General features: G+C 38.8%; 1 long non-coding RNA gene across 1 annotated transcript; it reads left to right on the plus strand.

Annotated features, from left to right (window-relative positions):
• Window positions 1–9556: 9556 nt before the first annotated feature.
• LOC136313205 (uncharacterized) lies at window positions 9557–31243 on the plus strand. The gene is made up of 3 exons (XR_010727109.1): window positions 9557–9628; window positions 11021–11093; window positions 31111–31243. It is a non-coding gene; the product is annotated as an uncharacterized lncRNA (long non-coding RNA).
• Window positions 31244–72089: the final 40846 nt, after the last annotated feature.

The following is a 72089-nucleotide window of genomic DNA, read 5'->3' on the forward strand; positions in this document are numbered from 1 at the left end:
CTATGTCATTTATTTCTGCTCTGATCTTTATTATTTCCTTCCTTCTACTACATTTAGGCTTTACTTGCTGTTCTTTTTCTAGTTCTTTTAGATGCAGGGTTAAGTTGTTTATTTGAGCTTTTTCTAGCTCCTTAAAGTGTGTCTGTAGTACTATGAACTTTCCTCTCAGTACTGCTTTTGCCGTGTCCCATAAATTTTGAGTTGTTGTATGCTCGTTATCATTTGTTTCTAGAAATTTTTTATTTTTTTTTATCTCATTCTTGATTTATTCATTATTTAACAACCTGCTATTTAGTTTCCATGTGTTTGAGAATTTTTGAGCTTTTCTGTTGTGGCTCATTTCTAGTTTCATGCCATTGTGATCAGAGAAAGTGTTTGATATGATTTCAATCTTCTTAAATTTGTTGAGACCACTTTTGTGCCCTAACATGTGGTCTATCCTAGAGAATGTACCATGAGCACCTGAAAAGAATGTATATTCTGCTGCTTTTGGGTGAAAGGTTCTGATGATATCTATTAAATCGAGTTGATCTAGTATGTCCAATAAGTCTGCTGTTTCTTTGTTAATTTTCTTTCTTGAGGATCTATCTAGTGATGTTAGTGGGGTATTGAAATCCCCTACTATTATAGTGTTGCTGTTGAACTCGCCCTTTATATCCATCAAAGTCTGCTTTATATATTTAGGTGCTCCTATATTAGGTGCATAGATATTTATAATAGTTATATCTTCCTGTTGGATTGCTCCCTTTATCATTATGTAGTGGCCTTCTTTATCTCTTACTATATTCTTTGTTTTAATGTCCCTTTTGTCTGATATAAGTATTGCTACCCCAGCTTTTTTTTCATTTCCATTTGCATGAAATGTTTTTTTTCCATCCTTTTACCTTCAACCTATGTGCATCTTTTGTTTTAAGGTGTATCTCTTGTAGACAGCATATATACGAGTCCTGTTTTCTTATCCACGCAGCTAACCTATGTCTTTTGATTGGATCATTCAATCCATTTACATTTATGGTTATTATTGACATGTAGTTGTTTATTGCCATTTTATTCTTTAAAGCTGTATTTCTCTTTTGCTATATTCTTTTCCCACTTTGATCTGTTTACAATAGGTCCCTTAACATTTCCTGCAGCATTGGTTTGGTTGTAATGAATTTCTTGAGTTGTTTTTTGTCTGGGAAGCTTTTTATTTCTCTTTCGATTTTAAACGATAGCCTTGCTGGATAAAGTAGTCTTGGTTGTAGGTTCTTGTTCTGCATTACTTTGAATATTTCTTCCCATTCTCTTCTGGCCTCAAGTGTTTATGTAGAGAAGTCAGATGTCATCCTTATGGGGGCTACTTTGTAGGTGATAGCCTTTTTTTCTCTTACAACTTTTAATATATTCTCTTTATCACTTAGCTTTGGTATTTTAATTATTATATGTCTTGGTGTAGGTTTCTTTGGGTTTCTTTTTAGTGGAGTTTTCTGTGCTTCTTGAATTTGTGAAAATTTCTCCTGCATTAATTTAGGGAAGTTTTCAGCTATGATATGATTGAATAAAGCCTCTATCCCTTTTCTTTTTCTTCTTCTTCAGGAACCCGTATCATGCAGATGTTATTTCTCTTTATGTTGTCACAGAGGTCTCTAAGAGTTTCCTCAGACTTTTTGAGTCTCTTTTCTCTTTTCTTCTCTGCTTTCATGCCTTTATTCCAGTTGTCCTCCAACTCATTGATTCGATCCTCAGCTCCCTCCATCCTGTTTTTAATTCCTTCCATTGTGGTCTTCATTTCTGATATTGTATTTGTCATCTCTGACTGATTTTTTAAAAATATTTCAATATCCTTTTTTATACTTGCTATTTCTTTATTTAGGTGTTCCTGATGACCATCCATTGTTGTTCAAGATCCCAAAGCATCCTTACAATCATTATTTTAAAGTCCGCATCCAAAAATTTGATTATTTCCATATCACTCAGTTCATCTCCTGAAGGTCTCTATTGTGGTTTCATTTGGATTGCACTTCTTTGTCTTCTCATTGTGCCTGGGTGTCTGGGTGTTTTCTTTGTAGAGCTGGTTGAGTCTAGCAATATTAGATTTTCTTTTATCATTTATGTATCAAGCAGGAGAGGTCAGAGCTGGAATTCTAAACATCAGTTTGCTTTGTAGGTCCAATCATGACATATCATGTTGATCAAAGCTCCGCTGCTTTGTTATCTAATGCTCAGTGTTATCTAATGCTCACTGCCTTAAAGAAAGAGTGAGACTCTGAGCAACTTGTTTACTTGTTCTGAGGTTATTCTTCAACTTGGCAATATGGTATGGGCACTTGGGGCTGTGTCTGGTGAGCTCCGAGATTGCTTCTAGCTCTGGGATACTGTTCATGTGTTCATACATTTCCTCCTTCTTTCTTTTCCAAGGGCACACAATGTAAAATGAGTGGTCTCCATATCATACAGGATGCAGAGATGGTCTCTCCCAAATGGCAGGTTTCAAAACATGTATGCATAGTACACAAAGTGCTGTTAGCAGAAGAAAGAGAGATGCATATGTCTGGGACTTCAGAAAGAAGTAAGCCACTTTCCACATGTGGGAAAGTAGGAAAGGTTAACTGGAAGATAAAGGTTTCAGGATGGGCCTTGAACATCAAGTGGATAGACAGAATAATGGATAATGAGCTTGGAGAGGGAGAGAGACAGATCTACATTGTGAGACACATAATATAGAAATGTGCACAATAACTCATAGAAGCGATGGATAGTCCAAAGAGGCAAAGCCTGGGCTTGGGTAGATTTGTGAAAAGGAAGGATGGGGAAGAAGGAGAGCAAGAAGAGAGGGAGAAAATTTACCAAGTGAAATGGTGAAGTCTGGAGGCTGACAATGGGCATAATATTGTTCAAAAGTCCTGAGGAAGAATGGACAGGGGACAAGGGGCTAACCAAGTTATTCTGAGGAAGAATTAGACCTGGTGCATCCAATGAACAACAGGTGGCGGTATCCAAGAGAAGGCAGACTCAAGGAGTTGAATCACTGCAGGGGAGTCCAGGCTAACTGCATGTGAGGTACTTACCTGCTCATTAATTCCTTCCTTTAGACTCAGCAAGTGCCTCCCCCTTCACCAGAAGTTGTTAGGGAACTCTGTAAGATCTCAGGCGTGACAATCACTGCTTCAGAATGGAAGAGATGGGACTGCCAGGGGGCACCCTGTGCTCAGGTCCACATGGAAGGAGGTTCTGATCTCTGCCTATGGCAGACTAGCCCGTCACTGCTCAGAGCATGTGGGCTGCATTCCCAGACCACCATGGAGCTTCTGGTAGCCTAGAGGACTCCAGTCAGGGTAGTGGCCTTTATTAATATTGTTTTCCAAAGGCAGCTGTCAGTGATGTGGTAAGAATAGCATTAACCAAAGAAGGGAGGAAGGAGGACTTGATGGAGGTGAGATGGGAAGAAGAAGACAGAGTGGGGTTGGGGGAATGCACTCCCCACTGGTCCCTTCCTTGTGGTCTCTGCTGCATCATACCCCCTCCTTGTGTTGCAGGTCTCTGAGGTCAAGCCAAACACTTCTTACTTGATTTGGTGATTAGCATGGCTAAGTTTTTGTAGGATGATTTGTGTAGGGAACCAGAGATGTGACTTAGCATGAACAGCTACCTAATAGTAAGATCAAAGGGCCAGTGGGGGTAAGGTGCTGAACTGAAGCTGGAGCTTAAAATATTGAAAATAAACTATAATTTAAAAATAAATAAAATAAGAAAGAAGTGCATGCCCATTGAGCTTGCTTTGTTTGAGCCCCACATCCAAAGGAACCAGAGGGCATGCAGAACTTGGCTTGCTACCTGCCAAGGAACAGAAAGAAGGAAAAGATGAGTCCAGGATAGTGCTTTATTCTCAATTATCAGGAGCTAGGAAGACCTGGAGTGAACCAGTTAACAATGAGCAATATCCACACATGTAATGGGAAGGAAAATGCAGCAGTTTAAAGTGATAGAGTCACACTAACCTGATGTGGAACACAGGTTTGTCATGCACTACCTGTGAGAACTTGCCAAATTACATAATTCTTCTGTGAGAGTTGTACTCATATTTATGCAGCAGAAACACAATTGAATGGTTTAATCAATTAGGGCTTTGTTTTCTTATACAAATCAATCAAAGTCCTGAAATAGCTGTTCATGATGGCAAAGTGGCTCTCAGTGTCATCTGTGTCCCCTCACCCACTGCCTCATGTCGTGGTAGGTGGCTCTCCTCTAGCTTGTGTCTGCATTCCAGGCAAATGAAATGGAAGAAGCAAAGAAGGTGCCATGATACCTGGGAGCCAAAGCCTACCCTGAAATCCCCAGCATAAGTTGGGTCATCACCGTTAGCTTCAAGGGAGCTGGAGAAGCAACTGGGTTCATTATTGTTCTGAACAAAATATCTTGTTAGTGAATAAGCAGGGGAATAAATGCTGAATAGGTGCCCAGGGATGTCTTCCTTTCTTCTTCCTCATCTATACAACAATCAGCTGATAGCCCATGCAAGGAGTTTAGTGTAGAATATGGCATATTGTGAACGCTGGACTGATAGCTGTGAATGATACAAACTATCCTCCTTCGCTGTCTCTGAGAGAGTCCAAATTTGTTCTGGGTGACCATCTGTCCAAAACTGAAGAGAAATTTTCTTTTGAGAAGAGTGTTGTTGGAAGAGTTTTTGTATATTAAGTACATCCATATAGCTGGGGGAAAAAAGAGTGTTGATTGAAAATATTTTCTCATTCTGGCTGGATAGCTCAGATGGTTAGAACATCATCCCAAAGTATAGAGGTTGCCAGTTCAATCCCCATTAGGAGCACATACAGAAACAGATCGATGTTCCTGTCTCTGTCTCTCTCTCTTCTTCTCTCTCTAAAATCAATAAAATAAACATTAAAAAAAGAAAATATTTCCTCACTTGAATAGTCATATTCATCCAGAAGTTTGTGGCCATTTGTTTTTAAATAAATTTATATTTTTAGAATAGTTTTAGATTTGCAAAATATAGTGAAGATAGTACAGAGAGTTCACATATACTCCAGACCCAGTTTCTTCCATTATTAACATTTTAAATTAATATGGTACATTTCAAAAATTAACAAACATCCCTTGGACATGCTCCTGTCAGGAGTTTTATTGTTGTTTAGGCATTTTCTTGCTCCTGGCACTACAATAGGCTTGCACCTCATTTTATGTAATTTCTGCCACAGTCCTAGAATCAGCCATTTCTCCAAAGAGCCCTATTTCTTTTTAATGAAGAATGGTATTAGAAACCAAGATATGGGTACCAGATGTGTTCCTTGGTACTGGGCTGTCTTTTCTGCTAAACCTCTTAGGGCACAGAGAAAGGAAGTTTGAAATATCCCCTAATTCTGCTCACAAAAATTAGGGGATATTTTATAGCTTCATATTCATTTTGAAATATCACCTAAATTTTTCTGAAGCTGGAAATGGGGAGAGACAACCAGACAGACTCCCGCATGCGCCCGACCGGGATCCACCCGGCACGCCCACCAGGGGCGACACTCTGCCCACCTAAATTTTGTGAGCAGTATATATATATATATGTGTGTGTGTGTGTGTGTGTGTGTGTGTGTGTGTATGTATATATATTTATATATATTTATATTAATCTAAACATGAATTTATACTATTTCTCAAACTGTAATCTATCACTATATAGAACATTTTAGCTTTTTTCCCTTGCTTATTTGTGAACTCCTGCTTTCACAGTGAAAAATATGGCTCTATATATCATCTATGTACTGCAAAGCTGCCCTCCAAATTTAAGGAGAAATAAAACCTTTTTTAGGTTTTATTTATATATTTATATATATATAGTGTTTTAAAAGTCCTTCAGGTAAAAGGGAAAAGGATATCAATGAAAAACAAGTGTACATAAAGAAAGAAAGAGTGTTGGTGAAGAAATAATAAAGTTAAGTAGAATATTTTATTTTTCTTATTCTTAGCTGATATAAAAGTTAACTGTTTAAAGTAATAATAGCAACAATTATTGGGTAATTGCAGCAGATGAGTAAATGAAATAAGTGAATGGCAGTGGTAATCTCATGCCAGAAACCAGGAACTCCTTTAATATGGCATTTAACAACCCTATTCTTCACAGATAGCTGCTTCTACTCTAGTCCTTACAATATTTGATAACATCTGGGGGCAAGCAAAGCTCCCAATCAGTTTTTCATCCTGTCCCTCATAGTGCAATAAAAATAGAACAGGATAGTAGTCCTCGCAGGGGCTGGAGAACCAGGAAGATAACAGAAAAAGAAATCAAAGGTCTGAAGACAGATGCCCAATTATATGATCTGGAGCCACAGGGATGGGGATGGGAGTAGGTGGCCCGATTCTTACCTGAGAACATAACAGAGGAACCACCTTGACAGAATAGAGTAATGTGAGGTCTAGCCTTGTGACCTGGGCAACAAGGCACAGGGATTTCCCCTGCTCTAGTTCTTTCCTGTCCCCACTATGGCTTTTCCTGGGGCCAGTTGCTGAATTCACCTGTCACCTTTAACTGACTGGCTTGAGTGATTTGGAGTATGTAATGCTGGTGGCCAAGGCCAGGCAGGTCCACATAGGATTCGAGAAGAGAGTAGAAAAAACTTTGAAGCTGGAAAGGGCTGGGCCATTCCATTTAATAAAGTCTTACAACAGTGGACAAGCACACAGGCAGGAAAACTGCCTCTCAGGCAAACAAACAGCAAAATGGCCCCTCACAGTGGCAGGCGGGCAACTTGCACATCTGCAATCCCCCTGAGTGCAAGCACCCATAGCCTTATATAGGCCATACACATGTGGTGCTGCCATGTGCTCACACACTACTCAGGCTAAGGGCTTGCAGCCAGTAAACCAGAGAGCAGGCCTAACACAGCTGCCCCACATTCTACCCTTTTATGATTGCTCACTTCATAATCTATATGACAGGAAACAGAGACTACAGCAACAGTAAAAGTTACACAATAATTACAAAGGTGCCCTTCACAATGTCTCTCTGAGCACTTTGCCCAGGGTGTCACCTGGAGCACTTTGCCCAGGTGTCTAACTCCCTACCTCATGGCAGGTAGGAGGGCCTGTATAGTCCAGGGCTGTGTCCATGAAAACCATCAAGTGTCCTTGGTGCACCTCTGCAGCTGGATGAGAACCAGTGCAGGAGGGCCTCCACAGGTGCCATGCCCCCCCAATCGGGGTCTTTCATAGTACTGTCCACAAGTGATGTGTCCATCCATCAAGGGAGCTAGTGCACCCCTCTGGTCACAGTCCAAGAGTCAGACTGCACAGTTTATGATAGACAGCCCAGCTGTCTGTGCAAATCACCAAGGTAAAGGTCCACTACAGGCATCTAGCCATACAGCTCTTTATTAACAACCTCAGCACCTTTCCATAGTGTGCTGTCTGTTGCCACAAGCCCCATCCAAACCCCTCAACAAGCTCACAGGGCCTGGTGGAGTCAAACACATTTAAGGTCTGTGTCATCTTAACAGTTCTCTTAGTTGCTGCTGCTGCTGCTGTAAAAAAAAAAAGCACCTATTACCTTCTAATGCCAACACCTGTTGCACATTATAAGGGGACCAATGGATTGCCAATTTCACATGGGGCCTCTGGCCCCTGCCTGTCCCTGTTGGATGGGTCCCTCGCCCTTCCCCCTATTCAAACTGGAGCAATGGCTCTTGGGGATCCTGTAACCTAAACACCAGCCATTTTCCTGGCAGATGCTGGGGCTACCCTCTTCCCCCACTTTTTCAGCAGCTGGAACCTCTGTTCTGACTCAAGCTGCTGCCAAAGCTCCAAAAAGACTTTATTAGGCTTGCCATCTAATTTCTCTCTATCTGCCCCATCAAATATATCTACATCTGTGTTCAGATAACTTTCACAGGCACATTTCTCTTGTATTCAGGGGAGTGGAGGTGGCAAGCACGAACAGCAGCCCTCACAGCCTTACGGTCCATCCTGTTCCAGAGCACATGATGCCACCCACCCCTATGTCCCACAGCTGCACCAAGCAGGCTGCCAGGGGCTCACTGGGTTTCTGCCTGAATTTCACCCCCAACTCCATCAGCTCTGCCTAGGTGTAGGGCTGGACCACAGAGTGCTCCACTACCTGAGGAGGAGGCTGTGGCTGCTCCTAAGGGACTTTGGCTGCTGGGTCTTTACCTTCTTGGAGACAACCAGTCAGGCTCCAAGTCTGCAGATGGCAGTGCAGCATTAGCCTCTCTCTCAGAAGAGTCATAAATGTCTGCTCCTGCTGACTCAGAGCCACTCCATTGGCAGGAATGAAGCTCCAACTTCTGCACCCACTTCGGTTCCTGTGGCTGCCAGCTCTCAGCCTGAAGCTGACTCTCAAGCTCCTGAACCTGCAGTTATTTCTCTAACAGCCATAGCTGCCAACATTCAGCTTCCAGGGCAAATTGCAAAGCCATAACTCTGTGTCCAGAGACTGCTCCAGTTCCAGGCACCATTGGCTCTCAGCCTGCACCTCACACTGCAACTCTCAGACCTGGTTGGCCTCCTTCTTCAGTACTTGCTCCAGTTCACACCATTGTTGGTGCTCAGTATACAGCTCATCCTGGAGCTTTTGACCTCCTCACTCAGCTTCTTGCACAGAGCTCTTGGTTTCTTCTCACAGGATTGTAAAAAACACTCAGCCCATGGTCACCCACCAGGAGAGCCACCAGGAATAGCCACTCTTCTTTTCTACTCCTCAAGGGTATCTCGGTGGCTCCATACCAATCTGCTCTGAATCCTTCCCACTATACTAGATGTAATGCCAGTGGCCAAGGCCAGGCAGGTCCACACTGAATTTGAGCAGACAGAAGAAAAACTGTGGAGCGGGAAAGAGTTGGGCCATTCGATTTAATAAAGTCCCACAATGGCAGACAAGCACACAGGCAGGGGAAACCACCTCTCAGGCAAACAAAGAGCAAAATGGACCCTCACAGTGGTGGCAGGCTATCTGTGCACTGCAGTCCCCTTGAGCACAAGCACCCCTAGCCTTATATAAGCCATACACACATGGCACTGCCATGTGCTCATGCACTAATCAGGCAAAAAGCTTGCAGTCTGTAAACATCAAGCAAGCCGAACACAGCTTCCCCACAGGGTACAGCTTTCCAAACTATTGAGTATGGCAGTTGGCTAAAGTAGTGTGAGCCTGCAGTTTAGCCCAGTGAAAGGGGAAGGATTGCTTGGCCCCACAAATGTTCTATTGGAAGAGTTGAGAGATGGGACATTGGCCGAGGACTCTGCACAATGCACACAGGGCAACATGTTCTTGTTAGTGAGTACAGGGAGGAATGACCATAGGCAACTCCACAAGTCTATTAGAAGAAACAATGCCTGTAACAAACTCCACACTCATTGTGTATATTCTGGACTCTTGTGTCAGCCAAAACATGGAAGGTTAGAATAAAATGTCCTTAGAAGCCAAAAACAAATAGCTCTTTCAAAACTCACATGTCACAGGGTTAAAAAGTGTTTTATTAGTGGTTATTAGAATTATTTACTCAAGAGGGACTTGGCTATTTTGAGATTGGTTTTATAAGCTCACTGAGGGAATAGAAATAAGCTTCCTGGACCTGGCTTTGGAGCTGGTGCCTAATTTTCATGAGGAAGAGACAGATTGCCTAAAGTATGGGATAGGGAGAAATTTGATGTTCCTACAGAGGGAACAGGCAGGAGCAAGAAAGATTGACTGTCATGGGATGGGGCAATTAAGGGCTCTGGAGCTGAGAGCAGATTCTGCATCGGATAGTTTATGTTTGAGTTTGTTTTTATATAACATTTTGGGTTGGATGATGTAAACTATCTTAGCCATCTTCTCTATACAATTGCTCCTGTTTGGGATGTGTGAATTGGGGAATGATAAGGGGAAGTGGGAGAGCCTGACAATGAGCTGTACCTATGCAATTGATAAGAGGTGCTTTTTGCCAGAAATCTCTAGGAATGACAAGTTGTTTGAGTGTGTGTGTGTCTGTGTTTGACCAACACAGGAGCAGTGGCGCCTAAAAACCCTTTAGGGAAGTGGTTTTTGAAGTATGAATCTTCAACTAGCAGTATCAGCATCACCTGGATCTTGTTGGAAATGCGAATTATTGGGCTTCATCCTAGACCTACTGTATCAGAATCTCTGGGTATGGGATCCAGAAACCTGTGTTGTAACAAGCCCATCTCATGTAATGGTTTTGAATTGTTTTAAATGTTTCTGGATTAAAATGTCTAACATTTTATTAATGGCTTTTGCTTTCATAGTTTAAGAAATATTGGTCTGAGGTTTTTTTAATTTTAGTATTGTTTGTTTGTATGATGTTTTCTTTTGGTACCAAGGTAATGTTGGCTTCACATAATCAATTAAAAAGTGTTCTCTCCTAATTTTGGATGAGTTTATGGAGAATTATTAGTGATTATCCTGTAAATGTTTAATAGGATTTGCTGATGAAGACTTCTGGGGTTGAGCATTTCTTTGTGGGAAGTTTTTTTCATTATTATTTTAATCTATTTGTTATATGATTTTAGATTTTCATTGCTACATGGGTCAGTTTTAGCATTTTGTGTCTTTGTTGAAACTTGTCCATGTTTTTCTAATTTATTTTTATACAGTTATTCAGAATACTTTGTAGTCATTTTTATTTCTGCAAGGATTATAGTAATAGCTCCTCTTTCATTCATTTTTAAATTAAATTTTATCGAGTTGATATGATTAATAAGATCATATAGGTTTCAAGTGTACAATTCTATTATATATCATCTATATGTTTTATTGTATTTTAATACACTGCTAACAAAAATTAGGGGATATTTTATAGCTTCATATTTATTTTTGAAATATTCCCTAATTTTTGTGAGCAGTATAATTTGCATTTTTATTCTAATTTTCTTTCTTTTACAAGTTAGCTAAAAATTTATTAATTTTGTTTACTCTTTGGAAGAACCAAATTTTGGTTTTATTTTCTTTGTTTTCAAATCCTCTACTTTATTAGTTCTCACTCTAATTTTTTTTTCTTTTTTTTGTATTTTTCTGAAGCTGGAGATGGGGAGAGACAGTCAGACAGACTCCGGCATGCGCCCGACGGGGATCCACCCGGCACACCCACCAGGTGGGGTGCTCTGCCCACCAGGGGACAATGCTCTGCCCCTCCGGGGCATTGCTCTGCCGCGACCAGAGCCACTGTAGCGCCTGGGGCAGAGGCCAAGGAGCCATCCCCAGCGCCCGAGCCAATGGAGCCTTGGCTGCGGGAGGGGAAGAGAGAGACAGAGAGGAAGGAGGGGGGGTGGAGAAGCAAATGGGCGCTTCTCCTATGTGCCCTGGCCAGGAATCGAACACTGGTCCCCCGCACGCCAGGCCGATGCTCTACCACTGAGCCAACCGGCCAGGGCCCCCACTCTAATTTTTATTATCCCTCTTATCTGTTTGTTTTAGATTTAATTATTTGTACTTTTTTTCCTAATGTCTTAAGGTGGAACATTACATTATTTATTTGATCTATTTATTTATTTATTTATTGTAAGAGAGGCACTGAGAGAGAAGCAGAGAGGCAAGGGATGGGAACATCGAGCTGTTCTTGTATCTGCTCTGACCAGGGATTGAGCTGGCAACCTCTGCACTTCAGTACAAAGCTCCAACTAACCAAGCTATCCAACCAGGACTTTTTAAAAATTTTATAACTTATTGATTAATTTTAAGAGAGACAGAGAGAAGAAGGAAGAGAGAGGAGATGGGGAAGGGATGCATTTGTTGTTCCATTCAGTTGTGCATTCATTGGTTGCTTCCCACGTGGCTTTGACTAGGGATCAAGCCCGCAACTTGGTTGTTTTGGGATGACTTTCTTTCTTTTTTTTAATTTATTTATTAAATTAAATGCAGTGACATTGATAAATCAGGGTACATATGTTGAGAGAAAACATCTCTAGATTATTTTGACATTTAATTGTGCTGTATACCCCTCCCCCAAAGTTAAATTGTCTTCTGTAACCTTCTATCTGGTTTTCTTTGTGCCCCTCCCCTCCCCCAACCCCTCTCTCCTTCTTCAACCTACCCCCCCTCCCCCAACCCCCACTCCCCACCCCTGTTGCCATCACATTCTTGTTCATGTCTCTGAGTCTCATTTTTATGTCCCTTCTATGTATGAATTCATATAGTTCTTAGTTTTTTTCAGATTTACTTATTTCACTCCGTATAATGTTATCAAGGTCCATCCATGTTATTGTAAAGGATCCGATGTCATCATTTCTTATGGCTGAGTAGTACTCCATAGTATATATGTACCAAAGCTTTTTAATCCACTCGTCCTCTGACGGACACTTGGGTTGTTTCCCGATATTTGCTATTGTGAACAATGCTGCCACAAACATGGGGGTGCATTTCTTCTTCTGGAACCATTCTATGGTGTCCTTGGGGTATATTCCTAAAAGTGGGATAGCTGGGTCAAAAGGCAGTTCGATTTTCAGATTTTTGAGGAATCTCCATACTGTTTTCCACAGAGGCTGCACCAGTCTGCATTCCCACCAGCAGTGCAGGAGGGTCCCCTTTTCTCCACATCCTCGCCAGCACTTATTCTGTGTTGTTTTGTTGATGAGCGCCATTCTGACTAGTGTGAGGTGATATCTCATTGGGGTTTTAATTTGCATTTCTCTAATGATTAGTGATGTTGGGCATTTTTTCACATGCCTGTTGGCCATCTGTATGTCCTCTTTGGAGAAGTGTCTATTCATCTCTTTTGCCCATTTTTGGATTGGATTGTTTGTCTTCCTGGTGTTGAGATTTACGAGTTCTTTATAAATTTTGGTTATTAACCCCTTATCAGACGTATTGTCAAATATGTTCTCCCATTGTGTAGTTTGTATTTTTATTCTGTTCTTGTTGTCTTTAGCTGTGCAAATATTTTTAGTTTGATATAGTCCCATTTGTTTATCCTGTCTTTTATTTCACTTCCCCATGGAGATAAATCATCAAATATATTGCTCCGAGAGATGTCGGAGAGCTTACTGCCTATGTTTTCTTCAAAGATGCTTATGGTTTCATGGCCTACATTTAAGTCTTTTATCCATTTTGAGTTTATTTTTGTGAGTGGTGTAAGCTGGTGATCTAGTTTCATTTTTTTGCAGGTAGCTGTCCAATTTTCCCAACACCATTTGTTAAAGAGGCTGTCTTTACTCCATTGTATTTCCTTGCCTCCTTTGTCAAATATCAGTTGTCCATAGAACTGTGGGTTTATTTCTGGGTTCTCTGTTCTGTTCCATTGATCTATATGCCTGTTCTTATGCCAGTACCAGGCTGTTTTGAGTACAATGGCCTTGTAGTATAACTTGATATCAGGGAGTGTGATACCTCCCCCTTTATTCTTCTTTTTTAAGATTGCTGAGGCTATTCGTGTTCTCTTTTGGTTCCATATAAATTTTTGGAATATGTGTTCTATATCTTTGAAGTATGTCATTGGTATTTTAATTGGTATTGCATTGAACTTATAGATTGCTTTGGGTAATATAGACATTTTAATGATGTTTATTCTTCCTAACCATGAGCACGGTATATGCTTCCACTTGTTTGTATCTTCCTTGATTTCTTTTATCAATGCTTTGTAATTTTCCGAGTACAAGTCTTTAGTCTCCTTGGTTAAGTTTATTCTTAGGTACTTTATTTTTTTGGTTGTAATTGTGAAGGGGATTGTTTCCTTAATTTCTCTTACTGACTGTTCATTGTTGGTGTATAAAAATGCCTCTGATTTCTGAGTATTGATTTTATATCCTGCCACTTTGCTGAATTCATTTATCAGGTCCAGTAGATTTTTGACTGAGACTTTAGGGTTTTCTATATACAATATCATATCATCTGCAAATAATGATAGTTTTACTTCTTCTTTTCCAACTTGAATGCCTTTTATTTCTTCTTCTTGTCTGATAGCTGTGGCTAGGACTTCCAGGACCATGTTAAATAAGAGTGGTGAAAGGGGGCTCCCCTGCCTTGTTCCTGATCTTAAGGGTATTGCTTTTAATTTTTTCCCATTGAGTATGATGTTGGCTGTGGGTTTGTCATAGATGGCTTTTATCATGTTGAGGTATGTTCCCTGTATTCCCACTTTGCTGAGAGTTATGATCATGAATGGGTGCTGGATTTTATCAAATGCTTTTTCTGCATCTATTGAAATTATCATATGGTTTTTCTCCTTCTTTTTGTTTATGTGATGAATCACATTGATTGATTTGCAAATATTGTACCATCCTTGCCTCCCCAGAATAAATCCCACTTGATCATGGTGTACGATTTTTTCCATATATTGTTGGATCTGGTTTGCTAATATTTTGTTGAGGATTTTAGCATCTATATTCATCATTGATATTGGCCTATAATTTTCTTTCTTTGTGTTGTCTTTGCCTGGTTTTGTAATCAGAATTATGCTCGCCTCATAAAAGGAGCTTGGAAGTCTTCCTTCCTCTTGAATTTTTTGAAATAGTTTGAGAAGGATAGGAGTTAGTTCTTTGAATAGCAGGTAGAATTCTGTTGTGAAGCCATCAGGCCCAGGACTTTTCTTTGTTGGGAGTTTTTTGATAACTGTTTCAATCTCTTTTGTTGTAATCGGTCTGTTTAGGTTTTCTTGATTCTTCCAGATTGATTTTTGGAAGATTGTATGTTTCAAGGAATTTGTCCATTTCATCTAGGTTGTCTAGTTTTTTGGCATACAGTTCTTCATAGCATTTTCTTATAATATTTTGTATTTCTGTTATGTCAGTTATTTCTCCTCTCTCATTTCTAATTTTATTTATTTGAGTCCTCTCTCTGTTTTTCTTGGTGAGTCTAGTTAAAGGTTCATCAATCTTGTTTACCTTTTCAAAGAACCAGCTCCTAGTTTCATTGATCTTTTGTATTGTTTCTTTAGCCTCTATGTCATTTATTTCTGCTCTGATCTTTATTATTTCCTTCCTTCTACTACATTTGGGCTTTACTTGTTGTTCTTTTTCTAATTCTTTTAGATGCAGGGTTAAGTTGTTTATTTGAGCTTTTTCTAGCTTCTGAAAGTGTGCCTGTAGTGCTATGAACTTCCCTCTCAGCATTGCTTTTGCTGTGTCCCATAAATTTTGAGTTGTTGTATGCTCATTGTCATTCATTTCTAGAAATTTTTTTATTTCTTCTTTGATCTCATTCTTAATCCATTCATTATTTAACAACCTGCTATTTAGTTTCCATGTGTTTGAGAATTTTTGAGCTTTTCTGTTGTGGTTCATTTCTAGTTTCATGCCGTTGTGATCAGAGAAAGTGCTTGATACGATTTAAGTCTTCTTAAATTTGTTGAGAGCACTTTTGCGCCCTAACATGTGGTCTATCCTGGAGAATGTACCATGAGCACTTGAAAAGAATGTATATTCTGCTGCTTTAGGGTGAAAGGTTCTGAAGATATCTATTAAATCGAGTTGATCTAGTGTTTCCAATAAGTCTGCTGTTTCTTTGTTAATTTTCTTTCTTGAGGATCTATCTAGTGATGTTAGTGGGGTATTGAAATCCCCTACTATTATAGTATTGCTGTTGATCTCGCCCTTTAAATCCATCAAAGTCTGCTTTATATATTTAGGTGCTCCTATATTAGGTGCATAGATATTTATAATAGTTATATCTTCCTGTTGGATTACTACCTTTATCATTATATAGTGGCCTTCTTTATCTCTTACTATATCCTTGGTTTTAAAGTCCAATCTGTCTGATATAAGTATTGCTACCCCAGCTTTTTTTTTTTTCTGTTTGCATGAAACGTTTTTTTCTATCCTTTTACCTTCAATCTATGTGTGTCTTTTGTTCTAAGGTGTGTCTCTTGTAGACAACATACGTATGGGTCCTGTTTCCTTATCCACGCAGCTACCCTATGTCTTTTGATTGGATCATTTAATCCATTTACATTTAAGGTTATTATTGATATGTAGTTGTTTATTGCCATTTTCTTCTTTAAGGGTGTATTCCTTTTTTGCTATATTCTTTTCCCACTTTGATCTGTTTACAACAGGCCCCTTAACATTTTCTGCAGCATTGGTTTGGTTGTAATGAATTCCTTGAGTTGTTTTTTCTCTGGGAAGCTTTTTATTTCTCCTTCAATTTTAAATGATAGCCTTGCTGGATAAAGTAGTCTTGGTTGTAGGTTCTTGTTCTGCATTACTTTGAATATTTCTTCCTATTCCCTTCTGGCCTGAAGTGTTTCTGTTGAGAAGTTGGATGTCATCCTTATGGGGGCTCCTTTGTAGGTGATAACTCTTTTTTCTCTTGCAGCTTTTAATATTTTCTGTTTATTGCTTAGCTTTGGTATTTTAATTATGATGTGTCTTGGTGTAGGTTTCTTTGGGTATCTCTTTAATGGAGTCCTCTGTACTTCTTGGACTTGTGAGAGTTTCTCTTGCATTAATTTAGGGAAGTTTTCAACTATGATATGATTGAACAAAGTCTCTATCCCTTGCTCTTTTTCTTCTTCTTCAGGAACCCCTATGATGCGGATGTTATTTCTCTTCATGTTGTCACAGAGCTCTCTAAGAGTTTCCTCTGACTTTTTGAGTCTCTTTTCTCTTTTCTTCTCTGCTTTCATGCCTTCGTTCCAGTTGTCTTCCAACTTGCTGATTCGATCCTCCGCTCTATCCTGTCTTTAGTTCCTTCCATTGTGGTCTTCATTTCTGATATTGTATTTGTCATCTCCGACTGATTCTTTTTTATACTTGCTATTTCTTTATTTAGGTATTCATAATGACCATCCATTGTTGTTCTAAGATCCCTAAGCATCCTTACAATCATTATTTTGAACTCCGCATCTGGAAGTTTGATTATTTTCATATCACTCAGTTCATCTCCTGAAGGTATCTCTTGTGGTTTCATTTGGATTGCACTTCTTTGTCTTCTCATTGTCTGTTTTTGGGTGTTTTAGTTCTAGGGTTGGTTGAGTCTAGGCTTGGTGTTGTCTCCCTCCAGTTTTCAGTTGTGTTATTTCTAGGTCTTCTTGGGTTGGTATCAGCTCTTATCTGTAATCCACTTTTGGATTTGGGCAGCTTTGAAGTCTTGATTTGTTTATTTTCTTAACAGGTGATAGTCTTGTTTACTGATCTCAGCAAGGGGCTTCCTTAAACTGTATCTAGGAATGCAGTGGGTGTAACCTGAGACTCTGAAGGCCTCTTTAGCCAGCTAGACTCACTGGGGGCAGGGTGTTTTCTCAGCTTCAGTAGGGGGAGGTGTATCTCAGATCTCCATGGAGACCTGAGTTACTGCCACTCCTCCCCACTTCTTGTTTTCAGCTGTGTCTTGTTGAGCTGATTGGAGCTAGAGAGATATCCGGAGGTCTCTGATCCAGAAGCACTTCAGCTCTGTTTTGTGAAAGGTTCAGTCCCTCCCCCAGCTATGGCCACCTCCAGCGCGGATGAGTCAGCCCTTTTAACTCCTCTCCTGCATTCATCATCCCCTCACAGCCTGTCCCTTTCCCTGTCCTCTCTACCTGGGAGATAAGCTGGTCCTTTCAACGCACCTCACTCCCTGGTCGCCAGGCAAGTGGCTGTGAGCAGTAGTTTCTGCTCCCCTCCCTCCGAGATCCTCTCTGGGCTCTCAGCCCCACCCCCCCTCCATTCCGGCAAGCAGAGGAGGTTCTGGGGCTCCCTACCAGGACTCCTGTGATTTCCTCTTTGCTCCTTGGTTTTTGAGAGCCGTTCTTGCAGTTCCAAGTTGGTTTTTCATGCTGATTTTTCCTAAATTGATTTGTATTCCAGTTTGGTGGTGAGAGCTGGGCATCTGTGCATCAGCCTACTCCGCTGCCATCTTTTTCTCTCTCGGGATGACTTTCTAACTGACTGAATTAACTGGCCCCATGGTTAGGGTTGCTATATTTAGTAGATAATAACACAGAATACTCAGTTAAATTTGAATTTCAGATAAGCAACAATTTTTAAAATTATAAGTACATCTCATACAAATATTGTTTCATGGTGTGAGATGGCACACAGGAGCATTTGCACCTTTACTGAATAAAATTCAGATTTCTGAAGTAAATTAGTTAATATAATTTAAATTAATTAATATAATTCAGAAGCAGTTTAGAAAATACCCTGAGGTCAGTTCAAGAAATGACCCAGTGAAGAACTGTCAACCAAGCAGTCCCAGGAATTCTACTCAGATTATAGTTGGCAACAAGGGAGATCCCCCATCAAATTAGCATAAGAAGTGCTGAAACATGCTTTCATAACATGAAACAGGGTAAGTAGATGGAAGAATATAAAAAGGAGGGCTATGATGGCCTTTAAATCCAGAGACATTCTGTGAGTGAAAGACTGTGATGATAACATCCTTATAGTATTAAAATAAGAAATATAGTAAATATACATCATGTAGCTCAGCATTAAAATGCATATTACATTAATAATATGAAGACTAATATTTGCTTTTGAACTTTGCATCACCAAAATGTGAGAGAAAATTACACTTGAACAAAATGTCTAAATAGCTCAGTTAGTTGGAGAGTTGTCTTGAAGCACAGAGATTGCTGGTTTGATCCCCTATCAGGGCACACACAAAAAAATAAAAACAAAAACAAAAGAACAAAATGTAAATGTCATTGATCTTTGTGAAAGTAAAACTAAAGCTAAAGATCCTAATTTACAAATTCTTCAATTTAATGAATATCAAAGTTTGTGGAAAGAAACATGAACTATAAATTATGTAAGTATACAACAGTGGAAATTAAAGGATTAGGAAGATAAAAACAACAATTACTAAATAAGAGGAAGAAGAAGAATGTATGAGTTGCAAATGAACCAACCTTCTACTCATTGTAGGGAAGTAAGTGGGAAAAATCTAAATTTGCAAGGAAAAAGAAGTGGTTCAGATTTTGTATTTAAATGTTTTGTTGCTTAAATGTTGTATTTAGTCTATGGTGATAAGTGTCCAGTTTCAGTAAGAGGATTTTTTTTGTCCCAGGAAATGCAGATATAAAACCTAAAAGTGTAATTAGCAGCAGAAAGGTTGGAGAAGACTGGGATTCGAAACACCATTGAACTAGCTATGAGTTTAGAACAATTTTCTTTCCAGTGTCCACCAATCTGGACCCAGCACAGCCTAAAACCCAGAAGTGGAGCTCAGTACAAAGAAAACCCCTCCAGTTCTGTCATGACAGATAGAAGAGGAGGTCCCAATGCCCAGAGAGAATGAAGGGAAGCTTTTTCTTCTGTATTTCCTTTATCCTCTAGTCTCTCATATCCCAGACCACAAGCACCTAAATATAGGTATATATGGATATTAAACATCTCAATTGGAGAAGTGGAGTTATGATCACAAAAAGGTGGAATAAGCCTATGTTGATTTTGTTTTTCTTCCAACTTGTCCTGTAGTAACTTGACCCTGAATGCCAGGGCAGTTGCAAGAATTATGCAGCAGAGCAGAATTTAGCCAGTGTTCTGGGAAAATAACTGATTGGGGGAGCTCGAAGAAATTAAAGATACCAGGAGGATTGTGAAAAGGAAGAAGGCAACACCATCAATTCCTGTCCTCATTCCTGAGCAGAATGTTCATGGATCTGACCCTAAACAGCATACCATAGACTTTGAGATCTCAACTACAGATACAGGATAAACTGCATTATACATCCCAGACTAACCACTGAATGTTGCACTGTGGGACAGATCCAGTAGTAAAGACTTTGGAAATTGAATCGACATGGAAATTATAGCCTACAGAAAGCTGGGTAGAATTTGTATTCTTAACCTAACTCAATCTATTGCTTGGTGAAACAAATTTTAAAAACTTTCATAGGATTTAAATAACAACCAGAATCTCATAGCATAATATTCACAATGTACAGGATAAAACCTCAACTTACTTGGTATTTGAAAAATCAAAAAATTTCAGTTCATGAGGGAAAAAACATTTAACAAGCAGTAATACCAACATAGGCTTTAAAATGTTTCAAAAAGCGGATGCTTCCTGCTCCTCCCCCTTCTCTTTCTCTCTGTCTCTCTCTCTCACTCCTCTCTTTCTAAAAAATCAATAAATAAAATATTTAAGCCTGACCTGTGGTGGCGCAGTGGATAAAGCATTGACCTGGAATGCTGAAGTTGCCGGTTCAAAACCCTGGGCTTGCCTGGTCAAGGCACATATGGGAGTTGAAGCTTCCTGCTCCTCCCCACCTTCTCTCTCTCTCAATCTCTCTCTCTCCTCTGAAATGAATAAATAAATAAAAATAATTAAAAAATGTTTCAAAAAGCAATAGCAAAGACTGATAAAAAAATAGAAAGAAAAATGTATCAACAGAGAAATAGGTTATATAAAGAAATACATATTTCTATATATTGATACAAAGATGAAAAATATATGTATTTTATTAAACGGCAATGCTGGAATTGAGAAGTTTAACAAATAATATTGTTGAATGGGTTCAAAACAGAATGAGAATGACAGAAGAAAGTCAGTAAACCAGAAGAGAGATCAATAGAAATTATTCAATTCAAACAGCAGAAGAAAAAAAATTGGAAAAAAAATGAACAGAGCTTTAGGAACCTGTGAAACAATAACAAATGTTCTAAATTTTGTGTCTTCAGAGTCCCAGAAGGAGAGAAAAAGAATGTACTTCAAAAAAAATGTTTTAAAAAATAATGGTTAAATATTCTCTTAATTTGGTAAACAAAACAAAACAAAAGCTATAGGAAGCTCAGTAAACTATAATCAAGGTAAACCCCCCCAACCCTATGCTAACCACAGCATAACAAAACTATTGAAAATTAAACACAGAAAAAAATCTTGAAAGAAACAAGAAAAAGATTATAAGAAACAATAATTTGAATAAGGTGGATTTCTAATCACAAATCAGAGAAATGTTGAGGAAGTGACACAACATATTTAAAGTGCTGAAAGAAAAATTGTAAAGAAAGTGGCACAATATGTTTAAAGTGATGAAAGCAAAACACTGTTTATCCAAATTCTATATCCTGCAAAAACATCTTTCAGGAATAAAGGTGAAATAAAGACTTGGAAAGATGAAGGAAAATTAGGAGCATTTGTTGCCAGCCAATTTCCTCTATAGTAAGTTTTTTCCTCTCAGAAGGGAAATGATATTGGGGGAATCAACAAAAACTTAAATATCAGGAAAATATAGTAAAACACTTTTCTCCTCTATACTTCTTTAAAATATGCTAGATTGCTGAAAGCAAATAATAACATTGATGAAGTTTCCAATGTACATAGATGTAATACTTCAGATAACTGCCCAATAAAAGGTAGAGGAATAAGAAACTTGTATATTTGTAAGGTCTGTTCATAAAACCTGAAGATATAAAACATTGATCTTTGAAGTTTAATATGTTATTGTAACCCCCAGAACAAGCACTAAGACAGACAAATAAGACAAAATTATACAGTCAAAACACAGCAAATAAATGAAAATAGAATACTAAAAAATGTTTAAAAATCCTAAATAAATCAAGAATGTAAAAACAAAGAAATGACAAACAGAAGTCATGAACAGAAATTAAATGCAAAATGACAAACCTAAATCTAAACATATCAATAATTATATTAAATGTAAATGGTCTAAATACGTCAATTAAGAGGCAGATTGTCAGAATGGGCAAACACTTAACTCATTATATATTGCCTTTAATGATAATGATTTAGATAGAGTAAAACTAAAAGGATAAAGAATATATACCACACAGACACTAAACTAACACTGGAATGGCTATATTAATATCAAAGCAGACTTTAGAGGAAAGAAATTGCCAGGAATAAAGAGAGACATTGCATAGTGATAAAAGAATCAATTCTCCAAGAAGACATAAAATCATAAGTGTGTAAAACCTAAAATAGAGCTTCAAATTACATAAAGTAAAAGCTGGTAGAACCACAAGAAATAATAAACAAATCCACAATCTTCAACACTATTGGTACTTGGTGAAACTAATAGAAAATCAACAAGAATATAGAAGTGAATAACACCAACAATAGACACATTTTAGGGGAAAGTAGAAAATACTGTGAACTGAGCAAAATTAAAAATATCACATATAAAATTTGTGGAATCTAGATACAGGAGTGCTGCCAGCGAAATTTATAAAATTAAATGCTTATGTTGAAAAAGAAGAACAATTTCAAATAATTCATCTAAGCTTCCATTGTAATTCTCAAAAAAAGAAAAAAAATAAGTCCAAAGCATGTAGAAAACAAATAAAGGAAAGAACAGAAATCAATAAAATTTAAAACAGAAAAATAGTAGAGAAACATAAATAAAATTAAAAGCTGATTCTTTCAAAAAGATAACCCTCTAGGAAGATTGACCAAGACAAACAGAGAAAAGAGACAATTACAACCATTAAGAATAAAAAAGGACATCACTATAGACCCTGAAGACATTAAAAGAATAACACAAAAATATTATGAACTACTTTAAGCTCATAAATATGACAACTTAAAAAATGAACCAATTCCTTAAAAACTATAAATGACTAAAATTCACTCAAAATTAAATAGATAACCTCCATAAAACAAATCAACTTCATGATTAAAATTTTTTAAAAAAGAAACGTCCAGATCCAGATGTTTTCACTGGAAAATTCTTAAAAAGTTGACAGAAGTAACACCAATTTTACACAATCTCTTCCAGAAAATAGAAGAAAGGGGAACTCATTTTATGATGATGGGCAGAACTGACGTTTGTTTTTGGGGAGTGGGACAAACTAGAAATATATATGTATATAATATATTTTAAGCCATTTTATGTTTATGGTGGGGGAACAATTTAATTTCAATTATATGTGTACATTACTTTAACTACAATTATAATTAAATACAAGCTCCTTGGTTTTAGGCATCAGGTGACTCAGCTGTCATTTCCCTCTCTGAAATATGCTCTTTTTCTGCAACTGCAGAGTTTCCCCAGTGGACTTTCAATTGCAGGACAACTGACCTGGCTTATCTGAACTCTAATTATCGAACTTCCCCTAAGTGAAGTTTTTGGTCTACCCAAATGGGGTGAGTAGGGTATTTTTCCACAATCAGCCTCAGGAGAAAAATTAATGAGGTTCTCAGAAAAGAATGCACATTGAGGAAATACCCTTTGAGCTGACCGTGCCCATGAACTCCAATTCTGTTTGTGGTTACATATTTGCTGAGCACCCCGAGTGTGCCAGGGGACTTTTAGGGACAGAGAATGGGGAGTACTCTGTGTGTGCATGGGGGGGGTGAGTGTTATGACATTGTGGATTGTGAAACTGCGCTTGTTGGGAGTATAACTGACTTGCGCAAACATCCATTTGGGGTGGATGAGAAGGGCTGGGCCATGCTATGCAACCCATTTGGAAGAATTGTGAATGACATGGGGGCAAGATGGAGTCAAACTTCATGGACATAAGGAATCTCATGGTCCTTGCATAACCTTGGATGTAGCCCAGGAAAAAGGAATCAGAACCACATGAACTCTATGTGGTTCTGATTCCTTTTTCAAGGGGGAGAATTAGTTGGCAAAATCCTGGTCTCTGTCAGGAATGAGATGTTTTGAAAACCACTCTGAACAAAGTTTAAGCTAGATGTCTCTGGATGGATCTCAGTTTTATTTCATCCTAGTCTATGGCAGAAGCTTATCAGACATTTGGGGTGCTTAAATTGTCTATTTTTTTCTAATCATCTAAAATGTGTAGTGATAATAACAGTGGGATCTGGTTGGTTTTATATCTGGGATCTGATTTCTCCCACATCCGGTTCAAAGTCAGCCATTGGGCATGATCTGAGGCATCTCAGATTTCTTTTTGTGAGAACCCAACATCTGCTACCCCTACAAACAGTCCTGTGGAAAAGCTATAATATGATGACTGGATAGAAATCCTCTTATCTGCTGTGAGCCACTGCCTATACTGCTCATGGAACATTCAGATGAGGCAACATACAGAGTAGGAGAGGCAGGGCAAAGCTTTTTTCCGAAGGATATTTCTTGCCCAGACCCTGAAGTGGATGCAAGCAAAATCACATGTGATGAAAGTAGATGGTTTCTGACAGAGCAGCAAAGACCACAGAACCAACCACTCTCTTCTTCATGAAGCATAGACAGATAGGAATAAGAAAACAAGCAATTATAATAGCAAATGCATATGTTGTACTCACTTTGTGCCAGGTACTGTTGTGAGGGTGCTGTGTACATTAATCTATGCCTTTTGTAATTCTCATAACAACCCTATGAGTCAGGACTCAAATCTGGATGGGATGGCCCCAGAATCAGTGTATATAACCTCTGGTCCAAACTTCCTCTCTCCTTTTATAAAGCAGAGCCCATTGAGGTATATCCTGGCCCCTCTCAGCTAATGCCATGGTTTCTCTGTTGTATAGATTTATCACATGTCTCAACTCAAGCAGTGTGAGGGGTCTTTGGAGAACAATGTTCCTTCTTTTTAGTGAGAGGGGGGAGATAGAATGAGACAAGAAAGGAGAGAGATGAGAAGCATCAGCTCATAGTTGTGTCACTTAAGTTGTTTATTGATTGCTTCTCATATGTCCCTTGACCAGGGGGCTCCAGCTGAGCCAGTGAGCCCTTTCTCAAACCAGTGACCTTGAGCTCAAGCCAGCAACCTTTGGACTCAAGACAGTGACCATGGGGTCATGTCTATGCTTCTACCCTCAAGCTGGCAACCTGCGCTCAAGCCAGCAACCCTGCAGTCCAACCAGTGACATTGGGGTTTGAACCTGGGACCTCAGTATCCCAGTTTGATATTCTATCCACTGTGCCACCACCAGTCAAGCAACGATGTTCCTTCTTTCTTATGTGTCTCTGATGATGCTTAAGATTATAAATAAAACTTTAATTTCAAAAGACTTTTAACACCTTCATCTTATCCTCAAAGCTCTGAGTGAATACTTAACGAGTTACAAAATACACAAAGCAAAACTGAAAAAATTAAGAGAGTAACAGATAAATTCATAATAATAGTAGGGTACTTTTTAATACTGCACTCTCCAGTAATTGACAAAACAAAATGGCAAAATGATAGGGTATTTTGAACAACTTGGAAAACTCAACCAACACACTGGATTTACTGCACTTTCACAAGATACTACATTTAACAATTTCAGAATACATACTTTTTTTTTTTTTTACAAAGACAGAGAGAGAGTCAGAGAGAGGGATAGACAGACAGGAACAGAGAGAGATGAGAAGCATCAATCATCACTTTTTTGTTGCGACACCTTAGTTGTTCATTGATTGCTTTCTCATATGTGTCTTGACCGTGGGCCTTCAGCAGACTGAGTAACCCCTTGCTCAAGCCAGTGACCTTGGGTCCAAGCTGGTGAGCTTTGCTCAAACCAGATAAGCCTGTGCTCAAGCTTGTGACCTCGGGGTCTCAACCCTAGGTCCTCCGCATTCAAGTTCAATGCTCTATCCACTGCGCCACCACCTAGTCAGGCCAGAATACATACTTTTTAAAGTGCACATGAAACATTCATCAAAAGAAGACATATATTCATTCAACCATAATTATCAATAAATTCATGAAAATTGAAGTAATAAATATCTGATCACAAAAAAATAGATAGAAAAAAATAAAAAATCTCTAAATAGTATACAATTAAACAGCACACTTCTAAGTAACTTATGACTTGTAGAAATCACAAGGGAAATTAGAGAGTGTAATGAAAATACAACATACCAAAATGTTTGGAATGCAGAAACAGCAGTGACTAGAGGAAAATTTATAGCTTTAAATATTTTTGTTAGAATAAAAGGTATTTTTGTTAAAAAAGAAGAAGATACCTTAACAAGCTAGAAAAAGAAAAGTAGTAGAAGGGAGAAAATAATAAAATCAGAATAGATTAAAAGTAATTACATAATAAAGTAAATTAACACAGACAAAAGTTTTTCCTGTAATAAAATTAATGAAATTGGTAAACCTTGGTAAGACTGATATAAAAAAAGAAAAACACAATTACTAAATCAGGAATAATAAAAAAGACTATTACTATTATTCTAAAACATCAAAAGGAGAATAAGAGAATTTAATAAATATATAGGATTAAAATTACAACTTTAATGAAATAAACAAATTTTGAGAAAAATAAAACTTATCATAACTGACAAGAAATAAATATCTGAATATCTGAATATCCTTATATCTATTAAAGAAACGGAATTGCCTGACCGGTGGTGGTATAGTGGATTAAGTGTCTACCTGAAATGCTGAGGTCGCTGGTTTGAAACCCTGGGCTTGCCTGGTCAAGGTACATATGACAAGCAATCAACAAAAACTGAAGTAAAGCAAGTATGAGTTGCTACTTCTCACTCCCCTGCTCTTTCTCTGTAAAATCAGTAAATAAAATCTTAAAGTAAAAAAGAAAAGAGCCTGACCAGGCGATGATGCAGTGTATAGAGTGTTAGCCTGGGACACTGAGAACCTAGGCTTGAAACCCCAAAGTTTCCAGCTTGACTGCTGGCTCAATCATCTTGAGTGTGGTGTTGCTGGTTTGAACTTGGGACTATAGAAATGACCTCATGGTTGCTGGCTTGAGCCCAAAGGTTGCTGGCTTGAAGGCCAGGGTTGCTGGTTTGAGCCAAAGGTTATTGGCTACAGCAAGGGGTCTCTGGCTTGGCTGGAATCCCTTGGTCAAGGCACATATGAGAAAGCAACGAACAACTATGGTGCTGCAACTATGAGTTGATGCTTTTTCTCCCTTCCTGTCTCTCTGTCCCTGTTTCTTTCTCTTGAAAAAAAGGAAGAAAAGAAAAGATACTGCATTAATTAGCAAAAAATAAAAAAACTCCACAAAGTATTCTCCATATCTAAATAGAGTCACTAATAAATTCTATTAATTAAGACAAAAATAACAATTTTACATAAATTCTTTTAGAAAATGAATGTGAAAATACTTTTGAAATTTTGAGCCCAATATAACTCTGATACCAAATTAAAGATAGTACAAGTAAAGGGAATTATAATATCCTTTAAGAACAGATTTAACATTTTTAGTAAAATTGAACAGAATACCTAACTCCAACAACATATTGAAAAAGATAATCATTATTATCAAGTAAGGCTTATCTAGAAATGCAAATTGGTTTAATATTTAAAAGAAATCAGTTCCTGGTCAGGGCACACACAGGAGAAGTGACCATCTGCTTCTCCATGGCCTCCTCCTTCTCTCTCTCTCTTTCTCTCTTCCCCTCCTGAAGCCATGGCTTGAATGGTTCAAGCAAAGTTGATCCTGAGTGCTAACGATGGCTCTGTGGCCTCCATCTCAGGTGCTAAAATAGCTTGGTTGTCAAGCAACAGAGCTTCAGCCCAGCCAGTCAGAGCATTACCCCCTGGTGGGCTTGGTAGGTGGATCCCAGTGGGGCACATGCGGGAGTCTGTCTCTGCCTCCCTGCCTCTTGCTTTTAAAAAAAGAAGTCAGTATGATTCACCACATTAATAGAATAAAATAAAATACATATAATTATCCCAATAGATGCAAGCAAAAGATTTGACAGAATTTAAGACTCACTTATGATTTAGAAAATGAACTCACCTAAAACTAGAGATATAGGGACCTTCCTCCATATGGTACTTAATAGAGAGGCACACCTGCTGTCACCAGTTCTATTTTCCAGGCAGTAAGTCAATTTAAAAAAATACCAGAAAGAATAGAAAGGGAAGAAAAAAATATAACCATTCATTGTTACTCAGAGTAGGTAGGAAGTAGGTATTAAGAATTAGACAATTGGATGTGATCTTTATGGGGGCAATTTGGCAGTACAGTCATCCCTCACCATATCACAGTTCACTTTTTGTGGTCTCACTGTATCGCGGATTTTTTGCTATATCCTGGGATATTGCTGTAAATAGGTATTTTTATATGTTTTTTATTCTAGTTATTTTTGCAGTAAAATGAGCATTTTCTAGCCAGTCTCGATGTGACCTCCTCTGTGATCCTTGGTTATAGACTCCTCTTCATTTAGTCCAAAGTTGTTTTTTCAAGATGATTGTTCTTAAATTAAGTTGTAATCCAATTTGGTCCTGGGAGGTGGCAGTTGGAATGTCAGCCTACTCTGTTGCCATCTTGAAATCCTCTTGCAGATCAAGATTCTACTTTTAATAATTATTTCTAAAGATATACATTGCACATGTACAAAATAATGTATATATAAGGTTAAAATTGTAGCCTTTATTTTCTTGTTTTTTTTCTTTTGTTTTTAAACTAACAACCATTTGGAAACAACCTAAATATTCATCAGTGTGGGACTGGCTAAAAAATCTTATGAGATTTTATGTGATTGTAAAAAGAGTAAGAATAATAAGCACCTCAATATGTCTTCATATAAAACAATCTGAAACATATTTTTCATAGTAAAAATAAAAATCCAGTTGCAAAGTAGGAAATAGAATCTGACTCATTGCTCATGGATCTGTGCATATCTAATTCAGCTTCACTAAGGGGGGCCGAGGACTGCCCGCCTCAAGGTCCTCTGAGGTTCTTGCTAGAGACACATATTCCTTATCTTTGCCCCCTTTTGACCCTGCAGATATGTTGTGATACATGGCAAATATTTGAGGACTGATGAATAAATGAAAAAAAGCACACTTGCCCTTATTTCCATGTTGATCTGAAATGCTTCATTGCTCACAGTTGACCAAGAACTGTGCCTTCTGTGCTTCATGACTAACAAGTGCACAGGCAGTAGTGCCATTGGCCAAGGGCAAGATATACATGCTCAGTTCTATTTCTGACTCTGACTGTGGCATAGCAATGCATATATCCCAGGACTCCCAGTCAAGATGGCCATGTAGGTAAATGTGGTACTTGCCTCCTTACACAACCACATCAAAACTATGACTAGCTCTGGCCAGATAGCTCAGTTGGTTAGAGAATTGTCCTGAAGCGCAGAGGTTGCTGGTTTGATCCCCAGTCAGGGCACATAGAGAAACAGATTGAGGTTCCTGTCTCTGTCTCACTTTCTTCCTCTCTCTCTGAAATCAATAAAATAAACATTAAAAAAACAACAACACTACAGCTAAACTACAAAACAACCACCATTTAGAACTTCCTGAAATCTGGCAGAATGGAAGTCCTATAACTAGAAAATTAAAGAAGAAGCCACCCGAGACTGGTAGGAGGGGCAGAGACATGAAATAGTCTGGTCCCACACCTGTGTGTGGCAGATAAACATCAGGAGGGATATTTCAGCTGTAAGGTCACCACTGAGGAGCAACGGGTCTCAGCCCCACACTAGAACCCTCAGCCCAGGGCTCCAGAACTGGGAAGAGAAGTCCTGAGTCCTCTTGTAAGTTCCTTACTTTTTCACGAGGGATCTCATAGACCCTGCCAGGGGAGTGCAGGACAGTAGCCTGGCCCACTTCTGTTTCTCCATCCTCTTCTGTGGTCTCAAAAATCTCTTAACTTCTTGTTGCCTTGGCCTTCCCATCTGTGAAATGGGGATCACATTTCATTGCTGCATGTCTGTCTATTCACTGACATCTTGATGATTAATGATTAATTAGACCATGGAAGGGATATGTTGCACCCTTGGGCAGACTCGTTTATTGTGGAGCAGAGCCCATATTTCTTCTTCTGCTCAGACACTGACAAATAGTTTTTTTAAAAAGTAAAATGAGCCAAGGGAAAAATTTCCCAGAATTTTATTGCAAAACATTTAAAAACTACAAACTAACTTAAGCTAAAAACCTTTAATTTAGTTAACAATGTGAGATTACTATCTGAGATAACAGATTTCAGTTTGGAGCTGGTATAATTTTTAAGAGTTTAACCAGGCTTTTATTTATTCCCTAAATAAAATGGGTATTATACAGAGTGACATTTCAAATTACCTCTGTTTCCAAACACCTCTGGGGAATTAAGTTTTCGTCTTTTCTCTAGGGAGAGTCTAGAGAATAGTTTTAATAATTCTAAGCCAACTCTCAGCTTGTTATGACTTTTGAAAACATTAGGATTGAATGAATTTCTTTGACATACTGCTCTTAAAAGTTACAGCTCAGTATTGAGGACCCAGCTGTTGTTATCAATCTTTGAAAACATCATTGACAAATAGACATAAGAGTTGCATACTTGGTCATTGTTCTGTGTGAGGTTCGGTAAAGGGTGACTGTCTAAAGCTGGTTCAGGATCTCCAGGGGCAAGCATTTATGCAAACAGATTATTTTAATGCAAGGCACATGTGATTAGAATTCAGGGGGGAATTTCATACTCATAGGAGGTTTTAGTCTGAGAACATATCTTTGCATGTTTCTGATACTCTCTTAGAGGATTTTTTCATCCATTTAATACACTCGATGTGAGCATGTCCCTTTGCCAGGGTATGTAATGGGGCTGGGTTGTGAAGATCAACAGGAATGAGATTTATGACTCCAGTGCCTACAGGCAGAAAGGAGTAGGTGTAGCCTAGCTAAGGGGGACACTCCATCTCTGACCAGTGTTACACCAGAATAAGTGCCAGAAGTTCTTACAAGACATGATAGAAGTTTGGATTTCCATGTGAAACTTTTTAAAAAAAATATTGGTAATCAATTGCAAAACTATATTTTTTTGAACTCTGGGCATGGTGTTGGGCCAAATGAAACTAGTTAGTAATCTTTGCTTAAAGCTGCCTTCTGTCTCCATACTCTCTACTTCTGTCAACTGCTTCCATAATTACTCACTGACACACATCTGGCCTCTGTGTCCTAGGTAGGAATGTACCAGCAGCAGCTGAAAATGTGAAATCTCAATTGTGGTTCTTATTTGGTGACAATAGCTACCTCATTTCTCAAAGAAAGTGACTGTTATTAAAAGAAAAAGGTCTAATCTGAGTATTGCTTGAGGTGACCAAATTCAAAATAGATGTACTATTAGGTGGCCAGTTAAGCATTCTTCAGAAAAATCTTTTACTTATTCAGTCTTCCTTGCCCAGAAATCCAATACGCATTATTTAAACTCTCTATCTGTTGGTTATAAAATCTTTTAATTAAAAAGGGAAGTTTAGAGGACTATGAGAAGGCGGATTTCTATATAATTCTGTGTTATTTTTTCCTCTGTGAGAATAGTTCATAGAGAAGGCTGGAGAGGTCCAGGATCTCCCATCAGCAAATCATCAGTCCAGAATTAGATGGTCCTTTAAGTGCCACTCTGAGCTGCTGAAATAATCCTGGGCTCTCATCCTCTTTCAGTGACTGTTGTGGTCTCAGTGAGGCTGAAGTGGATAAATATGCCTGAGGACATTGGATACACCTGCTGCCACCTGCTTAAGTCAACGACTGGCCTGAACTATTCTCTTGATGTGGCAGAGAATAAAAATATGTAATGGTGTGATCAGGCTTAAAGAAGATCTTCCTCACTCTTGCATCTAGTTGGACATGCTGAATAGGATGACCTAGGAGGTTAGAGCCATCTTTCCTATAGCTCACAAGCTAATGTTAACAGTCAGTGGGTTTGAAGCACTCCACATATACATATCCCCAAAGGTTAATCTAAGTGAGGTGTAGACAAATGGAAGAAGGCAGTGGTGGGACCTCATTTGGGATTCAAAGACCAGTCTGTTCTAATTGAAAAAAACACATGGAGTCCTATAGTGTGACTGCTGATGTGTGTCTACATTTGGAGGGAATAATGGTCATTTCAAGATGGTGGCAGCCTAATGTTTGCTATTCTGTTGAGGACCCACATTAGCAGGAGGACCCCTTGTGAGTAACATCATCCCCTGCCCTGCAGAAAAAGTAGGAATGTATGAGTGTAGAAATATTTCAAAGCTGTGAATCACTCTTGGTGTAACTGAAACACAAGTGCACTTGCACCAGAGAACCACAGACCTGTTTGTCACCTTATTTTGTATTTCTCTATGATACGGGCATTCACTATACCCTGCTATAACTGACCGCACACACTGACAGAGACCCATGGGAGGAGAAACTGGGACTGTTTATCTTTAATGCATATATGGCTTAATGAGAGTGAATAGGGATTTACACAAACAGAAATCATTTATGGTTTAAAAAGACAGTTTCTCCAAGAAACTGATATTTATTCAAATGAACTATGGAAAAGTACTCACTTTCTGTGTTGCTCAGATATCTTCCTCCTTTCTGTTTTAGCAGCTAAAATTATTCTATGGAAAATGCAATAATAGTTACTATTTCATTGACCAAATACCTTTAGCTCCATTATGAGGAATCAACAAATTTAATCACAAAGCAGAGTATTAACTAAAAGTCTAGTTTTTATGTAAAGGCTTAATTTAAAGTTTCTTCATACTTAATACTTCTTATTTATTTTTATTTGGGTTAAATTAAAGAACATGGGTTTCAAGGACTTTGAAGAATGGATGGAGGGACAGAATATGGAAAGATAGGTACATATTTGTATATTTCTGAACATAATTTTAAGAACAGATGTCTAATCTTGGGTAAAAGCTCTTTCTTCAGGGGATTTTTAAGTCTTGTGGTTTCAATCTCTTGCATTCTACTGGACTATGTCCTCATAAGGTCTCAAGTTTCCCGGGCACATGCAGCTGCCCCAGCTCAGACTTAAACGGCAGCACTTATCCGTCAGGAGGAACAAAGGGCCATCCCTGCCCCCTTGTAGCCCTCCCATTAATAAAACACTCACCAAGAAAACAGTGCCAGAATGCAAACAAACAGTACTGACCATATCCTTGCTTCACTTCTAGTCTCTTGTGATCTTTGGCTCTGGTCAGTCATTGTATTTATTTTGATTTCATTAAAAAATGTGAAAGAAGGAATTTTACTTAGGCTTGAAGTTTAAAGATTTATAGCAGAGGAAATTTTCTTGGTGTTTGTATCAGTGTGGGATTGGAAGCCCTGGTCTTTTTAGGATGTTTTCCTGCAAATGAGGCAACATATGTTCCTCATGTTTTCCTAGTAATGTGCAAATAGTCTACTCTACATCATACTATCACAATCATTTTCTTCACCTGATCTCTCAGCAACCCTGTGAGTTAGGTGTGGTCACTTGCTTTGAACACTTTCTCAAATCGCCTCATTTCTCCAGGTTTGTCAAATTAAAGATACAAATTTTCAGATGAATCCATAGATTGAAATGAGCAATTATATTCATTCATAAATGTCTATGTACACAAAGTGCCCCTTCCCAGTGCCACACCCACAGCGCCATACCCACAACATGTAGATGGGCCATAGTCCATGCAGTGTCACTAATAATGCACATCAAAGAACACAATCATATTTTACTATCGGTTAAGTCAGAGGTCAGGAACTTTTTTGACTGAGAGAGCCATGAACGCCACATATTTTAAAATGCAATTCCATGAAAGCCATACAATATCTTTAACACTAAATATAAATACAAGTAAATGTGTACATTTTATGTAAGACCAACACTTTTAAAGTACAAGAAGTCTCTGAATTCTTTTTAATAACATTGTTATGCTGTTGCTAACCAATGATGAATAAAGTACATCTTACCATTAATGCGACTTCTGGTGCTGCATGGTTTTGCTGATGGCTTTGTAGTCTGGTTGGTACATGGTGAGGTAAAGCTTCATACAGGCGTTGAGACTTCCATCCATTAAACATGATCGTAGGTTAGTCTTAACGTTCTTTAGATGTGAGAAAGACTGCTCACATGCATACGTAGAGCCAAACATTGTCAGTATAGCAACACTCACATGCTGCAGTGTGTGGTATGTGATGGAAAGTGCGTTACAAGTTTTGACAATCAGCTGGTCCATGGGTTGAAGTTTTTTCATTTCTCCCCACTTCTGTTTACTCACCTACTCTGCTTGCTGTTGTGCAAGTCTTTCCAAATCATCATTCTGTGACTTGAACTTATTCACCCACATGTCTGAGGCCTTCAGGTCTGCAGCTTGTAGCTCAAAATCTCTGATGGAGACACCAGGGATGTAACTCAGGTCGGCTCTGTCCACTGCACACTAGTGTGGATGGGTCATAAACTTAAAAAGACGAGTGCACTCACAAAATTCTCCAAAGCGCACTTTGAATGACTGCAGGAGATTAGATGTAAAGCCTGCTAGCTGCTGGAGCTCAAGATGTTGAGCAGGGTCACTTGCTGTGCATGCATCTTTAAACTCTCCCAGTTTTTCAAAGTGTAGTAAATGACCTGTTTCAATGTTTGCAATGAAGAGTTCCAGCTTGTTTTCAAATGCAAACACTGCTTGTTGAAGGGATAAGACTATATTTCCAACACCTTGTATTTTCACATTGAGCTGGTTCAGATGTTCAGTCATGTCCATGAGATAGTAGAACTTCAGGAGCCACTCAGTGTTAGCTAACTCAGGATGCTTGACATTTTTCATTTTAAGAAAAGTCTGGATTTCACTCAGACAAGGCGTGAAATGGCTGAGCACTTCCCTTCTGACAACCAATGCACATTACTGTGCAGAAGCAGACCAGGATAATTATTCCCAACTACATCCAGCAGTGTTTTAAACTGGCGATCATTTAAAGCTCATGCAACAATAAAGTTGATCCCCCGAATGACCAGCAACATCACCTCACCAAGCTGCTCGCCACACATATGAGCACAAAGTGCCTCCTGATGTAGGATGCAGTGAAAACTTAGGATGGGTCTCTTTTCATGTTCACAAAGAAGTGCTACAAATTCTCTGTTTTTCCCCACCATGCACGGAGCACCATCAGTACACACTGTAATAAGTTTATCCATCGGTAGATTTTTTTCTTTTGCAAACTCAGTGAAAGACTTGAATAAATCCTCCCCTTTTGTTGCCTCTTTCATAGGCAAAACAGCAAGACTTTCTTCATGTAGTGTGTCACCTACAGCATACCTTGCAATCACGCTGAACTGGGATAAATGGCTTATGTCTGTTGACTCATCCAAAGCGAGAAAAAAGAATAGTGCTACATTTATGTCCTTCACTTGTGTTGCCTCAATTTGATTTGCCATCATGATGGTACGATCATGAACAGTTCTTGCCTACAGAGGCATGTCTTTTATTTGTTTGATTATCTTGTCTTTATCCAAAAAATCATCAAAAATTTCACTGGCAACATCAAGCATGAATGTTTTGGCATACTCCCCATCTGTGAATGGCTTTCTGTTTCTCATAATTGCTAAAACACCAGCAAAGCTAGTCAAATTCCAGTCACCTTGTTGGGTCCAGACACAGAGTTGCTGCTGACTAGTTTGCACTCTGCACAGTAGCTCTTGACATGCTTTCTTCCTGATGTCCCCCGCTGAATATTTTGATGCATTGTAGCATGGCGTGTATCGAAGTGCCGCTTTATATTTGACCATTTCATCAATGCAATTTTATCATTGCATATTAGACACACTGCAGAACCTGCTCTCTCCACAAAGGCAAATTTCTCTGTCCATTCCTGCTGAAAAGTATGATACTCCTCATCTTTTTTTCTTTTAGCCATCTTCTTTGTCAAAAGGGTTTCTGCAATTAGCTAGCTGACTACTTCATTAAAAGGAGGGAAGTTTACTTCCTGACCTCACAACAATCCGTGTACTTTATGCATTATGCAATAAAAATTTGGTGTTGTCCTGAAGGACAGCTCTGATTGGCTCCAGTCACCCGCAACCATGAACATGAGTAGTAGCAAATGAATGGATTGTAATACATGAGAATGTTTTCTATTTTTTTTTTCATTTTTCTGAAGCTGGAAACAGGGAGAGACAGTCAGACAGACTCCCGCATGCGCCCGACCGGGATTCACCCGGCACGCCCACCATGGGGCGATGCTCTGCCCACCAGGGGGCGATGCTCTGCCCATCCTGGGCATTGCCATGTTGCGACCAGAGCCACTCTAGCGCCTGAGGCAGAGGCCACAGAGCCATCCCCAGCGCCCGGGCCATCTTTGCTCAAATGGAGCTTTAGCTGCGGGAGGGGAAGAGAGAGACAGAGAGGAAAGCGCGGCAGAGGGGTGGAGAAGCAAATGGGCGCTTCTCCTGTGTGCCCTGGCCGGGAATCGAACCCGGGTCCTCCGCACGCTAGGCCGACGCTCTACCGCTGAGCCAACCAGCCAGGGCGAATGTTTTCTATTTTTAACGTTATTATTTTTTTATTATAGATTTGTCTGTGAGCCAGATGCTGCCATCAAAAGAGCCACATCTGGCTCGTGAGCCATAGGTTTCCGACCCCTGAGTTAAATCGTGAATCCAATTTTAAAATAATGATTCACACATTTATGTCACTAGACATTGTTGAAAACTCTTCCACTGTCAGAATCTATGTGTCTCCATTCTCTGTGCACCTGAGTCTTTCAGTCATATGATGTGCATGTGATAGTACAATATCTTACCAAGGCTCTAATCTTGGGTGGGCCTCTGTCTCCATCCTGAGACCTGCCAGTCAAAGGGGGCCATTCATTTTGTCTGGGCAGTCTCCCAGTTTAGAAAATTACTCTTCCATAAAACCATGTAAAATATATTCCAAACTTCTAAAGAGATATGAGGCAGCTAAGGTTTAGAGTGACTATCATTTACAATGACAAACATGGAGGAGAATCAAGATTATATACCCAGAGGCCCTCTTTTAGCTTGGTGGTCAGCCAACTTGACCGAGCCATGAACAGCACAAGAGGACATACCAGGCATGTCCTGTGGGAGCTGTAGCAAGGTGTGCACTGACCCCAGAGGTATGGACAGAGGACACTGAGACCAGCCAACAGATCAGAAAGGGGGACATACATTGAGGAAGCAACATGTCCCCAAAAGCTGTTGATGCTCAAGAACAAAAGTAAATATTGTGAGCTGGTGTTTTGTGCATCTTGACACCCTCAGCTTCCAACAAAATACCTGGCTCAGAGGAGAACTTGATCATGAGTTCCAGGAGATAATACATAGCAGATGAGTTTCAGGACAAATGAATCGAATCTGGATTTAGAATTTTCAAGTCTTTCCCCATGTGGAAGACTGACCCACTAGCTAATAATTACTCTATACTGGAGCCATTATTATTATGCTTTTCAATATTTTTTGTTAATTTGTTATTACAAACTGAAAACAAAGTCCCTAAGAGCTAACCTCACTGACTTTTCTTCATTCTCTCTTTTGATTAATGCCAACAATGGCTCTGACATTTGTGTGGATATTGTTTTCCATGTCCCTTTATTATTTTCATCAGATGAGGACAATTAGAAAGCAACCTGGGAGATGACGTCAGAGTAATGGCAGAGTAGGAAGCGATACCGATAAATCTCCCCCAAAACTCAACAAGATCTTCAACCAGAAACAGAAAAACCTATACTTGGAGCTTCCAGATTCTTCGCAATACACCCAAAGGTATGATTGAGTGAAAAATTGGCTAAATATATAACCAAACCCCGAAGGAAATAGGGAGTAAGAAATGCTCCGCCTTCCTCACTAACCTAAACGGGGCGGCTTTCTCTGGTAACTGTGAATATAGAAACTGAGGCGGGCAAAGGGGGTGAATAGATCCAGGCCGCCGCAGCAAAAACGGCCGAACCAGGCTGTGGCTCAGAGATCCAAGCCGAGGAAAATCTGATCCTGTGGCAACCCGGGCAATACAAGCTAACACTCGCGCCAAACCCAAACAAAGAAAGACAAGCGGAGCGGCCATTTTACCCGGTCTCCTGGTCGGTGCGCAGTTAGTGGAAGAGAGATTTCTTCCTAAGCCGCGGAAGTGGGTGCCCGTGTTGCCCCACGGAGAGGCAGGGTCAGAGGCCTTTCTGTGGGCTGAGGGCAGAGTCTCTGGGCAGCCCCAGCGCCCTGGGAAAGCCACGCACGGGAGGGAGTGAGAACTAATTCCAACGGTGGAGATTTTCCGTGCCGGAGGCTATTTCACTCAGAGGGAACCGCGGCCGGCCTCATATCCTGGTTTGCGCGCAGATAAGGAGTGAGCGATTCCTCCGAGTGCCTCGGCAGTGCGCGCCCGTGTTATCGCACAGAGGGGCAGAGTCAGGGGCCTTTGTGTGGGCCAAAGCGGAATCTCGGGACGCCCCAGCGCCTTGCAAAAGCCGCACACGGGGACGGAGCGAGACTCAATTCCAACGCTGCAACATTTCCCTGCGGTTGGGGGTTTCACTCAGAGCGTGAGACTGCTGGCCGGATATCCTGGTTGCAGACAGTGAGTGAGAGTTTCCTCCAAGCGCCCCGGAAGTGGGCGTCCGCTTGTGTTACCGGATAGAGTGGCAGAGCCAGAGGTCTTCGAGTGGGCGGAAAGCCCGCCTGATTATGCTAGCAGCTCTGACTGACTGAGCCTTACCCAGAGCCCTGTGCTGAGTGGAAATAGAGTGGGGAGTTGCCAGCAATTTGAGCCTCTTACTATCCAGGCAGAGGCAGCAGCAACCCCATACCTGGACTATCAGGCTACTAATTGAGGAAGGAAAGACTAGGAGAAAGGCTCCAGGAACACGGACTCTCTCACTGTCGGAGCCTATAAATGCTAATGAGCCTCGACTCCCAACGAGAATAAAGCACAATACATGACATTGCCATAGAGACTTATCAACTGCAAACCTCTACCTGAGCGTGCCAAAGGGGCAGAACCCGGGGTACAGAGTCACCAACCAGGAAGAGGGAGAGAAAAGAAAAAGCAAGAAGATAACCTCTCAAAATCAAGAATAATCTGCAGACTTTATAACCTATCCCATTTTATTATATTTGTTCATTTGTTTCTCTTATCTTCATTCTTGAGACTTTTTTTTCCTCCTCCAATTTGGCCGATTAACTCTCTACCGGTCTTACTCTCTCCTCTCCTGGAACTACACTACCCATAAGTGTTACATCTCCCATTATCTTTTCTCTTCTCTTCCTTTCTCTCTATGAGGGTTGCACTCCAAAACCCTTAACTCTCTCTCTCTCTCTCTCCTTTCTTTTTTCTTCTTTTAGTGGTTCCCTCTTTTTTTCTCTCTCTCTCTTTCTTTTCTCCTTCTATATTAGTTTCTTCCTTTCTCCTTTACATCTCCTCTCATTCAAACCTCAATAACAAACAAATTATCTTATCTGGGACTCAAACCTATGTTTGTGGCATTTTGGGGGGTTTTTACTTCACCTTTTTAACTCACTAGCAGTGCTCCCATCCCTGGCTCTCCATATTATCTAGTTCTTGTTCCACTAAATACAATAGTAAGTTTTTAATTTGTCCCCCCATTTTTCCATTTTCCTCTTATTCCTCTCATCATAACTCTTAGAAAACCAACACCTAAAAGCAAATCATTTTATTCTTGACCCAAATTTTTTCCTTATTTGCTTTTTGTGGGTCCATACGCTCTTTTTTTTTTTTTTTTTTTTTTTCCTTTTTTTTTTTTTTTTTTTTTCTTTCTCTTTTTTGCCCCTTTATTACTTTTCCCCAATTCAGGCCCTCCATCACAGGCATTGTTTGTTATAACTCACAGTCCACCACAAGATTTTCTCAAGAAAGAGGGGAGAGGAGAGGAGAGGAAAAAAAGAGGGGGGGAATAATTTCCTTTTTTTAAAAAAATTTTTATTTTATTTTATTTTTCTTTATTTCATTATTAATTTTTTTTAAAAAAAACAACTCTTTTCGATTTATTTTTTTATTTTTTTAAACTTTTTATTCTTTATTAAATCTCATTAATACTATCAACAAAACCACCCTCAGATGCCATTAAGGAAGAGAAAATCGAATATCATGGATACAAGAGAAAGAGAGGTAACACAGCTAGATGAGGAAAAATCTATGGAGAAAAAATTTAATATATTGGAAACTTTGGAGCTAAATGACAGAGAATTCAAGATAGAAATCCTAAAAATCCTCCGAGATATACAAGAAAACACAGAAAGGCAATATAGGGAGCTCAGAAAACAACTCCATGAACACAAAGAATATATGTCCAAGGAAATTGAAACTATAAAAACAAATCAAACAGAGATGAAAAACTCAATTCACGAGCTGAAAAACGAAGTAACAAGCTTAGCTAATAGAACAAGTCAGATAGAAGAGAGGATTAGTGAAATAGAAGACAAGCAACTTGAGGCACAACAGAGAGAAGAAGAAAGAGACTCAAAAATTAAAAATAATGAGATAGCCCTACAAGAATTATCTGACTCCATCAAAAAGAATAACATAAGAATAATAGGTATATCAGAGGGAGAAGAGAGAGAAAATGGAATGGAGAACATACTTAAACAAATAATTGATGAGAACTTCCCAAGCCTGTGGAAAGAACTAAAGCCTCAAGTTCAAGATGCAAACAGAACTCCAAGTTTTCTTAACCCCAACAAACCTACTCCAAGGCATATCATAATGAAATTGACACAAACCAACAGCAAAGAAAAAATTCTCAAGGCAGCCAGGGAAAAGAAGAATACAACATATAAAGGAAGGCCCATTAGATTATCATCAGATTTCTCAGCAGAAACTCTACAAGCTAGAAGAGAGTGGACCCCAATATTTAAAGTCCTGAAAGAGAGGAACTTTCAGCCACGAATACTATACCCATCAAAGCTATCCTTCAAATACGAAGGAGAAATAAAAACATTCACAGATACAGAAAAGATGAGGGAATTTATCATCAGAAAACCCCCACTCCAGGAATTACTAAAGGGGGTTCTCCAATCAGATACAAAGAACAAAAAAAAACAGAGCCACAAGTAAAAGCTCCAAGAAGAACACAATAAAACCAAATTTAAACTGTGACAACAACAAAAAGAAAGAGGGGGAGAAGACGGAGATTAACAGTAGCAAAGGACGATGGAGTGCAAAAGTACTCACAAAATAGTTCGCTACAATGAACAGGGTAGGGACCCTTTTCATTACTCAAAGGTAACCACCATTGAAAAAACCACCACAGAAGCACATGAGATAAAAAAGATAGCAACAGAGGAAAGATGTATGGAATACAACCAAATAAAAACAAAAGATAGAAAAACGAAAGAGAAGGATCAAACAAGACACAAAACTAACAGAAAGCAAGATATAAAATGGCAATAGGGAACTCACAAGTATCAATAATTACACTAAATGTAAATGGATTAAACTCACCAATAAAAAGGCACAGAGTAGCAGAATGGATTAAAAAAGAAAATCCAACTGTATGCTGCCTACAGGAAACTCATCTAAGTAACAAGGATAAAAACAAATTCAAAGTGAAAGGCTGGAAAACAATACTCCAAGCAAATAACATCCAAAAAAAAGCAGGTGTAGCAATACTCATATCGGATAATGCTGACTACAAGACAGGAAAAGTACTTAGAGACAAAAATGGCCATTTCATAATGGCTAAGGGGACACTGAATCAAGAAGACATAACAATTCTTAATATATATGCACCAAACCAAGGAGCACCAAAATATATAAGACAGCTACTTATTGATCTTAAAACAAAAACTGACAAAAATACAATCATACTTGGAGACCTCAATACACCGCTGACGGCTCTAGATCGGTCATCCAAACAGAGAATCAACAAAGACATAGTGGCCTTAAACAAAACACTAGAGCACCTGGATATGATAGACATCTACAGGACATTTCATCCCAAAGTGACTGAGTATACATTTTTCTCCAGTGTACATGGATCATTCTCAAGAATTGACCATATGTTGGGCCACAAAAACAATATCAGCAAATTCAGAAAAATTGAAGTTGTACCAAGCATATTTTCTGATCATAAAGCCTTGAAACTAGAATTCAACTGCAAAAAAGAGGAAAAAAATCCCACAAAAATGTGGAAACTAAACAACATACTTTTAAAAAATGAATGGGTCAAAGAAGAAATAAGTGCAGAGATCAAAAGATATATACAGACTAATGAAAATGACAATACGACATATCAGAATCTATGGGATGCAGCAAAAGCAGTGATAAGAGGGAAGTTCATATCGCTTCAGGCATATATGAACAAACAAGAGAGAGCCCAAGTGAACCACTTAACTTCCCACCTTAAGGAACTAGAAAAAGAAGAACAAAGACAACCCAAAACCAGCCGAAGAAAGGAGATAATAAAAATCAGAGCAGAAATAAATGAATTAGAGAACAGAAAAACTATAGAAAAAATTAATAGAACAAGGAGCTGGTTCTTTGAAAAGATCAACAAAATTGACAAACCCTTGGCAAGACTTACCAAGGAAAAAAGAGAAAGAACTCATATAAACAAAATCCAAAATGAAAGAGGAGAAATCACCACGGACACCGTAGATATACAAAGAATTATTGTAGAATACTATGAAAAACTTTATGCCACTAAATTCAACAACCTAGAAGAAATGGATAAATTCCTAGAACAATACAACCTTCCTAGACTGAGTCAAGAAGAAGCAGAAAGCCTAAACAGACCTATCAGTAGAGAAGAAATAGAAAAAACCATTAAAAACCTCCCCAAAAATAAAAGTCCAGGCCCTGACGGCTATACCAGCGAATTTTATCAAACATTCAAAGAAGACTTGGTTTCTATTCTACTCAAAGTCTTCCAAAAAATTGAAGAAGAAGCAATACTTCCAAACACATTTTATGAGGCCAACATAACCCTCATACCAAAACCAGGCAAGGATGGCACAAAAAAAGAAAACTACAGACCAATATCTCTAATGAATACAGATGCTAAAATACTAAACAAAATACTAGCAAATCGAATACAACAACATATTAAAAAAATAATACATCATGATCAAGTGGGATTCATCCCAGAATCTCAAGGATGGTTCAACATACGTAAAACGGTTAATGTAATACACCATATCAACAAAACAAAGAACAAAAACCACATGATCTTATCAATAGACGCAGAAAAGGCTTTCGATAAAATACAACACAATTTTATGTTTAAGACTCTCAACAAAATGGGTATAGAAGGAAAATATCTCAACATGATAAAGGCCATATATGATAAACCATCAGCTAACATCATATTAAATGGCACTAAACTGAAGGCTTTCCCCCTTAAATCAGGAACAAGACAGGGTTGTCCACTCTCTCCACTCTTATTTAATGTGGTACTAGAGGTTCTAGCCAGAGCAATCAGACAAGACAAAGAAATAAAAGGCATCCATATCGGAAAAGAAGAAGTAAAGGTATCACTTTTTGCAGATGATATGATCCTATACATCGAAAACCCCAAAGAATCCACAAAAAGACTACTACAAACAATAAGCCAATACAGTAAGGTCGCAGGATACAAAATTAACATACAGAAGTCAATAGCCTTTCTATATGCCAACAATGAAACAACTGAGAAGGAACTCAAAAGAATAATCCCCTTCACGATTGCAACAAAAAAAATAAAATACTTAGGAATAAACATAACAAAGAATGTAAAGGACTTATATAATGAAAACTATAAACCATTGTTAAGGGAAATCGAAAAAGATATAATGAGATGGAAGAATATACCTTGTTCTTGGCTAGGAAGAATAAATATAATCAAGATGGCTATATTACCCAAAGCAATATACAAATTTAATGCAATTCCCATCAAAATTCCAATGACATTTTTTAAAGAAATAGAGCAAAAAATCATCAGATTTATATGGAACTATAAAAAACCCCGAATAGCCAAAGCAATCCTAAAGAAAAAGAATGAAGCTGGGGGCATAACAATACCTGACTTCAAACTCTATTATAGGGCCACAACAATCAAAACAGCATGGTATTGGCAGAAAAATAGACACTCAGACCAATGGAACAGAATAGAAAGTCCAGAAATAAAACCACATATATATAGTCAAATAATTTTTGATAAAGGGGCCAACAACACACAATGGAGAAAAGAAAGCCTCTTCAATAAATGGTGCTGGGAAAACTGGAAAGCCACATGCAAAAGAATGAAACTGGACTACAGTCTCTCCCCCTGTACAAAAATTAACTCAAAATGGATCAAAGATCTAAACATAAGACCTGAAACAATTAAGTACATAGAAGAAGACATAGGTACTCAACTCATGGACCTGGGTTTTAAAGAGCATTTTATGAATCTGACTCCAATGGCAAGAGAAGTGAAGGCAAAAATTAATGAATGGGACTACATCAGACTAAGAAGTTTTTGCTCAGCAAGGGAAACTGATAACAAAATAAACAGAAAGCCAACTAAATGGGAAATGATATTTTCAAACAACAGCTCAGATAAGGGCCTAATATCCAAAATATACAAAGAACTCATAAAACTCAACAACAAACAAACAAACAATCCAATAAAAAAATGGGAAGAGGATATGAATAGACACTTCTCCCAGGAAGAAATACAAATGGCCAACAGATATATGAAAAGATGCTCATCTTCTTTAGCTATTAGAGAAATGCAAATCAAAACGGCAATGAGATACCACCTCACACCTGTTCGATTAGCTGTTATTAGCAAGTCAGGTAATAGCAAATGTTGGAGAGGCTGTGGAGAAAAAGGAACCCTCATCCACTGTTGGTGGGAATGTAAAGTAGTACAACCATTATGGAAGAAAGTATGGTGGTTCCTCAAAAAACTGAAAATAGAACTACCTTATGACCCAGCAATCCCTCTACTGGGTATATATCCCCAAAACTCAGAAACATTGATACGTAAAGACACATGCAGCCCCATGTTTATTGCAGCATTGTTCACAGTGGCCAGGACATGGAAACAACCAAAAAGCCCATCAATAGATGACTGGATAAAGAAGATGTGGCACATATACACTATGGAATACTACTCAGCCATAAGAAATGATGACATCGGAACATTTACAGCAAAATGGTGGGATCTTGATAACATGATACGAAGCGAAATAAGTAAATCAGAAAAAAACAGGAACTGTATTATTCCATACGTAGGTGGGACATAATAGTGAAACTAAGAGACATTGATAAGAGTGTGGTGGTTACGGGGGCGAGGGGGGAATGGGAGAGGGATAGGGGGTGGGAGGGGCACAAAGAAAACAAGATAGAAGGTGACAGAGGACAATCTGACTTTGGGTGGTGGGTATGCAACATAATTGAACGACAAGATAACCTGGACTTGTTATCTTTGAATATATGTATACTGATTTATTGATGTCACCCCATTAAAAAAATAAAATTATAATAAAAAAAAAAAAAAAAAAAAAGAAAGCAACCTATATTTTTTCAGAATGGACATGGTGTTAGCACCAATTTATGACTTTATCTTAATGCGTCCCATATTTAGAGTAACAGACTTCTTTAAGGTTTATGATTGTGTGACACACAAGCAATGGTGTCATAGTAATTTGTGGAGATTGTCAATGTCCTCACCCTGTGAGACCTCACAAAGTTGAACTCAGTCTTCAGTCACAGAGAAAAATGAAATTTTTGTTTCTTTCTCCCTTAATTTATGATGACAATTCTTTCACCATCACTTCCATCCATGAATTTTAATAACAACTTAGATATATGCAAGAGCTGGCACTTTAGGAAAATGAATTAACAATGATTATACTTGGCAAATATAATTGAAGAAAAACACAAGAGAGATAATGCACAACTACAAAAAATAAGAACAAGAAAGAATACTTTAATAATAGTTATGGACTTCAAATTTTACAAGAAAATGTTAAGAATAAATCCACATGAATGTGTTTTAAAATATATATGAAATTAATTATTTTCTAAGAGAGGAGAAGATACCAAGATTAACTAAAAGAACATAATGCTTGGAGACTCATAGTAGTAGAGATAAATATGGCATGTACATGATACGATATCTCTGTTGGTGGCATTATTGACAATTTGTTGTAAAAAGTTGAAACATTTAGATAATCTTTACATTATGTAACCTGTTACAGAGAATACAGAAGTGTGGAAACTCTCTCAAATCGCTTTTCATGTTAGTCTAACAGTGGTGTCTAAATCTAAAAATATTAAAACAAAAAAGAAAGTTTTAAGCTCAGTTCCATTATGAACAGCAAAGAGAAAAATGTAAACTGAGGACTAGCAAACAATTCAGCAGCATATGTAAAGACTAACATTCTATGTTTAACTTTTTCCTCAGGAATGCATTACTGATATTCTAAAAATAAATTCATTAGGGGACTACCCAAAATAAACTGGCCAAAGGGGAAATGATATATAAGCTCATGCTAAAAAACACGAAAGGTCATTGAATAAATTTCTGATGAAAACTGCAGCAAGAAGAATGACAAGGAATAGCCTGTAAAATTTGGCAGTGTCTCTCAATTATGACGGTAACATTTCTGAGTCATTGCTTTTAAAATCAAAAGCAAGGAAGTGTTGCTTATTCTTTACCATCTTTCTGGAAGTCACAGTTGCTACACTGAGATGTGGAGGCAGAAATAAGAAATATAACAATTGGTAAGTAAGTAAAGGCTAATGATGTCTGATTTGGTTGTCTTGGTGATCTCAATGACTTTCTGGTACTACACTCAAATGTGACGCCTAGTGTGGGGTACAAATCTGGAAACCCTTGTCCTTTCTTTATTATGGAGAAGGTGAGCAAGTGGTTCCAATTCCTCCACAGTCTTTGTTAAGGGTTGAATTGTGCCCCCTCCCAATTCATACGTTGAAGTCATAATGACCAGTATGTCAAAATGTGACTGTATTTGGAGACAGAGCCTTTAGGGAGGTAATTAGGTAAAATAAAGTAATTGGAATGGGTTCTAATACACTGTGACTGGTGTCCCTATGAGAAGAGGAGATCAGGACACACAGAGATGCCTGCTGTGTGCACATATAGAGACAACCCCGTGAGCACTCAGCAAGAAGGTGGCCAGCAGCAAGTGAAAGGAAGAGGCCTCAGAAGAAGTAACTCTACCAACACTTTGATTGCATTGAGCCTCCAGAAATGTGAGAGATAAAATTTTGTTGTCTAAATCTCCAAGCCTGTGGTAAGTCATGTGGCAGGCCGAGCAGATTAACATGTCCTTTTTCTATGTCCTGTGTCCTACTTGAGGTCCTGTAACCTTGCCTCCATTTGCCTCACTCCCAGTGGTCATGCCAAATTTCTGTGACCCGGTCCAGGACACAAATATTTGGGGAATGGAACTGGGAAGACCTTTGTGAATTTGAGTAAAAGAAAGTCTACCTGATGACTCTGATGCAGTCCAGTGTCGGAACCACTGTTAGGAACCCATGTTGCTGAGGCCACAACAGTGCTTCCAATGAGATGGGAGAAGCAAGGCTTTCCTTTCTAAATTCCTACTGACCTCTGTGTTGCAAAACTTTCTCTCTCAGACCCCTTCTCTTGTGTGCTATGGCAAGCAGCTGATGCTTGGAGCACAGTTGGTTCCATTTTCAACATTTCCAAAAATCCATCCAATTTAGTCATTTGAATGAATGTCTTGTCAAACTCCAGATGCTCCCTCTTCTTCCCAACCCCACAAACTGCCAGAATAAAAAAACACAAAAATGTATTTCTTAGTTCTGTGTAAGGGACTGAGAACTCCTCCCTACACGATGATGTTCTAATGAGGAACATGTGGAGGGCACAGATGACTTAGCAACGGGGCGAGGGAAGTTGAGAAAGAGGAAAATACCAATCTTGCTAAATGCATCTGGGCTGCCACTTCAAAAACATGTTTCATGCAGCTATGGCTTAAACTTTGGTAACTCAATAATTAGTGCATTGCCCCATTGAGAAGTTCAGAGTCATGTAGATTTAAAGAAATGAATTTAATCAATAAGTTATGACTTTCAAACACATTCAATCGAGCAAATGTTTTCATTTGTCTTTAGAGCTTAAGGTCTCACCCTTTAAGGGAAACAACAGTAACCCAAACAAAATCCAGTGATTAATTACTACATTTCAGATGAGGGGAGAAAATCTGATGTGGTGACAAACCAGCTGAGGGTGTGATGCACTGTATTGTACACCATGGGCAGTGGCTTTGCCGTGGGGGCTCTGAGCTATGAATTAAGGACCAGACACACACACAGCAACCAATCCCTTCATCCCCCTCTTCATTTGTGAGGTTTGTTTAGCCTCAAATCCTTGCTAGGATATTTTCCTGAGAATGGTTTCTATGGGAAAAACTATTAGCCATATGCCATTACTAGAGAGAATTCTGATGATAACAAGAAAAGCTACAAAAGCTGGGAAACTTCTCTTCCTCACCTTTTCACTGTGTCAGTGTTCAGGGAGGAGGGAGGCAGTGCCCCTGGGAGCTCTTGGGTGTGAACAGTGGAAAGACACATACATAGATTTCTATAACATAAAGTCAAATCCTTGGACATTCAGCAATCACAATGTTTGCCACCAAACAACAGAGGAGGAAGGGGAAGAGGGGTACAGGGACACCACAAAGGCCCATCCCGTGTTCCAGTCTCTTTCTTCACCAGGACCTTCATCTCGTTCCCGACCCTGAGTTCTAGAGTTTCCCCCAGAAGCCATGAAATGTTGTCATAAAATGAACTGTAAAGATTCTTTTAGCAACTCTGAATGTTCCAAATCATTTTCTCTTATACTGAGTCTTTCTTTTTTAATTATAAAAGGAAGTCAAGTTCATTAAACAATTAGAAACTACAGAAAAGTGAAACAACAACCACAACAAAGCCCACAGTCCCACCCAGCTGGGGACGAGCAGTTGCCCAGCTGGGAGTAAGTCCTCACACAATTTTTTATGAAAATTAAATCATTAAAATTGCTATTCTTTGTCTGAGAAGTTGTCCTAGTATAGCTGGCTTTTGGATATTATTTACTATATCTTTTCATTACTTAAAGTTCCACAGAGCAGGAACAGAAAGCTAAAATCTAATCATATTTATGCTCTTTAGGAAAGACTTTCTGAAAAACTGACAAAACCACTACAAGATAAAACAAGGTTTACAAAACTACCTACCATTGCCCTGGCCGGTTGGCTCAGTGGTAGAGCGTTGGCCTGGCATGCAGGAGTCCCGAGTTCAATTCCTGGCCAGGGCACACAGGAGAAGCACCCATCTGCTTCTCCATCCCTCCCCCTCTCCTTCCTCTCTGTCTCTCTCTTCCCCTCCCGCAAGCCGAGGCTCCATTGGAGCAAAGATGGCCCAGGTGCTGAGGATGGCTCCATGGCCTCTGCCTCAGGCGCTGGAATGGCTCTGGATGCAACAGAGTGACGACCCAGAGAGGCAGAGCATAGCTCCCTGGTAGGCGTGCCTGGTGGATCCCGGTTGGGCGCATGCGGGAGTCTGTCTGACTGCCTCCCCGTTTCCAGCTTCGGAAAAATGAAAAGAAAGAAAAAAAAAAATACTACCCACCAGAATGCATCCAAAATGACCCAATAGGTGGATGTTTGTTTTTGACTTAGATGTTGTTTTATCCAAATTGCCATATTTTCCAACTTGAATAGGTCAAATTACTTTAGGCTACTTTACTTTTGGCTAGCAGAATGTAGCCCAAATTATGTATAACAAATCTAAGAGACTTTTTTGTTTTTTATCTCAATATTCTCTTCTATCTTTCATCCATATCTTTGCATTGTGTCTTCTCCTTCAACCTATTTCAAACATCCCTCGCCACCCCAGCTTTCCACCTGGCCCTTTTCCTAAATTTCTGATTGTTTCTTCAAGGTTATTGCTACTGAGAAGGCCAAAATATCTTGTGGACAAACATATATATATATATATATCACAGAAGAAATATTCTCCATATTCCATATCCCAAACATATATATATATATATAAAGTACATATCACAGAAGAAATATTTTCCATACCCTATATCCCAAAATAACTATTATTGTTTTTTTAACCTTTTATAAAAAAAAGTATAACATGTATTTTTGTAGTCCCTTTGAGGATTGGTTATAAAGCTGAGATGAGCTCTGTCCCCCAGATCCCTCAGCTTGAGTAGGAAGACCCCAGGATACAGAGATGGCACCTGATTTTCCCAAGAGCAGAGCTAGACTTTAAACAAAGCTCTAACCATCAGAATGTGATTTTTCTGTACCACGTAGTTTGCAGTAGTTGGATAGGAGAGGTAATTTTGTATAAAGTTGAAGAAAATTTTAAAAGCTAAAACACTGAACACAAAACTAAAAACTTGCTGAGTTTTCAAATTCTATTATGTCAAGTCCTTTCACAAACCTTAAATTTGTAAAAGTAACATTCCTCCAGGCAACACAGGGCTATTATTTAGAAGTTAAGAAAACAGGCTGCCCTAAGCCCTTGCTTTTGTGAACTTGATGGTCGCTGCAGCATATATTTTGCAAAAAGTCAAAGCAAAATTATTTACAGGGGCCCTGTTGCTCAATGTGGTTTCATTTGTGTTTGATCAGGTCTTACAGAACATGGAGAAAGTGCTCAGAGTAGGTTTCAAAGGGTTCAGTATGGCTCTGCCAGACACGATGGCTTTGGATCTGATCTAACACAGAGTGGAAATCAGTACTTTGAAGGTGTTTCCTCTGTGGCAGTTATTACTCTGAGCGTTAACATAATCGCCTAACTCTCATAACAAGCCTGTGGGGTACACATTATGGTGATTTTACAGATGAACAGAGTTAGATGCAGGAAAAGTTAAGCACTCTGCCCAGATCATCTGCTAATTGTGGAGAACTTGGACCTGAGCTCAGCAGCCTGGCTCAGTTCTGCCCTGAGATCCTGCTTCTCCATGGTTAATGTGGTAAGATATGATGCCCTGGGCTTTAGTCAGGAGTGCTGCAAAAGCAGCTCCTACAATTCTTAAAAACGAAATAGAATGGTTTGGACTATTATGAAAAATGCTGCATCCATGTTACATCCATGTGGACTCATTTTTCAGTCTCAACTGCCCCCTTCCAATATCATATCATGATAGGCAGGAAGAACAATGATGTTGTGCTTAGAATTGTAAATATCACCTTCTTTCCATCCCATCTGCCTGCCTTTCCAGTTTCACATGTTTGAGCCTCATGCCTCCCACTCCCACATTAGAGTCCACTCCCACACTCTAGAGCAGGGGTCCTGAAACTTTTTACACAGGAGAGTTCACTGTCCCTCAGACCGTTGGAGGGCCGGATTATAAAAAAAAAAACTATGAACAAATCCCTATGCACACTGCACATATCTTGTTTTAAAATAAAAAAAAACAAAAACGGGAACAAATACAATATTTAAAATAAAGAACAAGTAGATTTAAATCAGCAAACTAACCAATATTTCAATGGGAACTATGGGCCTGCTTTTGGCTAATGAGATGGTCAATGTCCACCAATGAAAGAGGTGCCCCTTCTGGAAGTGTGGTGGGGGCCAGATAAATGGCCTCAGGGGGCCACATGCAGCCTGTGGGCCCTAGTTTGGGGACTCCTGCTCTAGAGAGAGGGTCCTCACAGAGTTTGCTTTGGGAATGAATGCTCCTGTGGCTCAGGGGAAGAAGTGCAAGTCAACTGGATAGGGTCAGGTAAAACTGCCTGAAGGAGGCAACTTGCACCTCTAATGCTGGTACTATTTCCATCAGGTAAGAGTGAGTGAAAAAGGCTGAGTCTAAGAAGTGGGGAGAAAATCTCATGGGCAGGAATGCAGAGAAGGAAAGACTTGAAAGGCCAAGCACAGTCATTGACTGGGAGAGTTGGGCTCTCAGCAGTACATGGTAGGGTAGGGAAGGAGTAGAGAGTTGGGAGGCTTGAAAAGGTATGACTTGCAACCTACCTTGCCTTTGAGTCCTTTCTTCTCAGGTCTGCTACACACACTTTATCTATGGATTCTTTATATGCTCTGACACAGAGAAGTCCTTAACCTCCCAACCTCTAACACCTTCTGAAAAGTCATGAGTTGAGATGCACAGTGCTGGGATTCAAATGACAAACTGAAAACTTTCAATTACACGTCGTTGGTGGGGGGACCATAAAATGGCATTATGCAAGAGACAGGCATGATAGCACTAGATATTAAGGTGGAAAACCTGTTGAATACTAAGTTAATTGGGAAAAGAAAGAATAGAGGGAGAAAGGAAGGCAAGAAAACAAAGGAAGGAAAGAAGGAAGGAAAGAAGGAAGGAAGGAAGGAAGGAAGGAAGGAAGGAAGGAAGGAAGGGAGGGAGGAAGGAAGGAAAGAAGGAAGGAAGGAAGGAAGGAAAGAAGGAAGGAAGGAAGGAAGGAAGGAAGGAAGGAAGGAAGGAAGGAAGGAAGGAAGGAAGGAAAAGTAGAAGAGGGTAGAAAGATAAAGCTCATTGGAGCCCAATGAGTAGGCAAAGCATGACTTCACAAAGACAGGGCCAGTGGGGACGGAGTGGAAGGAACCAGAATGTTCTCTTTAGGATCCTTATCTCTAAAGAGTGCATTCTGAATGAGTCTAGAACTGTCACATATGAATATAGTCACATGTTTATGTTCCATATTTCTCTCAACAGAAAGAAAAAAGAGAGTATTTCCACTTTTACAAGAGAAGAAACTACTGCATGGAAATAATGAGAGTGTTTAAATTGGTACTAGATGGAAAAGTTTTGGTATCCAAACAGCGGCGTGGGTGGGGGTGGAGAATAAGAGAAATTTTTAGCATATTTATAGGCCATCATGAATGCAGTGAATTCAACTGTTCTGATATTATTCTCTGTGTTTTGGTTATCTCACAAGGTAAAACAGAAAACATAACTAATACAGTTGACTTGTACCCAGCCACAACTGTGTGCCATGGGCTATGGTGGACTCAGGAAGTGCAAGGCTAAGTATGACAGAAGCCCTTGATTCATGAAGAAATGAGAGAAAGAGGCATTTGAATGGTGGGAAAAGAGGCCCCTCTAAGTCCACCCATTTCCAATCACCACTAAATTTATCCCTTCATTTGTGGTGTTATTTATTTGTGTGTGGGGAGGGACACAAAAAAGAGAACATTTCAAAATGTTTACATAGGAGAATCTGTGGCTTCGAAATCTTCACCTATGTACAGTTGTTAGTATTGGTCTGATTCTTGCGTTACAATAATTGCATGTCAAGCTCTCTGACAGAACATTCAGAATACAGGGTTCACTGTGGGTGACACTTGAAAAATGGAGAGACACACACTGTTTTCTTTTTCTTTCCATGAGAAGAGGTATTTTCAGAGAATTTGGGGGACAGTGATTCTGGCCAAACCAGGGATGTATGTTGCAAGATAGAAGAGGGTGTGCAAGCCCAGCCGGCGGTCCAAAAGTCTTGTCCAAGAATTACATTAGTTTACTTTACACTCTGGCTCCAGGTCTGTGTCTTTTGTTTTTTAAAGAGAATGTCAGAGTCCCTGGAGTGCTAGCTCCATGTAGTCCACAAAGTTGAACCCAGTGTGACAGACAGTGCAAGGCAGTGCTGCAGGGGAATAGATATCACCTTGATAAGATTCTTCTGCCTCTCTTCAGAGGGGAGAGGAGAGCAAGGGACCCTGATTTTTGTTTTTGTTTTTTTTATATTTTTCTGAAGTTAGAAGTGGGGAAGCAGAGAGACAGACTCCCACACGTGCCCTACAGGAATCCACTCGGCAAGCCCACTAGGTGGCGATGCTCTGCCCAGCCTTCCCCACACTTTCACACACTCATGCAAACACACCCTCTCATTCATATGCCCACTCCACTGTGTCTCGGTGTCAGGGAAGCAAGGTGCCTTAGAATCAGAGGCAAATACAGCATTGGTTGTCTTATTTGGGACTTCACTCTCCCTGCATTACTCAATAACAGAGGCTTTTTCTTGGAAGGAAAACTTAGCAGGGAAGTGGCAAGAAAAGAGGTATTAATTGACTCCCTAGAGAGAGAGGGTTTGTGTAAAGAGTGGAGAGTTCTGACACTCTCTAAAAGACTTCACAACCTGATACGGCCATGGTTCTCACAAGATCTTTGGTCATCTGGACTCCAGATGACTATTTCTAACAATTAAGGGACACCATGAGGCCCAGTCTGTAGTGGGTACAAGGTTTATAAGGAATGGAACCGGGTTCTAGAGTGAGGACCCCTCAAGTATTTCCAGCTTCAACCTCAGCAGAGACTTTGGTCTCCTTATAGTAGACATTGGCTTCTGTGGTTCAAAATCCATTTGCATCCAGGAGATTTTGTACCATGTAAGAACACTTGGTTGCTGTCCAAATATATACATAATCAGTCTCTCCTAACAGGAATCCAGTTCTTCCTTTGTTCTTTTCATTCATCCCTTCTTCCTTCCATTTGGGTTTTCATAAAGTGTGATGGTTTACCAACTGTCAAATCTCCCTCAAGAAGGAATGAACAATTTAATGACTCCTCGATCTATTAAAGAAATAGAATTTGTAATAAAACCTTCCCACAAAATCCTCCACTTCCAGACAGTGTCCCTGGTGAAATTTACCATAGAAGATATAATAGCCATTCTATACAAATACAGTAAAAATTGAAAACGAGAGGACACTTCCTAATTCATTTTAGTGGCCAGCATTACCCTAATACCAAGCCAGACAGACATGACAGGACAAGAAAACAGTAGACCAATGTCCCTCCTGAAATAAGATGCAAGAATTTGAAACAAAATTTTATCAAATCAAATTTAACAGTATATGAAAAGGATGATACATCATGACCAAGTGAAGTTTACCCTGATAAAGCAGGTTGGTCGGTCTAACAATTGAAAACATAATTTACCAAAAAACAAAAACAAAACAAAAAGTCACCAAAACCCAAAACAAAAATAAACAAAAAAAACCTTAGAAAGCAAAATTCATACGATCATATAAATAGATATAAAAAATATTTTTGACAAAATTCAACATCCATGGTCAATAAACTTCCAACAAAGTAGGAATATTCTAAACCTGATAAAGAACATCTTTTAAAATAATCTACAATCTTACATCATAGTTAAGAATGTCCAGTGTTATGTCTTCCATGGAACATTGTGTGAGGCTTTAGCCCATGCATCCAGAATGAAAGGGAGAAGCTGGACAGTCTTCTTCCCCAGGTGACCTGAATGTCTATAGAAAATGTAACAGAATTTACATAAACAGTTACTAGTACTAATACATGAGTTCAGCATTTCCATGATACAAGATATCATAGAAGATCAATTCTATTTCTTTATGTTAGCATCAAACAATAAAATATTAAAAAGTTTAAAAAGAACACCAAAAGTTTATAACACCAAAAATATCAATTACTCAGCAATATATCTGACAAAAGAGGAAGAGAAACTACTGTAAATTAGAAGATATTGCTAAGTATAATTTAGAAAGAGCTAAATTGTCCATGGACCAGAAGATTCAATATTATTATGGAGTCGATACATGTCTTTTGCCCATTTTTTTTACTTGAATATTTTGTTTTTTGAAGGGTTGAATTATTTGAGTCCTTTATGCATTTTGAATTAATCTCTTATCAGATGTATCATTGACAAATATGTTCTCCCATTCAATGGATTGCCTTTGCATTTTGTTCATGGTTTCTTTGTTGCGCAAAAGCTTTTGTTTGTTGTGGTCTCATTTGTTTATTTTTCTTTTGTTTCCCTTGTGTGAGGAGAAATATCAGAAAAAATATTGCCACAAGATATGTCTGAGATTTTACTGCCCATGTTTTCTTTGAGGATTTTTATGGTTTTGAGCCTAATATCCAAGTCTTTAATCTATTTTGAGTTTATTCTTGTGTATGGTATAAGTTGATGGTCTAGTTTCATATTTTTGCATGTTCAATTTCCCCAACACCATTTAATTGAATAGACTATCTTTACTCCATTTTTTGTTCTTGCCTTCTTTGTTCCAGTAACTCCACTTCTGGAAATATAATATATTTGAAGAAATTTGTAATACTGATTCAAAAGAATATATGCACCTCTATGTTTGCTGCAGCACCATTTACAATAGTCAAGATTTGGAAGCAGCCCAAGTGTCTAACAATGGGTGAGTAGATAAAAAAGCAGTGGTACATATACACAACAGAATACTATACAGCAGTAAAAATAAAGGAAATAAGAAAATCTTACTTTTCATTGCAACCTGGATGGAGCTTGAGGGTATTATGCTAAGTGAAATAAGCCAGTCAGATGACAAAATCCAATGATTTCATTTATATGCGGAATCTAATGAACAAAACAAATAAACAGACAAAACAGAAACAGACTCATAGACATGGAAAACAGACTGACAGCTTTTGAGGAGATGGAGATTATTGGGGGGCTTGGTGAAATAGGTGAAGGGATGAAGCAAAAAAAAAAAGCCAGACAGACAACAGTATGGTGACTGACAGAGAGGGAAAACATTGCAGGGCAGGGAGGTAGAAAAGTGTAAGGAGATCAGTGCTGACTTGACTTTGGGTGGTAAATTCATGATGCTACATAGAGATGATATATTACAGAACTGTACATCTGACACCTGTATAGTTTTATTAACCAATGTCACTCCAATAAATTCAGTTAAAAGAAGAAAAACATTAGTATGTTGTCAGTTTTTCTCAAATTGGTCTATGGATTCCATGCAATCTCAATCAAAATCACAATGGCCTTTTTGTAGATGTTTACAAGCTGGTTCTAAAAAGTCATATGAAAATAGAAGGATCTAGAATCACCATAATCCCACTGGAAAAGGAAAGTACAGTTAGAACGCTAACACAAACTAATTTTTATGACTTATTATAAAGCTATGGTATGGCGTAAAGATTAAAAAGTACAGCAATGTAACAGACCAGAGCTCAGAAACAGACTGGCATACACATGTGGAAACTTATGTTTGACAAAAGTGCAGCAAAAATTCAATAGAGAAAAAAGAGTCTTTTCTTCACAACTGATGCTGGAACAATTGGGTCTCTATATGAAAAAATAATGAACTTTGATTCATAGTATACAAAAAAATTCAAAATGAATTTAAATCTAAATGTAAAATCCAAAACAATAAATTTTTTCTAAAACATAGAACAATATCTTTATGATCTTGTGTTAGGCAAAGATTTCTTAGCTACAGCACCAAAGGTGTAGTCTTATTTAAAAAGAAAGGATGAATTTGACTTCATGAATACTAAAAACATTCTCTGAAAAACATAGCAAAAAGAATGAAAAGACAAACCTTTACTGGTGAAAATACTTTCAGAGTAAATATCTGATAATACACTTGTATTTAATATATAATATTCTCAAAATTTAAAGATAAGAAAACAAACAACCCAGTAAAAAAAAAAAAAAGACACCAAAAAGCAAAAAGCAAACAACATGGGAGAAGGTGCCAAACATCATCAGTTATTAGAAAAGCACAAATTAAAACCACAGTAAGATACTGCCTCACATATATTTGAATGGTTCATAAGAAGAAGAACCATCCTATGAAGTGCTAGTGAGGATGTGGAGAAACTGGAAGTTTTATACATTTCTTGACGGGGGAGGACACATGTAAAATGGTACAATCAATTTGTCAGTTTCTTGAAAAGTTAAATACACACTTATAAAATGATCCTGCCATCTCATTCTTAGATATTTACCCAAAGAATTGAAAGCAGATGCCCATACAAAGACTAGCACTTGAATACCTATACAGCTTTATTTTTAATAGGCAAAACCCAAAAACAATTCTAGTGTCCATTAACACGTCAATGGGTAAACAAATGGTGGCATGTCCACAGAGTGAGACTACTCAGCAATAAAAAGGACTGAACTATTGTTATGTGATAAATGGACAAGTCACAAGTAATTACACTGAACAAAAGAAGCCAGGCTGTAAAAGGGTATGCAGTGTCTTATTCCATTCATATAAACTGGAAATGCAAACTGGTTGTTAGTGACAGAAGGAACACCAGTTGAATTGCTCAGTCATGGTGCAAGTGGGGGACGGGTCACATACAGACACAAAGAAGCTGCTGAGAGTGAGGACTATTATACCATCGTGACTGCAGTGATGGCTTCCTGAGTATATGCCAAGGTCAACATGTGTGGCATATGTCAATTATATCTCAATAGAGGTGTTAAAAATAGAAAAACGAGCCTGACCAGGTGGTGGCGCAGTGGATAGAACGTCGGACTGGGATGCGGAAAGACCCAGGTTCGGGACCCCGAGGTTGCCAGCTTGACCGTGGGCTCATCTGGTTTGAGCAAGGCTCACCAGCTTGGACCCAAGGTCGCTGGTTTGAGCAAGGGGTTACTTGGTCTGCTGTAGCCCCCTGGTCAAGGAACATATGAGAAAGCAATCAATGAACAACTAAGGTGTCACCACGAAAAACTGATGATTGATGCTTCTCATCTCTCCATTTCTGTCTGTTTGTCCCTATCTATCCCTCTCTCTGACTCTCTCTCTGTCTCTGTTAAAAAAAAAGAAGAAAAAAAGAAAAATGAAGGAAGAAAAGGAGGCAAGGGCAGAGGAAAAGAGAATTAGAGTGGTAAAGAAAAGTTGTGAAAAAGGTATTTACCGGGCTTAGAGTGGATGGTGGTGACTCAGAACGTTTCAGGCGATCTTCCACCCAGTCAGTACACTGAAGCCCACTGTGTGCATTTCAGCATGACCTGACATCACGGACAGTAAGGTGCTTGGGTTCCAAAAAGCAGAGGTCTTTTTATTTCTAATAGTCCCATTCTGAAGCTTGGGAAGAGCTTTTCCTACATATTGTGGCCTCTGAAGAGACACTTCATCTGTATGGCACTCTGTGAGGTGTCCATGTTAAGGCTGAGGACTTTTAGTTATTAGCATGGCCTACAGGTCATAAATTATGAATTTCTAGCCCAGTTTTGGGTTCTAGCTATGTTTCAATGCTCTCACTGACTGGGCTCCATCCACAACAGCCTTCTGTTCTCTCCTGAAACCAGCCGAGCTCCTTTCTGCCTCAGGGCCTTTGCATGTAAAGTGTCTAATGCCTGTCTAGATCTGCAGGTCTAAAGTCAAGGTTATTGAATTAGAAGACCTTTTTCTTCCCACCTCCAGACTAGACTTGATCTCTTTATTTTGGCCATAAGCTTGTTCATACAATACTAACTTAGAACAACAGTGGTGCCCTAATAAAATAAAAGATGAGATTTACCCTTTCTACATTATCTCATTTGCAAAACAACTTCCAAGCTCCATTTACATCTGTGAGTAAAAGCAGCAACCTGCGGGCCTGCTTGCTCATGGTTATGGTGGGACTTGTGCATCAGATCCAATCACCCACCTTGACAGTCCCTTCAATGAACAAAAAACTCAGAGAAAACTATCTGCTTTCACCCAGTTGTGGACTGGAAGATGCAGAAATTCTCCAGATTCCTTCCTGGTTCACTAGGCTTGTAACCGAAGTTGCTGCTCATTGCAGTACAATTTTGAAATCTAAGCAGGGGCCTCACAACCATGAAACATAAACTCAAAATGATTCCCCAGGAGCTTTTGGGTTTTCCTCTAACCCATAGGCTCAGTTTCTCAGATTTTCCAGAAGTCTGTCTACAAATTACTTTTATAGAAACATAATCATGTTATTGAAAAGCAATATAGCTCTCCTGCTTTTGTAATCTTGCTGTGAATGAACTTCTATCTATTGCCTCTCCCCTCTTCTTCCAAGCTACTCAAGCCTTGTAATACCCCCTACTATACATTTTCCATAGTCACCTTTTAGCTTAGGAGCATGGAGCATGTTCCAAATAAAATAACATAACTACCAGATTATTCTTGTGTCTCATTATCTGTAGGGAGTGAAGTTTGCTGGGTCAAAGGAACATAAACAGCATGTGGATTTTATTTGTTGAACTCTTAACAAGAACAGTGCTGCATCCTTATCTGTAAGAACGCTGTCTTTTATCCAGGAATGACTTCACCTGCATGAGCTCTCACCTACTCTTTAAACATTTTATCAAGATATAACTGACATATAATATTGACATATAACATTGTGTAAGTTCAAGGTATAGAATGCCTTGATTTGATACATTTATATGTTACAATATGATTATCACTTTACTGTTTGCTTACATCTCTGTCACTGCAGGTGATTATCATTTTTTTTTTTTTTTGGTAGTGGGAACAATTAAGATCTAGTTCTTAGCAACTTTGAACTTTATAATACAATGTAAACATTATGTTGTGCATTAGATCTTCAGGACTTAATTAACAACAAATTGCAAGTTTGTACCCTTAAAAATGTCCCTAAGTACCCCACCTCTCAGCCCCTCATAACCACCAATCTATTCTGTTTATATGAGTTTACCTTTTATTTTTTAAATTTAAGATTCCATATATAAGTGATATCACACATTATTGGTCTTTCTCTGTCTGACTTACTTACTTTGCATAATGCCATCAAAGTCCATTTATGTTGTCATAAATGGCAGGATTTCCTTCTTTCTCATGGTCATATAATAATATTCCACTGTGTGTGTGTGTGTGTGTGTAGATATATATCACATTTTTCTTTCCCCATTTACCTGTTGATGGACATTTAGATTATTTCCATATATTGGCTATTGTATATGATTCTGCAAAGCTGCTGTTTTGATATCCTCTTTCCTTTTCCCTTAGATACATACCCAGAAGTAAGATTACTGGATCATATGCTTCTCAAAAATTTCAAACTGCTTTATTTTTTTAGATATGAAAGTTAAAGTAGTATTCCTGAGGCTGTGCTCCTACCTGGTGACCATGCCATTCTTAACTGATTTGAGCTCAAATAGACATGATAACAAACAAAAAACTAACCAAACAGGTTCCCTGTCAATATAGAATAGAACTCCACAACCCAATAATACATTTAGACAGTCAGGAAAAATTCCCAGTTATTGCCATCAATGTGGAATAACTTTACTGCTACGTATGTGTGTGACAACAGATTCTACCTGCCTCAGGTGAGTCTACTGAGCATCTCAGTGGATAATATCCCAAACCATTAAAAGACTATTAAAGAGGACATAAACATGTATCTCAAACAGATATATAAAGAATACTTGTCAAATATTATATTTTAGTCACAGTAAGGTAGTAAAATAATTTTTATACTAATATTGGCCTATTAATAATATAATGAATAAGGTGCTTTTTCAACTGGTTCAAAGGTGTATTCAAAGTATCCCTCATGCATAGGCAGGGAAAAGATGTTTGAATTAACTCAGATGAGAAAAGGGCACATCCACAGGGCAGTAAATACATTCTGCTGAACACAATTAATTTGCATTTTAGAGACAAGAGTTATTTGCATTATTATCAGTTTCCCACAATTTGCAGAGTTGTAAAACAGCTCAACGCAGTGAAATGTAGAAATAACCCAGAAGGGTTCACTCAACAAGGCAATGAGTAATGCTTTCTGTTTCCATTTCAAATTCTTTCGTACTTTTTCCTGACACTTTGGTAAGCCCAATGACATTTCATATAGCAAAAGTACTTCCGTCCGTTACTCACACAACACTCTATTATTATGTTGGACCCCATGGAAGGTTTTGCTTCAACTTTAATTCTCCCATGGCTTTTAGTGAAAACCTTTCCTTGTTTTTTTAATTCTGTCTCTTTAGTTTATGTCAGGGGTCTCAAACTCGCGGCCCATGGGCCGCATGTGGCCCGCCGAACAATTTTGTGCGGCCCGCAGACTAATCCACGAAGTTCAAAATATTTTGGATAAAATTAAGTAAGCCTAGGGGCCTACTTGTATTTTTCATTTCTCTAGCATCCTAGCTAGATATTAGCTTAGTTAACAGCAGTTGTGATTAGAACTACAGTTTCTGGTTGTTTTGTGACACTGAGTAAACTGCATGTACGATTGTGCTTGTTGAACTGATTTTTTTTTTGTTTTCAACTGCAGTATGAAAAGTGTTGCGTAACAGTTGCCTTTTGTAGACCTAGTGCGGCCCGCTGAATGGCTGTGATCTTGCTCTGCGGCCCACATGCTGAGTTGAGTTTGAGACCCCTGGTTTACGTAGTACAGGCCAATCTAGCAAGAGTCCACTACACTGTAATCATACCAGCTCTCCTGCAACATTGTACTGAGTCATCACCTTCCCACTCTTCATGCAGAGTTCTGCACCATTATGCCTAAGTTGAGGAACAAGCATGGTTGAAGCTATCCATTTGGAGACATATATTGCAAAAAAATTCACTATTCAAAATAAGAAAACAAAAAATGTTTTTAGTAATTCGAATTTATAGAGATTATATCAGAGTGCCCTGTGAGAAAAAAATTTAAGTGTGAAGATTAGATAATACCATTCTTAACATTCTTTATTGATTATTTGTTTATTTCCTTGCATAAAAAATAGCAGCTTCCATTTATCAATTTTCATCCATGTGCCAGGCTTTCTGCTAAGAATTCCTAAATGCAGAAGGAAAATATTATTATTCACGTTGGAAAAAAAAAAAGAACTATGGCTTAAGAAATAAAATGCTATGCCCAAAGTCATAATTAATAAGTGATGGATCTTGTGTTACTGTGATTCTAAAGCACATCCATTTCTTCAATAAATGTTTGAAGAATGAATCCTCTCACTTTCAATCTGGCAGTGGGAGAAGCAATTGACTTTCTTACTGGAATCTAGAAGCTGCTGCACATGATTCCTTGCCAAGGAATCCACATCTGCAGCAGAGCCAGATCTCCCAGATAATTACTCAAAGTGGAGATTTGGGCTACAGTCAGGTAGAGACCCCAAAGAACACACAAAACTCTGGGTTATTGCAAGAAGGTAAGCAGCAAAACAAACACAGAAGTTTGGGGGATTCTACCAATTTCCTTAGAAACCCCAGCTTGATGGAATTTCTGTGAAATAGAAAACCCTCTGGAGGGACAGAAAAAGCCCAATCATTCTAGGTAGTCTTTATCTTGCTAGGGGCTGATGTGTCAGAAACATTCCAATGGGCCTTGGCAAATCTGATGAGTCTCTTGTTCAGTCTACAGCTCTGTTCCTAAGTTTAAGCTCCACAGGGCTAGATACTTCAAGAGGTAGAAGGCAGAAGTATTTAGGGACATGGAGTATTCAAGGTCAGCAAGAATTCAGTGCTGATATTGGAAAAGTTAGTGTATGTGTGCAGAAGGTATTCTGAAGTTAAGACAACAATAACAAAAAGTCTCAAAGAAATGAGTTGATTTAAAAATAAAAAGGATGTACAGAAATGACAAACTCTTAACCAGACTAAGAAAGAAAAACAGAGTATTCAAATAAATTTAGAAATAAAATAGGAGACAGAACAACTGATGCCATCGGCAGGAAAGAGTCGTGAGAGACTCCTGTGAATGATTACACAGCAGTAAACAAGTGACCTAGCAGAGATGGACAAGTTCTAAGACACATACAGTCTACCAAGACTAAATCATGAGGAAATAGAAAATATAAACAGATCTAGAACTATTACAAAGATTAAATCAATAATCAAAAACCTCCCAAAAAGAAAAGCTCAGGACCAGATGGTTTCCTTAATGAACTCTGCCAAACATTTAAAAAACAGTTAACTTCAATCATTCTCAAATTACTTCAAAAGTTTGAAAAGGGAACTTCCAAATCATTTTAAGAGGTCAACTTTTACCCTGATACCAAAGACAAGCAAAGACATCACAAGAAAAAAACAAAACAAAAAACTCCAGGCCAATACCCCTGATCAGTATTAATGCAAAAAATTCTTAACTAGCAAACCAAATCCTACAGCATATTAAAAGGATCACACACTGTAAGCAAGTGGGATTTATCCCTGGGATTCAAGAATGATTCAACATATGAAAATCAATTAATGTGTTTAACCACATTAACAGAATAACGGATAATAACATGACCATCTTCATATATGCAGAAAAAGAACTAACTTCAACATTCTTTCATGATAAAAACACTCAGACTAGAAATAGAAGAAAATCATCTCAACATAACAGAAGGCCACATATAAAAAGCCCACAGACAGCATCATTGTCAATGGTGAAAAGCCAAAAACTTCTTTAAGATCAGGAAGAAGACAAGGATGCCCATTTTCACCCCTTCTATTCAACATAGTCTAAGCAGAGCAATTGGAAAACAGATATGATAATAACAAAAGGCATCAAATTGCAAGGGAAGAAAAATTTTCCATTTGCAGGTCACATGATATTATATATAGAAAACTTTAAAGACTACATAAAAAACTTTTAGAAATAATATATAAATTCAGTAGAGTTGCAGGATACAAAGCCAAAATACAAAACTAAGTTGTGTTTCTGTATATTAGTAGCAAGATACCTGAAAAGGAAATTAAGAAAATAATCTCACTTATAATGGCAACAAGAAAGATCAGAAATAAATGTAAGCAGATGAAATATTTGTGTACTAAAACTGAACACTAAAAAATATTAATAAAAAATAAAACAACACAAAATAAATGGAAAGATATTTTGTGTTCATGAATTGAAAAATTTAATACTGTTAAAATTACTATTCTACTCAAAGCCATTTTATAGATTTAATACAATCCCTATGTAAGTCCTATGGCATTTTTACAGAAATAGAAATAAATAATTCTACAATTCAGATAAACTGCAGAAGATTGCAAATAAGTAAATCAATCTTTAGAAAAAGAAACAAAGCTGAAGGTGTTGCACTTCTTAACTTTAAAATACATTACAAAGCTACAGCAATGAAAACAGTAGGATTCTAGCATAAAGACAGCCATCTAGACCAATAGAACAGATTAGAAAGCTAAAAAATAAACCCAGCAGTCACAAAGCCCACACCCTTCAGCTTCATGGGCCTTCAACTGGGGCAGGTACCTGCGGCCACCTCCTTGGAGGACTCCATACTCAGTTTAGCGCTCTGTGGTGGCTGTCTTGATATTATTAATAATTTTATCCTTTAGACTTGTGCTCTGTAAAGGAAGCCAATGAGCCTGATCAGGCAGTGGTACAGTGGATAGAGCATTGGCTTTGGATGCAATGGACCTAGGTTCGAAACCCCGAGGTCACCAGCTTCAGTGCAGGCTCATCCGGCTTGAGCATAGGATCATAGATAAGACATGACTCCATGGTCTCTGGCTTGAGCCCAAAGGTCACTGGCTTGAGCAAGGGGTCACTGGCTTGGCTGTAATCTCCTCTTCCCCCATGGCACATATGAGAAAGCAATCACTGAACAACAAAGGTGTCACAACAAAGAATTGATGCTTCTCATCTCTCTCCCTTCCTGTCTGTCTGTTCCCCTCTCTGTCTCTGTGTTGCTAGCTAAAAAAAAAAAATAAGGAAGCCAATGGGATACTGGAGCATGTGAACAAGTGGCGAAGCAGCAGCCAGCATCAGGTGGCCCAGCTGCCCACCTGGCTGCCAGCCCATGAACATGCCTAGGCCCCTCCCACCCTGCAAGACCCAGAGCTGACAGGTGGCTCTTGGGCTCATACCGGCAGTGGTGACACTGGTGGCAGCAGTGCAGGTGGGGTAGCAGAGGCGGCAGCTTGGGGGAGCAAGGAAATGGAGCCTGGAGGTATTCTTGGTCTTTTAGTGTTATGTGATTAAATAATGTCATGATGATCTCATTACATTTTATGAGTAATAAAGTGATTTTAAAAGAAAACCCTTTAGGGAGAGACAAGATGGCACTGGAGTAGGCGGATGTACCAACATCTACCTCCCAGAACCAAAGTGGATTACAAACTAATTTTATGAACTATCATCTGGAAAAACCAACTTTGGACTAAACTAAGAGGACTCTTCAACCTAGGAATGCTGAAGAAGCCACACAGAGACTGGTAGGAAAAGCGGAAACGGGGAAATGCAGAGAGGGCTGCCCAGCTCGCCGGAGCGAACGGCAGCAGGGAGAGACTCGCGTGACAGAAAGTGAGTTTAGCAGACGGGGAAGGGTCCTGAGCCCCAGGAACAAAGCCCCAGCCTGCAGCCCCAGAGCCCATAAGAGGCGTAAGGACAGTATTTAGCTGGAAACAAGTCAGGATACTGTTTTTGAGAAAGAGTCTGATTTCTCAGACCCAGGATCCTTCTTAAAGGGACCGTGCAGAACATCTCTCTCATAACCACCCACCCGGAGATCCTGGGGACGTGGGGGTGGGGAGAGGAGAGGACCAGAGTAACAGGAAGAGAGTGTAATCTAGGGGGCACAGGGAGAAGCATTTTGAGAGATAGCCACCCTAACCCCAGGGACGAGTCAATCCCCAAAGCTGAAGTGAATATTTCCCCCGGAAACAGCAATACCAGCAAAGGGAAGCAGGAGAGCAGCCAAACAAGTTCCCTCCTGGCATTCAGAGCAGAGTTGCATAGTAGGAGGGAGCTTTTGGGTCTACAGTAGTGAGTCTTAGGGTCCGAGCTGCAACGCCCCCACCCATGCGGCTGAGGGATCGCCGGAGGGCGGGCGGCAGCGGGAGAAAAAAGCATGGTTTTGTTGGCAGGGGCAGAAGCCAGCTGGCCACCACTGGGCTCAGGTGTGAGCTCAATCTTGCCCAGCTGGGGAGAAGGGGGTGTGCAAAAGCTGTCAAGCTCAGCTGCCGGCAGCCTGTAATCCAGCCTGCGGGGAAAAGGGCGGGAACCCCAGAAAGGGTGGAGACCAGCCCCTGAGCAAGGGCAGAGGAGCACAGCCTTGCCTTGCCCGTGCAACCCAGGCTTGTGGTCTGACTTGGTAGCCGGCTCCTCCTGCGGGGGTGGAGCCAAAAGCTCAGAAGAGGCGGAGTTTCGCTACTGAGTTGAGCTTGGGAACACAGTCCTGTCCAGCACTAGAGCCAAGGCTAGCAGCCGTTCCTTGAGTGGGCTCCTCCTGCAAGGGCAGGGCGAAAGCCTGGAAACAGGCAGAGACCCGCAGCTAAGCAAAGGCGCTCGCCAGTGCCCTCAGGACCAAGCATAACGTCACACACGGGGGCAGGGCAAAGGCCAGGGCCACCAATGCTTGTGCATCTGAGCACGTGATCACAGCCACTCCTGTGAAGAGAAAATGCGGAGGCAGAGAAATACAACACAAATAAACTAAGAGAAATCCCCAGAAAAGGACCTAAGTGAATCAGATATAACCAAATTACCAGATGCAGAGTTTAAAATAACAATTGTAAGAATGCTCAAAGATATCAGAACAACCATAGATGGCCATTACGAAAACCTAAATAAAGAGATAACAAATATAAAAAAGGACATTGAAATAATAAAAAAGAATCAGTCAGAAATGACAAATACAATATCTGAAATAAAGAATACAATGGAAGGAATGAAAAGCAGGATGGATGAAGCAGAGAATCGAATCAGTGAGTTAGAGGACACAATAAATAAAGGCACAGAAGCAGAGCAGAAAAAGAAAAGAGACTCAAAAAGTCTGAGGAAACTCTAAGATAGCTCTGTGACAATATGAAGAGAAATAACATCCGCATCATAGGGGTTCCTGAAGAAGAAGAGAAAGAACAAGGGATAGAGACTTTGTTCAAACATATTATAGTGGGAAACTTCCCCCAATTAAGGCAGGAAAACATTACACATGTTCAGGAGGCACAGAGAACTCCATTAAGGAGAAACCCAAAGGAACCAACACCAAGACACATCATAATTAAAATATCAAAGCTAAATGATAAAAAGAAAATATTAAAAGCTGCTAGAAAAGAAAAGACTATCACCTACAAAGGAGCCCCCATAAGGATGACTTCTGACTTCTCAACAGAAACACTTGAGGCCAGAAGGGAATGGAAAGAAATATTCAAAGTAATGCAGAACAAGAACCTACAACCAAGACTACTTTATCCAGCAAGGCTATCATTTAAAATTGAAAGAGAAATAAAAAGCTTCACAGACAAAAAAAAAACAAAACAAAAAACTCAAGAAATTCACTGCAACCAAACCAAGGCTGCAAGAAATGCTAAGGGACATGTTGTAAACAGATCAAAGGAAAAAAAGAATATAGCAAAAGAGGAATACAGTTTCAAAGAAAAAAAATGGCAATAAACAATTACATATCAGTAATAACCTTAAATGTTAATGGATTAAATGATCTGATCAAGAGACATAGGGTAGCTGCAGGATAAGAAAACAGGACCCATACATATGCTGTCTACAAGAGACACACCTTAAATCAAAAGATGCAGACTGAAGATAAAAGGATGGAAAAAAAATATTTCACGCAAATGGAAATGAAAAAAAGCTGGGGTAGCAATACTTATATCAGACAAAATGGACTTTAAAACCAAGACCATAGTTAGAGATAAAGAAGGTCACTACATAATGATAAAGGGAGAAATCCAAAAGGAAGATATAACCATTATAAATATCTACGCACCTAATATGGGAGCACCTACATATATAAAGCAGACTTTGATGGACTTAAAGGGCGAGATCAACAGCAATACTATAATAGTAGGGGATTTCAGTACCCCATTAACATCATTAGATAGATGCTCAAGAAAGAAAATCAACAAAGAAACAGCAGACTTAAGGGACATATTAGATAAACACGATTTAATAGATATCTTCAGAACCTTTCATCCTAAAACAGCAGAATATACATTCTTTTCAAGCCCTCATGGTACATTGTTAGGGCACAAAAGCGGTCTCAACAAATTTAAGAAGATTGAAATCATATCAAGCACTTTCTCTGATCACAATGGCATTAAACTAGAAATTAATCACAATAGAAAAATTGAAAAACATTCAAACACTTGGAAACTAAATAGCATGTTATTAAATAATGAATGGGTTAACATTGAGATCAAAGAAAAATTTAAAAAATTCCTAGAAACAAACAATAATGAGCATACATCAACTCAAAATTTATGGGACACAGCAAAAGCAGTCCTGAGACAGAAGTTTATAGCATTACAGGCATACCTCAAGAAGCTAGAAAAAGCTCAAATAAACAACTTAACCCTGCATCTAAAAGAACTAGAAAAAGAACAGCAAATAAAGTCCAAAGCTAGTAGAAGGAAGAAAATAATAAAGATTAGAGCAGAAATAAATGACACAGAGGCTGAAGAAACAATACAGAGGACCAATGAAACCAGGAGCTGGTTCTTTGAAAAGGTAAACAAGATCGATGAACCTTTAACGAGACTCACCAAGAAAAAAAGAGAGAGGACTCAAATAAATAAAATTAGAAACAAGAGTGGAGAAATAACAACTAACATAACAGAAATACAAAATATTGTAAGAAAATACTATGAAGAACTGTACGCTAAAAAACTAGACAACCTAGATGAAATGGACAAATTTCTTGAATCGTATAATCTTCCCAAAATCAATCTGGAAGAATCATTAAACCTAAACAGACCAATTACAACAAATGAGATTGAAACAGCTATCAAAAAACTCCCACAAAAGAAAAGTCCTGGGCCTGATGGCTTCACAAGTGAATTCTACCAACTATTCAAAGAAGAACTAACTCCTATCCTTCTCAAGCTATTTCAAAAAATTCAAGAGGAAGGAAGACTTCCAAACTCCTTTTATGAGGCGAGCATAATTCTGACTCCAAAACCAGGCAAAGACAACACAAAAAAAGAAAATTATAGACCAATATCCCTGATGAACTTAGATGTAAAAATCCTCAACAAAATATTAGCAAACCGGATCCAGCAATATATGAAAAAAATCATACACCATGAACAAGTGGGATTTATTCTTGGGAGGCAAGGCTGGTACAATATTCGCAAATCAATCAATGTGATTCTTCTCATAAACAAAAGGAAGGAGAAAAACCACATGATAATTTCAATAAATGCTGAAAAAGCATTTGATAAAGTCCAGCACCCATTTATGATCAAAACTCTCAGCAAAGTGGGAATATAGGGAACATACCTCAATATGATAAAGGCCATCTATGACAAACCCACAGCCAACATCATACTCAATGGGCAAAAATTAAAAGCAATCCCCTTAAGATCAGGAACAAGGCAGGGGTGCCCCCTTTCACCACTGTTATTCAATATAGTTCTGGAAGTCCTAGCCACAGCAATCAGATAAGAAAAAGAAATAAAAGGCATCTGAATTGGAAAAGAAGAAGTAAAACTATCATTATTTGCAGATGATATGATATTGTGTATAGAAAACCCTAAAGTCTCAGTCAAAAAACTACTAGACCTGATAAATGAATTCAGCAAGGTGGCAGGATATAAAATCAATGCTCAGAAATCAGAGGTATTTTTATACACTAATAATGAACTGTCAGAAAGAGAAATCAAGGAATCAATCCCCTTTACCATTGCAACCAAAAAAATAAAGTACCTAGGAATAAATCTAACCAAGGAGATTAAAGACTTGTACTCAGAAAATTATAAAACATTGATAAAAGAAATCAGGGAAGATACGAATAAGTAGAGGCATATACCGTGCTCATGGTTAGGAAGAATAAACATCATTAAAATGTCTATATTACTCAAAGCAATTTATAAATTCAATGCAATACCGATTAAAATACCGATGACTTACTTCAAAGATATAGAACACATATTCCAAAAATTTATATGGAACCAAAAGAGAACACGAATAACCTCAGCAATCTTGAAAAGGAAGAATGAAGTGGTAGATATCACACTTCTGGATATCAAGGTATATTATAAGGCCATTGTACTCAAAACAGCATGGTACTGGCATAAGAACAGGCATATAGATCAATGGAACAGAACAGAGAACCCAGAAATAAACCCACAGTTCTATGGACAACTGTTATTTGACAAAGGAGGTAAGGAAATACAATGGAGTAAAGACAGCCTCTTCAACAAATGGTGTTGGGAAAATTGGACAGCTACCTGCAAAAAAATGAAACTAGACCACTAACTTACACCACTCACAAAAAAAAAAACAAAACTCAAAATGGATAAAAGACTTAAATGTAAGCCATGAAACAATAAGCATCTTAGAAGAAAACATAGGCAGTAAGCTCTCTGACATCTGTCACAGCAATATATTTGCTGATTTGTCTCCACAGGCAAGTGAAATAAAAGACAGGATAAACAAATGGGACTATATCAAATTTAAAAGCTTTTGCACAGCTAAAGGCAATAAGAACAGAATAAAAAGACAAACTACACAATGGGAGAACATATTCAACAATACGTCTGATAAGGGGTTAATAACCAAAATTTATAAAGAACTTGTAAAACTTAATACCAGGAATACAAACAATCCAATCCAAAAATGGGCAAAAGAAATGAATAGACACTTCTCCAAAGTGGACACACAGATGGCCAATAGGCATATGAAAAAATGTTCAACATCACTAATGATTAGAGAAATGCAAATTAAAACCACAATGAGATATCACCTCACACCAGTCAGAATGGCGCTCATCAATAAAACAACACAGAATAAGTGCTGACGAGGATGTGCAGAAAAGGGCACCCTCCTGCACTGCTGGTGGGAATGCAGACTGGTGCAGCAACTGTGGAAAACAGTATGGATATTCCTTAAGAAATTAAAAATCGAACTGCCTTTTGACCCAGCTATCCCACTTTTAGGAATATACCCCAAGAACACCATAGCACTGATTGAAAAGAAGAAATGCACCCCCATGATTATGGCAGCATTGTTCATAATAGCAAAGATCTGGAAACAACCCAAGTGTCCATCAGAGGACGAGTGGATTAAAAAGCTTTGCTATATATATACTATGGAATACTACTCAGTCATAAGAAATGATGACATAAGATCTTTTACAACAACATGGATGGGCCTTGATAACATTATACTGAGCGAAAGAAGTAAATCAGAAAAAACTAAGAAGTATATGATTCCACACATAGGCGGGACATAAAGATGAGACTCAGAGACATGGACAACAGTGTTGGGGTTACAGGGTGGGGGGAGGAGAGGGAGGAGGTTGGGGGAGGGGAGGGGCACAAAGATCATGGCTTTTCAGCATTTGCCATATTCCCCCTTTAATCTATAGACAGACAGCAAATATTTACTTATGGTGTTTCCAGTATAAAGACTGCTATCTTAGGGACAAATGCTGATGAACTATTTCAGCAGTTGCTCCTTCTTCAAAGACTTATATGTCAACATAGAGCTCCAAGTTTCATAGGACATACTCAAGCTCACTCCATGCTCCCTGGAGCTTTAACACAAGGGAATGCCCATTTTTTTTTTTTGTTTTTGTATTTTTTCTTTTATTTATTTATTTTTTGTATTTTTCTGAGGATGGAAATGGGGAGGCAGTCAGAAAGACTCCCGCATGCACCTGACCGGGATCCACCTGGCATGCCTACCAGGGGGGAATGCTCTGCCCATCGGGGGTGTTGCTCTGTTATAACCAGAGCCATTCTAGCGACTGGGGCAGAGCCCATGGGGCCATCCTTAGTGCCCGGGGTAGCTTTGCTCCGGTGGAGCCTTGGCTGCGGGAGGGGAAGTGAGAGACTGAGACAAGGGAGAGGGGGAGGGGTGGAGGGGTAGATGGGCGCTTCTCCTGAGTGCTCTGGCCGGGAATCAAACCCGGGCATCCTGCACACCAGGCCAATGACTCCTACGGGTTTACCATATCATGCTTTTTACTTAAAAAAATTTTTACATTTCTTTTGAAGGCTGATGAACAGGAGACACCAAATCTTTTTCACTTGCAAACTATTACCTTCTTTATTAGATCCAGCTAATAACACTGTTTTGTCTTTTTCCAAATAGCTCCA

The sequence above is a fragment of the Saccopteryx bilineata genome, chromosome 9 (genome assembly GCF_036850765.1).
Source record: "Saccopteryx bilineata isolate mSacBil1 chromosome 9, mSacBil1_pri_phased_curated, whole genome shotgun sequence".
NCBI classification, from domain to species: Eukaryota; Metazoa; Chordata; class Mammalia; order Chiroptera; family Emballonuridae; genus Saccopteryx; species Saccopteryx bilineata.